Source organism: Cydia splendana, chromosome 22 (genome assembly GCF_910591565.1).
Source record: "Cydia splendana chromosome 22, ilCydSple1.2, whole genome shotgun sequence".
NCBI lineage: Eukaryota > Metazoa > Arthropoda > Insecta > Lepidoptera > Tortricidae > Cydia > Cydia splendana.
Window position 1 is genome coordinate 13664612 of NC_085981.1, and position 60948 is coordinate 13725559.

Sequence of the window (60948 nt, forward strand, 5' to 3'; positions counted from 1 at the left end):
AAACATACATACATTATTATCACTGTGACAAGCCTTGATCGTACATAAAAGACAGTTTTAACCTTTTGAACGCCACAGACGGCATTTGACGTCAACGCAAAATCGTGACAACGACGCCAAAGACGGCATTTGACGTCGATCGTTTTTTGATGAAAATGTACTGAAAAACACCCCACTTTTAGGTTGGCATATTTATTCACAAAACTAAATTTTATCCCCGTGGCGCCAGTGGCACGGCAAATGGATGCGCCGTGTGGCGTTCAAAAGAAGGTTAAACATGCACCCTTAACTAAAAGAACATGGCCTTCATAATCACCCCCACTGAATGCAACGACTATAAACCGAACCTCAGACAAACCGCATATCCCCATTCCCGAGGTTTTACTATCCATGAATATGTACGTCCGGGGCTATTCATTTGGCTCAGGTTTATGGGGTTCGGTTAGGAATTTGAAATTAGGTGGGATAGTTGCTCTGCCCCACCAACACCATACAGAGACGGACCAGGGTAACTGTGCATGCCATTCGCAATGACAATCATCTTTACTGTCAAACTTCTACGAAAATATGACGTTTAATAATAACACTTCATCATGACATATTATTGTTTATTATCTCTTTATTTATTTCCACTCTTAGGCTAGGTGATTTATAATATGAATATAAAAGTAAAATATAAAAACACTGACATAACAATAAAAAATACATAATATAAACACATTATAAAAACCTAACTTAGGGTGCCGCCAGCAGCGGGGCAAGGCCCAAGCCACCGGTGGTCAGGGCCGCAGAGAGAGGAATTTATTAATAAATAAACAACAAAATTAAATTTATTAATAAACAAACAAAAACCCTGCTAAACTGATATACCTAAATTTAATTTACCTAAGTAATATTTTATTGCATTTGGGAGTATCTTCATCTTCACATGATCTCCGCAAAAACACTACCTATTGAAAATAAACTTTACGTATAAAAGCGAACATTAATGACGCGACACAAAAATACAAATCCGCAAAAGTATACTAAGTAATCTACAAAATAACTTGTTATAAAAACTACGCAATGCCAAAATAAAATATACCTAGTTCCTATCGCAAACGAAAAACAATGTTGTATAAAAACGATTTCAACATTTCGTTTACTTAATTTCAGCAGCTGATTACTTCGTCCCGGATAACAGCCTCATTTGCTTTTGACTGAACAAAAACAGGCGTAATTACGAGAAAGACAATAAACAAGGATTTCCTCAACATATTCGTTTGGTACCACACATCGATCGATCGTTGTCGCGAAATTATCGAAATCTAACAAAAGCAAACGAAACTCGCAAGAAAACTAATAACCGGACTTACGCCCCGCACGCACACACACAACACACACACACAAGTGTAACCACGCACACACACGCGTCCACTCTAATTATATACGTCTACGGCCGAAAGAAAATAAAGATCGGGGAAAAATTTTACAAGAAACAAGTGGGGGGGGAGGGGAGGGGGCGCTGACCGCTCCGTCATTAGACCCCTCGGGGGGGCGCCACCCCTGGATGTTTAATAATATGAAGAATTGGAGATAATTTGCGAGAAACTAAATAAGAAACGTTGGCCGAAAACTAAAAGGTCGACGAGCGAGATAGCGGCGGTTGTCTCTGTCTAGGAAATGATATCCCCGGGGCCGGACACTTCAAAAGAAAGTAATAATGGTAACTAGATTACGAATACCTTGCAGTTTGAGATATTAATCATAGCGAGTTGGCATTGTTAATGGATCTTATAAGTTTTCTTATACTTAATGTTAGTTGTTAATATAATAATGAAATATACTTGTGTAGGTATCTTAATTATTATGGGTTTATACATTATATGTGCATGTTTTTATCGTTAGGTAGATTTTAGTTGTTATGTTATTAGTTTTGTATGTTTCTTGTATTTAGTCATATATCGTAATTAATTGAGCTCGATTTTAAAGCAGAATTAAATAGGGATGTTGTGATTCTCTCTATATCTTTAATTAATGTGTTAATTATACAGGATTTTGACTCTTGGAGACCCTATACATCTCTTAGGATAATTTGATAAACTATATAATCTTATATTTCTGTCACTTAGAGACATTTACACCTCCGAATATTATCGTTTTTTTGTGTTTTTGTATCTGTATTTTTTATATTATTCTGTATTTATTTTTATTCATAAGTTAGGTTCCTTATAACATGAATATAAAAGTAAAATACAAAAACACATAAAAAACAATAAAAAATACATATAAACACATTATAAAAAAAAAATATTATTATTATAGTTTTTTTTTTATGCAATTCGAAATTTAGAGACCATATATATCTCTAAGTAATTGTAATACGTTAGTTACGTTAGTTTGAATTGGTAGTTGCAGTTAGTTGTATTTTATAATTGTTGATGTATTATTATTATTTTTGCTTGTATCTTGTATATAAATTCAATGTTGACGTGTAAAAGTGCCCTTGTGGCCTATTTGCTGAATAAATGTCGAAGTTGAAGTTTAACATAAACGTAACAATAGGTAGATAACGCTAAAAGCATTAATATATGTAGTTTGGTAATTCTCTGAGAATATGTCTGCGATTCCGTATAATTGCCACGACTGTTTTGATACATTTGGTATGGGTCGTGAGGTCATGACTCGTGGCAATTAGACCACAGTAATATTTTTTGAGAATGACCGAGTTATGGATATTTTTTACAATGTGTAACGGAGTTCTCCCCACACATTACAGCCGTAGAGATCCAGAGAGGAAAATGGGGGCTACGTTTGTATTAATTGTTATACAAGTATCCATAGTGTAGGTATTTAAAAAGTACCTACAAGAAAATAGAGTCTGTGCGGAAAGAGAAGAGTCGTAGAATGTATTGGATCCCATACATTTCACGACTCTTCTCTTTCCGCACAGACTCTAACAAATGTGTTTAATCTTGGTGGTAACTCTACATTTATTTATTTTCATTTAATCGAGTTAACCCAAAAAAATAAAGAATTATTCGGTTAATTTTCACTCCATTCATTTCGTGAGCATCTGCGGCTTCACTTAAAAATACCTATCCGTCTCTTTCTACCATCAAGGGAGTGAGCAAGACGAATGGTCCGCCCTTTGGCTCTGTGACAAAGACATCCACTATCTTGTACTTTTTAGGAATAGTCCAGGAGCTAGTATCATGTTCAACGGCAAGCAAACAGGCAGCAGGCATCAGGCTAAAATACACCATTAATTAAGAATTTGTAAATTGCTTCTAAAAATGCATAATTTTTTTATCGGACATAATTACTTTTTTAATACTAACTAAAAATGACAATTCAAATGCAGTGATATCCACGATCCCGGGCACACACGGCCGTAGACGGCTCTCGCTCACGTGAGAGAAGAATCTGATCTCACGGCGCCTTAAAACAAATATAATCTCAAGCTCTTGGTAGTAATGTTAACAAGACTCGCTTGACCCTTCGACGAAGACTCGATATCCCTTTCGTTCAAACTTTAAACCAAACCCTCCCTTCCGTTCAAACTTCATTCATACCACCTTCCCCGGGCCCATTCATTACCTACCAAATACAATAACTACTATAGTGGCTAAAGTTTTATTTCCTAAAGACATTTGATTCTTACAAAACTTTTACGGCCTGATTCAAACTTTAAGAAAAGTCAATAATTTGCTAACCATACGACATAGATCGGATCGGATTCGAATCAAGCCGTATATATGTTTTTGGGTCGCGGCGCTCCTGTGTTTAAGGCTAGAAAAGAGACATAATTTTGATATTACCCTTTTATTTAATATCTTACACAAATAATAGGTTAAAACATAGTATAAAGTAGTTATTTGTAATAAAAAATGATAAGAACTTTGCTAAGACTTAGGTCTAAAACTATCACCTAGCTCTTGGTAGTAATGTTAATAAGACTCGGACCCTCCGTCCCTTGCGTTCAAACTTTATTGGTACCACTCCGCCCCGGGACCATACATTACCAAATACGATAACTATGTATAATTAGTTACTAATTTTGCTTCCTACAACTCTTCAATTAAAGGAAGATTAAAACTAAAAAAAAATAACAATATAGATTTCTGAACTAAACTTAAGTCTAAGAAAATTACCTGGCTCTTAGTAGTAGTCCGGACCATACATTATCTAATAACTACAATATCTGATGTCATATGTCTTATAATAATGGCATTACCAAATTCAATAACTATAGTAAATTAAATAGTATTACTTGAATTACTTCCTGTATCACTTTTGTCTTTAATGATTAGATTTTCTAAAGGAACGTAAAAAATCGGCCAAGTGCGAGTCGGACTCGCAAATGAAGGGTTCCGTACCATTATCTATAAAAACGGTCACCCATCCAAGTACTGACCCCGCCCGACGTTGCTTAACTTCGGTCAAAAATCACGTTTGTTGTATGGGAGCCCCACTTAAATCTTTATTTTATTCTGTTTTTAGTATTTGTTGTTATAGAGGCAACAGAAATACATCATCTGTGAAAATTTCAGCTGTCTAGCTATCACAGATCACGAGATACAGCCTGGTGACAGACGGACGGACGGACGGACGGACGGACAGCGGAGTCTTACTAATAGGGTCCCGTTTTTACCCTTTGGGTACGGAACCCTAAAAAAATATAGTTTTTTGGCTAAAACTTGAGTCTAAAATAAACCCTAGCTCTTCATCTTAATGTTAACAAGAATTGGACCCTCGGTCCCTTGCGCTCAAACTTTATTGATACCCCTCCGCCCCTCCCCCCGCGCCCCGGGACCATACATTACCAAATACGATAACTATAGTTTTACTAATTTTACTTCCTACATCACTTTAAAGGAAGATTAGAATATACAGTGTGACTGTAATGTAGTGGGTGCGCTACGCGTGCACTCACACTCCCTTAGTTTAGCCCAATTATAAGCTTTTACATTACGTTATTCAAGACATTATAGATCGATACTCCCAGCAACTTGTTTTATTCAACGTCCCACCTCACATGGCGACCCTGCCAGCACACTCACACTCCCACTACAGTAAATTCAATACGGGCAAACCGTTAAACGGTGGTTAGCATAGGACCTAAGAAGTACAGTCAGCAGCAGAAGTTACTAAGCGGGTCAGGTGTTCAAAATTATCTTGGCGGGACTTTATTATTGAGAGAATAACGGCGCGATTCGGGAAATGAATTAGAGATTCACTAGATATGAAATAGTAAAGATATGTGACGTTCTACGGCAAAAGGTACCTAATGGCGGCTGGCGCGTACGTCGCATAGCGCCGCAATAATATTATTGCGGCGCCATAGGTACCTTTTGCCGTGGAACGTCACATGTCTTTACTATTTCATATCTAGTGAATCTCTAATTCATTTCCCGAATCGCGCTGTAAGAGCGTGTCAAGGTAATTTTGTCAAAATGTCCTAGTTAAAAAAAAGTGTAGTGTACTTATTTAAATAAAATGACCCGCTTAGCTATACCTTCCATCCCTCCCCAAGACTCAGGCAAACATTAAAGTAATATAATATATTAACGTTCGCTATATCAACATATGAAGACGGAAATTTGGCCTAGATTATGGTTCGTATTATGTTTTGATATTTCTTAGAAACCTGGAGTATTCATATATTCAAATAAAATGACCCGCTTAGCTATACCTTTGGATATACATATAAACACTCCAGGCGGCGTAGCACGGTCGCGTTTTTATCCCTTGTCACCATGCCTGTCATGTTCTAACAAGTATATAAGTGCGAAAGGGACGCGCATAGTGATAGACGATAAAAATGGAACCGTGCTGCGCCCACAGGTTTCTAAGAAACATCAAAACATACGAACCATAATCTAGGCCAAATTTCCGTCTTCATATGTTGATATAGCGAACGCTAATATATTATATTACTTTAATGTTTGCCTGAGTCTTGGGGAGGGATGGAAATATCAATAAAAGTACTGATTCGATTTCGAGGGGCCCATATTTGTTGGTATCGATAGACATTATGTAGCTTGTAAATGGTATATAAAAAGGATTTTATCTACACCCATTTCATAAGCCTTCAAAAACACTCGTTCAAAAACCGCAAACGTTTGTCCTACCTTGTCAATACAGTGAGTGACCCGAATGTATACTGACAACTATATTGCGTGAGTGACTTAAATCATGACGATTCTTATAAGATGATGGAGTTCAGCCATCTTAGCCATTCATGCGATAAAATAGTAAATAAGTATTACAAGTTCATATCAAACAAACAAAATGTTTCTTTTAAATACTCGTAGGTTGCAGATAATCTGTGCGTATGTTACTAATATATTTTTTCTTTTTAATTTCTTAGGGCCACCTGCCCCATCCCACTAACCTGGAGTTAACCGGTTAAACCTGGAGATACCATGGTTACCAGTACAATTTGACACTGGGCTAACGGTTTAAACGGTTAACCCCGGGTTACTGAGATGGTGCAAGTGGCACTTATTAATTATACATGTAAAATATAAAAAATAATATTTACTTACTCACTCAGTAGGAAGTTAGTAAACATGTTTCCAAAATTTTATAATACGTTTCACGTAATAAAACTCTGTGATAAAACAACGCAACTTAATTGTGTTTGGGGTTTTTAGAATTGTCTCGATGAGTATTAATTAGCGGTGGAAAGAAAAGTACAACCAGCGATAAAACCTTGTACCAAAAATGAAATTTTTGCTAAAAACTTATTTATGAGATATATACCTTTCGACACCTTTTTCAGTCTAGTAATATAAACTGACAGGACTTATTCTAGTTTACTTCCCGTAGACTTGTTTTTCGCAAATAGTTGACTTTCGGCCTCGCCCGTCACTCATCCTTTGTACCACGACATTTACGGAGGTGCTGGTAGGAGTGGTAGGCGTCAGTTACCGTAGTAACCAGACGGATGATATCCGTTCAAATGTGTATAAGCACAGAGAAATAAGACAAGTAGCTATGCTTGCTCACATCGAACATAAGTTGTAAGCGGGCTTTGCGAAACTTATTTGTATAGTTCGTTTTTTTAGCATTAGAATAAAGGTAAACAATCTTGACGTGTCTTTTTATTGAAAAACACTTTTTAAAAATAAGTCCCGGCAAATATGTAACAATTATGAATCATATTCGATTATTTACATTTTTTTGCTTTCATAAGTAATAGTTACTGATTTTAAAAAAGCGTTTGAAACCTTCAATGAGGAGACCTCCAGGAACAATGATAATTAATACACTTGGGTTTTAAAATCACTTCTTTTTTTTATTCACTTCAATTCTCAATATTACACTTTTATAATTAAACCGAACGGGTCTAAGGTTAGACACGAAGTGTCCGTTCCGAGCTGGATAACGGCCTTTTATAACCTCTGGTAGCACCCCAACTGGTTCTATCCGAGTTGTATCTACCCTCAATATACCGACCGGTAGTGAACCAGTAATTGTATTGGAAAAAAAGGGTAGGCGGGTTGTTACAGTCGGTCATCCTGCTCGAAACGAGTCCCCTCGTTTTTTTAATTATTAATATACTTTTAAGTTCAATACAAGTAATACCTTATAGCGGATGTGCAACTGTTAATGCTAATTATTTCTGATAAGAACGGTTTGAAAGCAATCATTTTACATGATTCATTAATTCCATTCTGTGTGCAATAATAACTTAAACATCAGTGATATTAATAATAAACACACAACCCACAGTACATACGTGTACGGAACATTAACCTTCGTATGCTGACAACAATTGTTATTGAATACTTAAAATGAGCTACAGATTTAATTTTTTTAGTCCAACAATTGGGACGGGCATGAGGCAGGATATACGAATACGAAAGGCTAATGTACTGTTCGACCAATGGCACTGAAAAAACGTAATGACAAAATTATTCAATTAATCTTAGAAAATTAAATTAGGTAATTAACTATCAGTTATCATAATCACTTGATTTTTTTTCTAGGGTTCATCTCTAATGACCCTGATTTATGAATATCATCTCTAATGATATTTCGCTCTTTATCTCTATAGATATGATTAGGCATCAGCAACTTAACAATCAGAGTTATATTATTATGTAAGTATATGAAGATCGACCAGTGAATGCGAACGCCTGGACCAACTATTTATCAAAACATTCCTCGTCACTTTCACTACTTGAAGAATAATCAACACCGTAACTCAACCAGGGAAATATTTTGTCTATAGCTACTACTCCTTCATATCGTCTACTCTTTCTGGTAAGAGGCGTGTCTTCCACGATGAAACGATCGTGTGGTAATACCTTTTTAATCTTGTAGGGACCTTGACATTTAGGCTCTAACTTCTTGGACTGACCTGACCCGGATGGTATGGCCCTAATTACTCGTACAAGATCGCCTACTTTATAAGACCTAGCAGGCTTCCGAGAGTGATCATAACGTCTTTTGTTTATCTCCTGGTGTTTTTGTATAGCCTGACTAGCCTCATTCCTAGCATCGCTTAGTGAGCTATCAATTACTCCACTCCCTATTTCGTCTGAAATTTGGTTTAAGATTCCTTGGGATGGGCCTGACGTTTTTCGCCCAAAAAGTAGTTCAGTTGGGGTCATTTTAGTAACTTCGTGTACAGTTGTATTTATACCAAGCTGTATCTCTTGTACGTACTCGTCCCATGACTCAGGATTCTTGTCATGTGTCATGGCTCCAAGTGCGGACAAGATCGTTCTGTTATATCTTTCCACCTGACCATTTGCGCGAGGTGTGGAAACTGAATTTAGCACATGTTTTATTCCTTTAGATTTGACATATTTTTCAAACTTCTTGCTCGTAAAGCTTGTACCCCGATCGGTAATTAGCCGTGTTGGAACGCCAAATAAATTAAAAAATGCTTGAAACACCTTGATGCTGGCTTTCGTTTTGGTAGAACGTACTGGTGTCAAGTTCACATATTTCGTAAACGAGTCAATGATTACTAAAATATAAGAGTTTTTCCTTTTACTTCGCACAAATGGTCCGAGGTGGTCAGCGTGGATTGTGTGGAAGGGTATTTCTACCTTCGGAATTGGGTGCAATAGACCTTCTTTTGCTCCTGAAGGGAGTTTATGATGAGCACAGGCTAAGCATGAAGACACATATTTTTTTATAAACTTGCGCATTTTAGGAAACCAGTAAAACGAGCGAATTCTTTCGAGGGTTTTTTCAAACCCAAAGTGACCAACGTCATCGTGATTTGACTTGAGTAACTGCCAGCGAACCCCTCGTGGTACTACCCAGCGTTCGGTCTTGTCGTCTAGAATTCTAAATACTTTGCCATTTTTAACCCTGTATTCTTTATATATTGATGCAACCTTAGCTGTTTCCGGATCCTCGAGAATATCTTTAATTCGCTTAATTTCTGCGTCCCCTAGCTGAACTGTGGTGATCCAGTCTTCGGAATTGACAGGTAGAACGTCAAGAATATGAGATTCAGCGCTATGTTCTATGATTGGATTCCTACTTAGACAATCCACATGAGACATTTTTGCTCCCGCACGATATTCAATATTGCAGTCATATTCCAAAAACTGGATCCACCACCTAGATATGCGCGGCACCAGATCTCTTTTCGTGAAGGTGGAACGCAAGGCATGACAATCTGTTATTATGGTGAACTTTATACCCAAGAGATAATTTCTAAATTTGTTAAGGGAATTTATCACCGCCAGCGTCTCCAATTCAAAGGAGTGATATTTTTGCTCGTCAGCGGTGGTCTGACGACTGAAGTAAGCCACTGGTCTAAACGGCATTGAGCCCTTTCGTTGCAATAAAATTCCAGCAAGGCCAACCTTACTAGCGTCCGTATGAAGCTGCGTTTCTGCGGTGTGATCATACAACGCTAATACTGGCCGCTGAATCAGATTGCGCTTTAAGGTCTCGAATGCTTTTGCTTCGTCATCAGTCCACCTCCAAGAAGCTTGCTTCTTCAGAAGGCCCGTCAATGGCCTCGCTATAGTAGCGAAGTCCTTGACAAACCGTCTGAAGAAACTGGCAAGTCCAAGAAATCTTCTAACCTCATGTTGATTACTTGGGGCTTTAAAGCTAGCAACTGCTAGTGTTTTTTGCGATCCCGGTCTGATCTCGCCATTGCTTACTTCAAAGCCCAAAAAGTCTATAGTTCTTTTGAAGAAATGGCATTTTTCTAGTTTTAATGTGAGACCGCTTTGTCGTAACGCAACTAAAACCTCTTCCAAGCGACTCATACCTTCGGCAACAGTTGTAGACGGAATAAGTATATCATCCATGTATACGATGGAATGTCTAATCTGAGCGTTATTAAGAACCTTGTGTATGAGTCGTTGGAATACTGCAGGTGCATTCGCTAGCCCGAACGGCATACGGTTATACTCGTATTGCCCGTCCGGGGTAACGAATGCAGTCTTCTCCTTAGATTCCTCAGCTATCGGTATTTGATGGTACCCGGATGCCAAGTCAAGGGTTGTAAAAATAGCCTGCCCTGATAATTGATCGAGGAGATCGTCTATCCTTGGCAAGGGATAATGATCCCTTTTTGTTTTGTTATTAAGTGCTCGATAGTCGACGCACAACCGTTTGTCGCCCGATTTTTTTTGCACTAAAACGATGGGACTGGCGTATGGTGAACTTGATTCGCGAACTATATTGTTTTCTATCATTTCGCGCACCATTCCCCTAACTAATTCTCGCTCATGAAAAGATAGCCTATATGGCCTATACACAACTGGCTCGGAATCCTTTAACTGTATAACCATTTCAGTCTCCGTAGTATAACCCAAGTCGTGCATGCCCCAGGAGAAACAAGTCTTATATTTAACTAGTAAATCTTCTAAGCTCTTCTGGTCCTCTAAAGAAAGGTCCTTATCAGAATTTATAATAAATTTTGGGTTACACACATCTTCTGCTGCAAGATCAACTCTTACCTCTGACGCAAGATGTTTGGCCCGAGTTATTAGTGAACCTTTCTGTAGAGTCACAGGGTTTTCGCCTAATCCGTGTACTAGGACATGACATGTACCCTTAGTTAAATGATATTCCCCTGGCAGTAAGTAATACTCGGTAGTAGGGCCGCCTCGAACTGTACCAGGTATATAGATTGTGCCACTATATAGTCCCGGGGACTTTACACAAATCGATGTAAATGTACCTACTGGTATAATCGAATCACAAGAAGCAATTAGAGGAACCTTCATAACATCATCTTTCTCAACATTTTCAATTAAGACTTCGGTCGCAGTTTTTATAATACGCAAAGTAGGACGCTCGCTAAATGAATGCCCAACTAAAACTGGACTATTTATAAGGTGGTCATCTACTATGTAGAGCTCAACATTCGCCTCTACTACTTCTTGCACCCCCATTGTAACATACACGACACCTATTGGCAAATACGGCACGTTGCCTAACCCACGTAAGTATGGACTATTTACTGGAACCCATTTCAAGTTTAATTTCTCAGCATCGGATTTCCGAATTAATGTTGCCTCGCTCCCAAGATCTAGTTGCCCCAATATAAAATTATTATTTACTTTTATTGGCAACTTATACTTTTCACTCGTGTTAACAGTTTTACAAATATCACCGTAATCTTTATTAACACTTTCAGGTAACCCTAGCCCAAGATCAGGCTCAGAGTCCATCAAAACCTTCATGACAGCTTTTTCTTTTGTCTCCGAAGGTGGAGCCCTTTTCTTTTTACGACAATCTATTTCGGTATGTCCCATCAAGTTACAGTAAGTGCATTTTATCAACGGTTTAGGACATCTAAAGCTAGGATGTCCTTTTTGATTACAGTTAAAACAAGTTAGTTGGGATGAACTGTGAACAGGTTTTGATGAACTCGACTGATCATTAGTCTTTGTATTTGCTGACGTGTTTTGTGTTGAACTGCGTGTTTCCTTTCTATCATTGTTATAACGCAAAGTTTTGAAGAATTCTAAGACGTATTCGGGTTTTTCGAATTTCGCTGCTTGTGCACCTACCCTAACATTCCTGTCATCTACCCCGTGAACTATGCAGTCGACAGCGTTCTTTCCGAAAATTTTGCAGCGGTTTAGTAAATTTACTTTAGCATAATAATACATTTCTAACGACTCTCCGAAACGAGCCCGTTTCTTCAACATCTCATTTAAAAGCTCTGCATAATTTTCGTTTGACGGAAAGGATTCCTTCAACAGTACCTTCCATTCAACCCAGGTGCGTTTGAGAGACGGTAGACCCTGGTACCAAACCTTTGCCTGTCCTACTAATTTAGGTAACGCATAGTGTACTACCTGCCTATCGGTCCAACCATAGATCTCAGCGCATTCATCTACTTTGTCTAGCCATACACTAATTGTTTGTTCTTTAGATAAGGGATCAAATTCGGGAATAACGTTATTGATGGTAGCAAAGCTTTCACGTTCACTGGGCCTATTTTTCATCATTTTAACTAGCTCATCAAGAAAAGAAGATGCCGAATCATACCTTGATCGCTCTTGGGGTGGGTCAAGCCTTGTTGTTGGTGGTTCACGTCGCTCGCTCTCACGTCGCTCGCTCTCACGTCGCTCGCTGTCACGTCGCTCGCGGTCACGTCGCTCGCTGTCATGTCGTCGTCGTTTCGCGCTCTCGTTCTCAAGCTGGCTCAATAAGGCTGCAACTCTTCTTTTCTGTGACTCCAGCTCCTCTTCTTGTTCCCGTAATCTCCTTAGCGGGCTGCGACTACGAGTACGTGGACGTCTCTGATGATCACTGCGTACCTCCTGATCCAAACGGCTGGGCCTCACAGGATTTCGCTCTGGAGTTTTCAGGCGCCGTTGTCTATGAGGCCTCAAGATGATGCTTTTAGCACGGCTTCTACTCTGGCGCTCATGATTGGTTTCGTCATCGGACTCCATTGCTGAAACTCATACATTATGTGTTAAAGTTCTGTAAATATTATATATATATTTTTAGGGGACTAAGTAATTATTATTTAAAAAAAAACTAAGTAGCTTGTAATGCGATTATAAAAATCCCACATGTCCATCTCCAGGAAGTACCCTGGCAAGATAACCATATGTGATTAACTATATAAACCTCCGGATTGACTCCGTTACGGTAAATATAGTTTGTTAGAAAGAGCTTATGAGTAGAAACCTCAAGCATATTCAAATCCAGGGAGTACCCTGGCAAGATAAATATGCTTAATTAACCATATAAGCCTCCGGAATTGCTCCGTTACGGTAAATATAGTTTGTTAGAAAGTACTTATGAGTAGAAACCTCAAGCATATTCAAATCCAGGGAGTACCCTGGCAAGATAAATATGCTTAATTAACCATATAAACCTCCGGAATTGCTCCGTTACGGTAAATATGGGTTGTTTAATAATAATACTAGCAAAAACTTTTATCGATAATATTATAATCTATTTATTTTAACTGTCCTAATGTAACTCATTTAATGAAAAATAACTAAAAAATAGAAAAAAAAAATAATGTACCTTATTTGTGAGCGTAGCCTTCTCACTTCTGAAGATGAAACCTTCAATGAGGAGACCTCCAGGAACAATGATAATTAATACACTTGGGTTTTAAAATCACTTCTTTTTTTTATTCACTTCAATTCTCAATATTACACTTTTATAATTAAACCGAACGGGTCTAAGGTTAGACACGAAGTGTCCGTTCCGAGCTGGATAACGGCCTTTTATAACCTCTGGTAGCACCCCAACTGGTTCTATCCGAGTTGTATCTACCCTCAATATACCGACCGGTAGTGAACCAGTAATTGTATTGGAAAAAAAGGGTAGGCGGGTTGTTACACGTTTTTCAGTTAAAAGACGTGTCAAGATCGCGTAGTCTTTTTGTAATGCTAAAAAAAAACTGTAAGTATGCAGTGAGCCCTCTATTTGATATGCCATTCTTCAGTTTATTTATTTGGCTTTGTGTAAAGTGCGTCAGGAAACTAAGAAATAGCCGCGCGTATAATATAATGAAGTAGGTAGTGTAAACTTCAGTAGGCTAATTTTTACATATCAATAGACATTTATCAACTGCCAAATAGGCTCTGCCACTTCTTTCCGCCGCTCTACGCGACAACATTTCCATCTTCACAACTTAGATGTCTTAGGCCCATTTGCACCATCCCACCAACCCGGGGTTAACCGGTTAAACCGTTAACCCAGTGTCAAATTGTACTGATAACCATGGTAACTGCAGGTTTTTGCGGTTAACCCCGGGTTAGTGGGATGGTGCAAGTGGCCCGTAGATGGTTGGCAACTGTTGGCAGTCCTCAACTTTCAACAGGCGATTCGTCTGATCTTTTCCCGCCTATATCATAAAAAACAGGTCAAGTGCAAGTCAGACTCGCGTTCCAAGGGTTCCGTTCATTACCCAATTTTTAACAATGTATTTTTTTATGTGGAACGTGAATGAACTGTCTGTAAAAAACCCGTAGGGGTCGGAAGAAAAACTAAGTAATAAGTCCGACTCACGCTTGACTGCACATTTCTAATAGGTTTTCCTGTCATCTATAGGTAAAGAACTATTTTGGGTATTTCTTTTTTCAAAATTTTAGACGGAAATAAAGGGGGGAATGCGAATGGTCGGACAGACAGACGCACGAGAGACTTTTGAGGTACGGAACCTTAAACATGTATCCCATAACCATAGATGGGTGACTACCTATACTAAAGTGCACGACGCATATCATGTAGCCAAAACAATACTCTTCATGTCTATGTGTGTTTCTTTTTCAACTTCCTATAACCATACCGGGTGTGGCCTGTAACACGAGCAAACAATTAAAACATAGATTGTACTCCTCAAACGGTGACACTTGTGTTCAACAACTTTTAAAAATTATAAAGTACTTAGACTTTCTATTTTTCATACAAAATAAATATTATCTTCAACGGACGCCATCGCCACGCCTTATCATTGTGATTGACGTTGCTTGTCACGCCTTAAACATAACAAAATTCGCAATACATTGCGTCTTAGAATAAACTTTAAAGTGTATTAAAAATCAAACCACAAGTTATTTTTAAAAGTCGCTGAACAAATGTTGGTCAGTATGACGAGTACAGCCTACAGTTTAATTTTTTGCTCATATTACAGGCCACACCCGGTATATGATGCAGTGGCTAATGTTACGAGTTTCAAGGTCATTTATGACTATTAATGATGAACGAAAGTGCTCTAACCGAGTAGTGTTATTAAAGAGAATTAAGCTCATATTTGTACCTAATTGCGATTCATTAGCCTCTACTCATTATCTAAAACTATGACTCTCTTGAGTTATTTTAAACTTGTTAGGGCCACTTGCACCTTTCACTAACCCGGGGATAACCGGTTAAACCTGGAGTTACCATGGTTACCAGTACAATTTGACACTGGGTTAACGGTGTAACCGGTTAACCCCGGGTTAGTGGGATGGTGCAAGTGGCGCTTAGTGATTTAGGTCTTATTCCTTGTTTATTTACATGTAATCTACCTTAAAATGTGACTTTATACTTTGCTTCAAAATTTGCACCGAATCTCGATATATACTTTAAATTTTTAAATTATGATATTGTGGTGGTATCAATTGAAAGAAGCGCTGGTGGCCTAGCGGTAAGAGCATGCGACTTTCAATCCGGAGGTCGCGGGTTCAAAGTGTTCAAACCCCGCCTCGTACCAATGAGTTTTTCGGAATTTATGTACGAAATATCATTTGATATTTACCAGTCGCTTTTCGGTTAAGGAAAACATCGTAAGGAAACCGGACTAATCCCAATAAGGCCTAGTTTACCCTCTGGGTTGGAAGGTCAGATGGCAGTAGCTTTCGTAAAAAAATTGTGCCTACGCCAATTCTTGGGATTAGTTGCCAAGCGGACCCCAGGCTCCCATGAGCCGTGGCAAAATGCCGGAAAAACGCGAAGAAAATGATGAAGATGGTGATATTGTGGTCCGTAGCGATCGAAACGCAACTGTCACTGTCGCACTAATATGGAAGAGTGATAGAGAGACACAAAGCGTTTCGTCGTCGAAGCGATAGTGATTGTAGCCTTGGCTAGGCCGGCAGTACTACTATCATGTTGTAACACTTAAATGAGGTTGTGATATAGTTACATATATAAAAAATGTTGGAGCACAATTACCCAGTGGGGAGCAAAGTAGGCAAGGGACATACGATAATCATAACCTATTTTGAATTCCAGCGACAAGTCATTCAACTAATCAAAGATCAAATACTGTAACGAAAACTAATCAAGCTCACCACTATCCACAAAAGACCCAACGCGGCCCCAAACCGACGAAAAACTGAAAATAGTACGAAATAAAATAAAGTAAAATGAAATAAAAAGCCATGCGAGCAAAATACGTCCCGTCTACTCACACAGTCTCCCTCCAATTTATAATATTGTTTTTCCTTAGGATATATTTTTTCACTAGTGTGGGGTAGGGGGCGCCACCCCCCGGTTATTATTAAAGACGGAGAACTCACACATTCTTGCCGAAACCCGAGTGTGATTAGATTAATATAGCTCTGTTTGTACGTACGAGTAGTGATGGGACTGGGAATGTTCACGGGAACGTTCCGCTTTATCATTTTAAATATCTATAAACACGGGTCACTCACGTGAAGGAAAAGTAGGACGTGAGTGTCCCGTTCGATTAAATCCTTGTCTTACAGGATAACTATATTAGATTAACTATATTAATCTACTCACTATATTAGATTATCCAAACACTATACATATTTAAATACAAAGGCATTTTAGATGACACTTTCAATTTGAAGTAAAAAAAAATAGCATATTAGAATAGGTAGCGTTACACAAAGCGTGGCACAATGCCGGGACAACGTATTAAAACGGGTCACACGTATTTTAAGTCGAAAAACGCTCGTCATGTTTCACTCTATTTCGTACCGAGGAGTGTCATCAGGAGCTTGCGTTGGACGACCGGCGCAGACAATAATTACAGGTTGTCTATACTAAGTACTATACTACAAATACTGGGAAATCTAATTTCCGTAATAAAATCCGAGAAGGGAATATTTTCAGTAATGTCACATCACTAGTCACGACGTACAAATAAACATTTTTCAACTTTATCCGAACGCAATAAGACGCATTTTGTACATATTTGCGTGCGGTACTCGCGACACTCGCGTGCGCGGAGATCGTTGGAGATACGTTTTTCAAATCTTATTGTGTTTTATTTTCAAAAGATGGCGAAATATGAGTGACGCTATGCTTGATTGGTGATGATAATATCGATGGTTTTTGTCTGGTTTATAAAATCTAGTTTTTATTCGACTTGAAAAATTGGACATTTATTCATCGGCTTATATCACAAGCTTAACAGGTTCAGGCGGAGTATGTCACTTTCTTAGGACGTCACATTCTGAGGACGTCACATTCTGAGTTCGTCACTTTCTGAGTACGTCACTTTCTGAGAACGCCACTTTCTGAGTACGTCACTTTCTGAGGACGTCACTTTCTGAGAACGCCACTTTCTGAGGACGTCACTTTCTGAGTACGTCACTTTCTGAGAACGCCACTTTCTGAGTACGTCACTTTCTGAGGACGTCACTTTCTGAGAACGCCACTTTCTGAGTACGTCACTTTCTGAGGACGTCACTTTCTGAGAACGCCACTTTCTGAGGACGTCACTTTCTGAGTACGTCGCGTTTTTTAGCATAGGTACGATTTAACAGTATAATATACCTGCACGAAAAATGTATACTGCCAGCAACCAGATTAGCTGTTCGACATACGGTCGCTTTTATATCCTACATACCAATACCAATCTCTGTTTGCCTTACGCCTGACTGGTAGAGAATTCCATTTGGCAAAACGTCCTATGTTTCGTGCAATAAAGTGAAAAATAGAGAAATAAATAATAAAAAAACAATCTAATTATGTTTAAATCATTATTTAATTCAGAATACTTAGAAACTACAAGCACCAAAACATTTAGCCACAGATTGGAGTTAGGCCGGCAACAGCTTCGATTCAAATGTTTCGCACAGTAGGAACCATGATTTTATCATTCGCCGCTGTGATTAGCTGGTGAAGGTATCATGGCAAGCTCGCTGACACCAGTAGAAGGTCATTCCCACATATTTACATTTAAACGGACTGCCGCTCCTTTCGGGACAACATTTTCTTCAACATACCGCGTCTTCTGTCATGTCTCCATAAACTCACGTCTTTTTTTCTGATGATAGTGTAAATTTTGGATATCTGCGTATAAAAATCAGCTCTTGCAGTTTTGGTTCAGACAATATTTCTTCTCGTGTCACCTGTGGAGAATAGGCGTCAAAGGATTTTTTCTTTATATCGGCAACGGCATATTCAGAATCAGCCATCAATCACTTCTGCGTATGGAGTGATCCATACTCTCATAGTTCTCATGTTCTGCATATATTTAATGTAATTTATTTGTTTGTTTTCTTCCTATATAGGTTACACGATTAATTTTTAAATTAATATAACATTGTACTTTTAGCCTGACAATAAAAATCTATCATGTCGCCGATTTGACATCGCTGATTTATTTTCTATTTAAAATCCGAAACTACAAAAAGGTTATAAAGTTTGTCAAAGGACTGTCTCATTTCAAACATAGACAGAGATAAACATACTATCTTTGTCTTACACTAGTACTAGCACCCAAAAGAAAAGGATGAGTGTAGTTTTTATTGTTCTTATTTAATGACAAATTTGTTTGACCACTTACAGTCCGTTAACTCTCAGAATGAACTTCGTTTTTCGGGTAAAATCGGACGTATTCGCGTAATAGAAAATGACAGCGTCGTACTGATTTAGTTGCAACTTGCAATCCAACACTCAAAACTATACAGGGTGGTCTATACCACGACGTTTAAATTTTTTTTTAGATTCCTCAATTCAATTATAGAATATGTATGTTAGCCGGTTTTTCGTAGTTTTCGAGTTATGAATTTTTGAACTTTTAAATTTTGTTAAGAAATTCCGGGCCAAACCAATTAATTTATTTAAAAAAACTATTGAACTTTTTTGAATGTTTCTTTTTATAACATAATCCTTTACAAACGACGCAGTTGCTAAAAAAATCAGCATCCTCACTTGGCTGCGAGTTGGAAAAAAAGACAAAAGTCAAAGTTTTACGTTCAAGCAGGTCAAGTTTAGATTTTACCTAATTTAAAAAAAACATTCGAGTTCAACGACTTTTGGTTATTTTAGAAACTGCTTGTGCCTAAGTTTTTTTTTAAAGGTAAAAAAAAAGTGACAATAGTCATAATTTGACAGAGTCACCGGTCAAAGGAATCGAGGTGGAAAGTTCCCAAATTAGTAATCTGATAGCCCACGTAGTGAAGAATCTAAAAAAAAAACAACGGGTTGCACTCCGGGAGTGCCGGCAGAAGTGAAAACTCAATGACATTGTAACAGTTTTTCGATTAATTTATTTAAAAAAAACTATTGAACTTTTTTGAATGTTTCTTTTTATAACATAATCCTTTACAAACGACGCAGTTGCTAAAAAAATCAGCATCCTCACTTGGCTGCGAGTTGGAAAAAAAGACAAAAGTCAAAGTTTTACGTTCAAGCAGGTCAAGTTTAGATTTTACCTAATTTAAAAAAAACATTCGAGTTCAACGACTTTTGGTTATTTTAGAAACTGCTTGTGCCTAAGTTTTTTTTTAAAGGTAAAAAAAAAGTGACAATAGTCATAATTTGACAGAGTCACCGGTCAAAGGAATCGAGGTGGAAAGTTCCCAAATTAGTAATCTGATAGCCCACGTAGTGAAGAATCTAAAAAAAAAACAACGGGTTGCACTCCGGGAGTGCCGGCAGAAGTGAAAACTCAATGACATTGTAACAGTTTTTCGATCAGGTCACGTGTCCGTCTTACGTCTTACGAATCTTACGGTCACGTGACCTGTCGCGAGTTTAACATTTTTTCCCCATCACAAAAAATGCACAGCGCCGCTAAAGAAGTTTTCACTTAAAAATTTTGGACATCGAGGTTTGTACCACCCTGTATAGAGTAGTTAACACCACCATAACTAGTAGGTAAATATTTAGATTCATATTAAAATATGTGACTTTTAAGTACTGTATAATTATTTACAAATTAAATTTAAAATTTTTGTTTTAATTAATTTTTATATGTTAAAGTAAATTTTTATTAAAACTAGAGATTAAATAAAAAAAACGCAAACTATAAAAAATATACTTACCTACAAAAAAATATGCCTGTTATTATTACCACTCTGTATAATTTCAGCGAGAAGTAGTAAATGACGGTGTGACGTTCTGCTTTCAAATTCTGATTCTATTTTATTTAGATTATGACAAAAAGTCAAATAGCAATATAGTCATCAACCAAATATTAAGCATAACGTCATTAAATTAGGGCTTGTTTTACATTGAGACAATAGGTATCCCTAACTTCTTGCGAGTGAGTAAGAAAGCAGAATCACCTTCGCGTGGTACCGCCGATACCCGATGTGTCTTTCTAAAATCCGAAGGTCATTCTGAGAGTTAACGGACTGTAGATAATATGTTGCGCTAGCTTCGACCCGCGACTTAATCTGCTTGGAAATATGATGATGATGATGATATCGTACCTATGCTAAAAAACGTGACGTACTCAGAAAGTGACGTCCTCAGAAAGTGGCGCTCTCAGAAAGTGACGTCCTCAGAAAGTGACGTACTCAGAAAGTGGCGTTCTCAGAAAGTGACGTACTCAGAAAGTGACGAACTCAGAAAGTGACGTACTCAGAAAGTGACGAACTCAGAAAGTGACGTCCTCAGAAAGTGGCGTTCTCATAAAGTGACGTACTCAGAAAGTGACAAACTCAGAATGTGACGTCCTCAGAATGTGACGTCCTAAGAAAGTGACATACTCCGCCTGAACCGCTTAACATGTGTATCAGTGTACTGCCTATGGCATCCTCACTCCCACAACCATAAACCGATTACGAGTGCGATTTTTCTTATAAGATTTGTTATGGCTCATAGATAGGTTTGAACTCACTTGATAGCTGTCATAATTGTGTATAATTAACCTGAATTTGTAAAGATGAATACATATGTTTTTTATGTTTTATAATTTGTCGTATTTTATTTAAATTTTACCGAGCGGAGTCACTCACTACCTACCTCTATGTGATAGATGTCATATTCAATTTGCGCATATGCGCGTTAGGCTGCCCTTCCACTGAGGCGGAGATGAGAAGAGACGTGCGAGAATCAACCAATAACATTAGTTATTAGTTTAAAACTTAATTTTACGCGATTAAGTCCCGTCGTTGCGAATAATAAGGAATAACATTAGTTGTAATATAATCCAGCAAAGCAGAGAAGAGATGTGGATTACAACCACTGCTGTTGGTTGATTCCCACACGTCTCTCATCTCCGCCTCAGTGGAAAGACAGCCTTAAATGGTACGTCCCTACGTTATTTCGAAGTAGTGTTGCATTTCAGTTTCAGGTTATAAGTAAAAATAATGGCTATAGAAAAAGTAAAGAACAAAAGTACCATCCTCCTGACTGCTATCCGACAATTCGTAAACCTTAATGCAAATTAATAAGGTCCGCGGATGGTCATTTAAGAGTATTGCTGTTAGTATAAATATTATAGGACAATCTTACACAAATCGACTTAGCTCCACAGTAAGCTCAATAAAGCTTATGTTGGGGGTACTAGACGACGATACATATAATACAGATATAGATAAATACTTAAAACACATCCATAACTCAGGAACAAATCTGTGATGAACACACAAATAAATGCCCTTACCAGGATTCGAACCCGGGATCTCCTACTTCGAAGGCAGGGTCACTATCGACTAGGCTAGGAGGCCGTTACGAGTAAAGTATGTCAAGGGCACAATGGTAGATAGCCTGTCGGTCTGTCCATAATGAAATGAAAAGCGGAAAACTAGACCTTTTACAAATATCGCTGACATCACACGCTATCTATTAATTTTAATTTACGCTCAATTAACATACATATCGTCACAACTTTGAATAAAATCTCGTAGACATTTCGCTGCCCCAATATAACAGGGTTCTATGTTTCACTTTTATCGAATTGAAATTTGAACGTTGTCATAGTGACATTAAGTCGAATTTCAACTATCTTGAAAATGTAACATAGAACCCTGTAATATTGGGCCAGCGATTTGTCAACTGCCAAATAACTATCCCTCTGCCTCTTCTTTCCGCCATCGGTTTAAGCGACAACATTTCTGTCTTCACCACTTAGGGCCACTTGCACCGTTCACTAACCCGGGGTTAACCGGTTAAACCTGGAGTTACCATGGTTACCAGTACAATTTGACACTGGGTTAACGGTTTAACCGGTTAACCCCGGGTTAGTGGGATGGTGCAAGTGGCACTTAGATAGTTAGCAGTCCTCAGCTGTGCGTTTCTCCAGAAACTTCCTGCCTCGCACAGCCAAACTGTGGAATGAACTGTCGCCTGCGGTATTTCCGGACCGATACGACCTCCAAACCTTCAAGAAAAGAGCGTACTCCTATCTTAAATACCGGCAACGCACTTACTACCCCTCTGCTGTTGCGGGTGTCCATGGGCGACGGTAATCGCTTACCATCAGGCGATTCGTCTGTTCCTTCTCTCTCTCATTACTCGTTCTCTACCTAAAATTATTATAAAAACGCGATACTAATATTAAGCCCTACAACCAGGAAAACATAAGTAATAAAGATTACAGTTTTTCAGCTTACAGATCACACACACACAACATTACACACACATATATGTATAACATAACCGCCCGCCGCGTATTGATTTTGCGTCGAAACATTTTTCATTTTATCTGCGTCGCTTTAAAGATAATGTCGGAGCGATAAGCCAAATTAAAAAAATAGTTTCAATCGATTGTTGTTATCGAAACTTTACTATGCCTACGAAAACCACAACGATATGAGTTAGACTGGTAAGTTTCGTGTTTTTATGTAACCGTTACACTCAAGTATATATATATATAATATAATTTTAGTACAGTCACCATCAGACAAATCGGAGCGGCCAAGGTGCTCACAAATATCTGAACACGCCTTTGTTGTCAAGGCGCTAGAGTGCGTGTTCAGATATTTATGAACACCTCGCGCGGCCGCTCCGATAATTATATCTGGTGGTGACTGTACCTAGTAACATACAGCAAGTAAAGACTCTGTTTTATATACAAATCTTTAATTACACTCAAACATGTTATATATATATTAACACGGGTCACTCACGCATTTGAGTAATTTCAGACTCAACGTGAGTGACCCGATTTAATACGTTTAATAAAACCCAGCGAATGGTTAAAAAGTAGGTAAATACTATGTAACTTACAAGATGTTTTTTAACCCCCAGCCATCTGTAAGGGTTTCTAAGGGCCACTTGCACCATTCACTAACCCGGGGTTAACCGGTTAAACCTGGAGTTACCATGGTTACCAGTACAATTTGACACTGGGTTAACGGTTTAACCGCTTAACCCCGGATTAGTGGGATAGTGCAAGTGGCGCTAAGTCTTTTTTACACTTAGTTACAAATGTTAAATGGTTAATTCTATTCAATTTAAAAATGGATTTGAACTCAATTATTTCGTTGGTCAGTGTCAATACTGTCAATCATAAATTATAAAATGTAACGACACCTGGGCCCGGTGGTTCCAATACATTTGGTAAACACACAGGAACAGGGGAGGGGAGGAGTCGGGTTGCAAATAAATAAATATTATGGTACAATCTTAAACAAATCGACCTAGTCCCACAGTAAGCTCAATAAGGGTAATAAAATAAATTCGCGAAAGACCCGTCTATAAATGTGAGTTAATATAAGCTCAATAAGGCTTGTGTTGTGCAAATATAAATGCCCTTACCAGGATTTAAACCCGTAACCTCCTGCTTCGTAGGCAGGGTCACTGCCGACTAGGCTAGGAGGCCGTCGAAGGTTGTATTCAAAATGAAATCATTTAAGGACATTAAGACATACATTTTTAAATTTATTTTTTAGTTATTTTTAAAGTAGGTACCTACATCTGTTTATAGAGTCTGTTCGGAAAGAAAAGAGTCGTGGAATGTATTGGGCCCCATACATTCCACACCTCTTCTCTTTCCGCACAGACTCTATCATGTTTTTATTTATACTCAGATTCGCGAGCTATGCTCATCCTATGTAATTAGAAAATGCACTAAAATTTCCATAATTGTGTAACCCCACACCTTTGTCTACATTATTAGGTATACCTCTCGCGTCCAGTGATGGTCCGTATGACAATTAATTCCTTCAAGTTTCTATTACTCTTAAGGCTTAATTTAAAAAACCGGCCAAGTGCGAGTCGGACTCGCACACGAAGGGTTCCGTACCATTATCTATAAAAACAGTCACCCATCCAAGTACTGACCCCGCCCGACTTTGCTTAACTTCGGTCAAAAATCGCGTTTGTTTATGGGAGCCCCACTTAAATCTTTATTTTATTCTGTTTTTAGTATTTGTTGTTATAGCGGCAACAGAAATACATCATATGTGAAAATTTCAGCTGCCTAGCTATCACAGATCACGAGATACAGCCTGGTGACAGACGGACGGACGGACGGACGGAGAGCGGAGTCTTAGTAATAGGGTCCCGGTTTACCCTTTGGGTACGGAACCCTAAAAAGTAATTGAAGAAATATAGTAGTATACCCATAATTCAAACATAAGTAAACATAGTAAATTCAAACATAATCAGCTCTAGGACTCTTATTTATGATAAAAATATATCCAGTGTTTATAAACTACTTTTATATACTTATTTTAGAGGAATTGTGTTTTTTTGTCCCATTACTGGTTCCGTGTCCATTACCGGGGGCCCATTACTGGAGCTTTGGTGTCCATGACTGGAGAAAAAAAGCATAGTTTTAATTTGTTAATTATGTGGAAACTCATTGCAGTATCTTTGATACAACACGCCTAAAACATGAAAGGCGGATAGGACTTTCATCTTTTAACACGCTAAGCGGAAGACCATTTACATGTACAAGGGAAATATCATAAATACTCCAAATTTCCTCTTAAATGTCCCATGACTGGTGCTGTTACTATTATGTCATCACGGTATTTTCATTCCTTAAATTATCCATTTCTAAATAAATTAATGTGCTAAACTTCTAAAAAGTGTACAAAAGTTTTCGTGACCGCTACTCCATATAAAACCGGACAAGTGCGAGTCGGACTCGCCCACCGAGGGTTCCGTACTTTTCAGTATTTGTTGTTATAGCGGCAACAGAAATACACCATCTGTGAAAATTTCAACTGTCTAGCTATCACGGTTCGTGAGATACAGCCTGGTGACAGACGGACGGACGGACGGACGGACGGACGGACGGACGGACGGACGGACGGACAGCGGAGTCTTAGTAATAGGGTCCCGTTTTACCCTTTGGGTTCGGAACCCTAAAAATGAACTCTCATAAGGGACCAGCATTCGACGCGAGAGGTTATACATAATACGTTACATTCATACAACGTCTATAGGATAGGGACGGACACGATTTATTTTATATACATACCTTTATAGGTATTATTAATTTGTTTTTTTTTTCGCACAATAGGTACCTCCTATTTTATTTATAAATAGCATCTACCTCTTTGTAGAAAGTAGGTAATATTTTATGATATGAGTAACCAAACTTCTGTAACAACCGTAAATACTAATATAACTAATTTTCAGCTATAAATGCACTTTACTTTTCAATTTTTCAATTACTTCAAAAATGTTAGTTCTAACACAAAAAGTATTTAAATAAAAAAAATGCATATAGTTCTGTTTCGTCGTTATCGAATTACTAACATAACTTGAGCTCCAGAATAATAGCAACCACACGTAGACGTAGACACCCTTACACTGGTTGACACGCCTTTCCCACTTGAAAAGACACAACGTTGTTGTTTTTATTCAGGTTTCTTCATACACTCATGGACAAATTTAGAGGAACGAAAAAAAAATACTAATTAAACCTTTTTTTTTGCGTTCGTCTAAATTTGTCCATGAGTATATTTCATGCCAGCATAAATTTTTCAAAATCGTTTTGCGTCTTTTTCATTTATATGGCAAATGAAAGTGACGTAGCCAACTTGAGAGCAACCACGAAACAATTCTTGTTTACATAGACACATATTTTTATAGGTACACTCGATACGATAGGAAAGGATAGGTGCTTAGCCAACATGCCAATCGTTAACGCTCCATAGCGTAGCGTTGTCATTTCTCTCTATCGCTCTTCTATATTAGTGGGACAGTGACAGTTGCGTTTCGTACGCTACGGAGCGTAAAGTAAGCGATTGGCTAGTTGGTTTCGCACCCAGGAGGCCTAGAAAAGATGACAATCGTTAACGCCGATCGAAACTTGAATGGAAATAGTAGCCACGTGACTTTTCGCAGCATCTGTCATTCCGAGATATTTTTCTTTTCGTTTGGCGTTTCTCGATGTACGATTATCATCTTGGCTAGCTGGGGGCCTAGCCATGCAAATACAATACAATATTTTTATTTCAGAGTACCAGGACTCCATAGATAAAATAGACTAAGCACAAAATTGAGAGTTATATTATAAATCTTGTTTATGTAAACTTCGAGAAATGAAAAGCACACAACACATGTATGGATATTGAGTCAATCAAACAAAAATGGCCACTGTCAATGTTGTCAATTAAATATAAAGTCCACCTGGAGGGTGCGGTCGCTGCGATTGAAAATAAATAAACGGACAGGGGCGGGGCGGAGTCGTATTGATGGTGCAAATATTTGGGTGAGCTATTTGTTTTTAGCAAATGTTATTCTCGTCACGCGGGACGTCTGCTTTATTTATTTTTTAAAGTTAATTGCACAGAAGTATTTATTTTTATGCAAGTTTATTACTTTATTGCATAAAAATAAGTACTTACCTACAAGTGACAGCATAGTTAGACATTAATTTATTTTATAGACCTTAAAGAATGCATAATTGAACAAAATTAAGATGTTTATTACGTTTTGCCACTAAATGGCGTTGGTACTTATATCCTTGAAACAACCAGTTTTCGTATTCAATAAAAATAAATAATAACTTTAAAATCTTGGTAATTTATTGATTTTTAACATATTCTGTCTACTAAATCCCCCTCTTGCAGGACTGTATTCTACATTTGTATATTCAAATTTAATGAAATCGTTTGAGCTAATAGCTACTGCGATTTAATTTACAGAGCTTGAAACGAGTTCAGTCACGGCAAAGGTGGAGTCGACATTACTGTATAATAAATGTCCAGCATTTCAAAACGGCCGAAGCTAGGCTAATTTAGAGCTATTAAGTGGGTCTTTTTTATATCTTTCAGAATTAGAGCTTCAAATATGTCATATTTCGTCTTTATTTTCTGATCATATTGAAAAACAAAAAGTTAGGTTCATTGACAATTTTTAAAAATAAAATTTGATTTTAATTAACTATGTAGTTATATAAAATATCTAAAATGAGACTCGTTATTTATTAAGTAGTTACATTGATAATAAGTAAGGTTCCCACTGAAAACCACCGCCACGGATTGCCGCGATAAGTATTATGCTGAGTGGGTGGGTATCCTATTTTAGGGATCAATGTTTGCATGACTTCTTTTTCTTCACGTACTATGTTGTAACATGTGTCTTTCTTTCTAATTAATTGTATATGTAAATCAATTTTTACGCATATTTGATAACAGAGTAAAAATAGGTGATAGTCATCTTTTAAAATATTGTCGCAAAAAAAATTATTTAAAAATATAACACACAATATTACATATTTCAAATTGTTTGCCTACACATAACTTATTAAAATACCTTGTCAATCATCGTAATCATAATTTCCGTTCACAAATCTTTAACCCAATTTCAAAAATAAAAGCCGAGCTGACATTTCGGCTCCACGCCTCCCCTGCGCGCCGCGGCGGCGCCCGCATGTCATTTCGGCGTCCATTATAAAATGTCGGCTGTAATCGCCCTTTATTTTTATTTTATTTGCCGACACCCCCCACCCCACGGGCGGGGGTGGGGGGTCGATATTTCAAAGTTAACGACTACCATAAAAACAGGGCTCTTGAAAACTGAATGAGGATGGAGTGGGCGCGTCTAGGTTTTGGATAAATATTTGGATTGTTTGTTGTTTTTTAATATTTAGGTCAGGATTGAACTATTAATTAGGTAAAGATTTTTTATACATGGTGTATTTCTGACTCTTACGGCTCTAAGCGCCACTTGCACCATTCATCTGACCCGGTGTTAACCGGCTAAACCTGGAGTTACCATGGTTACCACTTCAATTTGGCACTGGGTTTTTAACAGTTTAACCGCTTTACCCCGAGTTAGTGGGATAGTGCAAGTGGCCCTAAGGAGTTAATTATTTAGGTCCTGTCATACTAAACAACGTCTACTGATGACCCAAAAAAGTAAAGTCTGTTTCATACATTTCGGATGTCGAATATTTTTGTTGATTGGTGATCGGCATCGGTAGTAAAAGTTGTTACGGTATGACCTACATATTCTCGCAGAATCGCGGAAAAAGCTTATACGTTTTTTTAGGTTAAGTCATTTTAATGTTTAATATAGGTTTTAAAGTACCTAATTATTGGCAGATTGGTTACTTAACGAAATTTAGAGAAACGCAAAAAAAAAGTTTAATTAGATACTCAATTTGAAATTACTTTAGGCGCTGTTAATCCAGAACCTAATTAAACCCTTTTTTTGCGTTTCTCTAAATTTGTCCATGAGTATATTTAAGTACTTATCTAAGTAAGTAAGTAAGTAAACACTTTATTGACCTACGAAAAGATAGGAAAATTGGTTACATCAGATAAAACATAAATGTGTAGTACAATGGCGAACTTGTAAAGTACTCAGTTGTGTTCAGATCATTTTAAACACCCCGTGCGCTTAGCTTCTAAGTTGTACACCTGTTTATGTTGTATACAGGGTAACCTCAGGTTCAGGGTCGCAAAGGTCCAAGATCAACCTTTACGCGGTCGACTACTCGAAAAAAAAATACGTTAGGGGTCACGAAATAAAGAATTGAGACGAAATATTGTCCTTACAATCGTTACAATAAAAAAATACTAAGGCACTTTAAGAGGGATTGCGGAATAGTCTTTTGTCAAAAAAGAAAACATTTCGAGCCCTTTTAACGCCACCTGTACTTTTCGTTCATAAATAGAAAATACCAATCGAAACTTAAGAGCCCATCAACGTGCACACTAGCGCCACTGCTAAATAATCGTGATTATTTACATTTAACGAAATATAATTAAAAGAGAGGGCCGCTACGTACTGTATTTTGTATTTAAAAAGTACCTTTTGAATACATCAAACTAGTTTTTATGTTGCTGGATTCGTCAATCTATACGTCCAAAGTTAAAACGGCCGTTTTTGTTTTGAGTTCATAGATCGACGAATCCAGCATCATAAAAACTAGTCTGATGTATTCAAAAGGTAGGTACTTAAATACAAAATTAAGTACGTAGCGGCCTCCTTTTTAAAATATTTCTCGTTAAATTTAAATAATCACGATTATGTAGCAGTGGCGCTAGTGTGCACGTTGATGGGCTCTTAAAGGATGTATGGAAATTGTCCCGTGACTTTTCGTAGCATCTGTCATACCGATACATATTTTCTTTTCGTTAGGCGTTTGTCCAAATACGATTGTCGTTTTAGCTAGGCCTCACAAGGAGTTGATATTTAAGCTGTTAACACACATGCATTATCCGTATGTTGCGCCTGTGTGATAACCGCCTTATACAGTCGATTTTCCAAAGATAAGATAAAGATAAAAAATAGTTTATTCAAGTAGGCATATTACAATGCGCTTATGAACGTCAAATAAAGCTATACCGGCTCCAACCCTACACCTCTGCCTCGGGAAGATTTAAATCCCCCCTCAGTTGGAAATTTCTCTACGTTATTATATTTACCATTTCATTTTTGTATTTAAACATTATTGCACAATACCTGAAAGTACAAATGACGGACTTAATGCCAGAAGGCATTCTCTACCAGTCAACTACGGGCTAAAGCTAAAATTTAAACAGAAGGCCGTTTTCCTCGTTTTAAGACTGTTTAATTTCTTAGGAACTGAAACCTTGACATAAAATGACAGTGTACTTAATTAATTTGTAAAGCAATGATTTTTTTTTAATTAATTCTTGAAATGGTACCAAGTGATTCATTAAGGCTCATAAGTCATTAGTAAATGACGAAGACATCTGTATTATATGCAAAATGTACATATTTTAAGTTTTAAAGATACCATCACGGGTTCGACTCTCAGACCTCTCAGTAAGCATTTATTTGTGTGATGAGCACGGATATTTATTCCCCAGTCATGGGTATTTTCTATGTAAGTATTTAAGTATTTGTATGACCAATTTTATTTATTATGAGTGACCATTATTCAACGCGAGAGATAGGTAAGTACATATAGAAAGCATATTTATATTTGATCGGCCGAAATGTACTATTGAAATTTTTTGGCGATTTCGAATTTGTGCCATATATAGTAATAGTTGTACGGTTTGACCTACCTAATCACTTCGTGATATTGCTGAGGGTTGAAAAATCACCCTGTATATTGCCCTGTAAAATGCAGCTACATCAGAAAAGCAAATATAAACCGACAAGATCTTTCTCTCAAAGAACAAGATAAACTTTTATATGTATGTATATTGTATAGGTATGTTAAAATTAAGTATACTTTCAAAGCAGGTAAGTCGTAACCAACCTCAATTTAATTAAACTGTATTTTAATATAAAACTTTTAAAGAACTTCGCCTCATAAACATAAAAAATAAAAACCTAAGTTTTTGCAAAGCGAAGTTCTTCAAAACAAAATTTATGGATTATGACGTCATAGTGGTGAAATATCGCAGTACGATTAATCTTGATGATTAGGGTGTGAGAGAGAGCGTGTATTGTGCGAGGGGGATGGACATACGATATCGCCCTTTTGATAGTGTTTCCAAAAATTCGGAAAGCACCGCTTGTTTGAGTTAGAGTAGGTTTACATGATGCTGCGATTGCTGAATAAATTGAATTATTATATTTTGCTGTTTTATATTTTATAAGGTCACTGTGGGCAAGTCCGTCTACAAGGCAAGTCCGTCAACACGTTATAACTTTTGAATTTGAAGGCGTATGCGACTTTGGAGTCCAGTCGATTAACCAGTTTTTCGCGCTAGTTCCGTCACTGTAAAACAGATGGCGCTGTGACAACCAACTTCAGAGCAATCCGCCTCAACAAGTCATTTCGTGTTTTGAACTCGAAGTCATAGTGCGACAACCGTTCGAAAAAAATTAAAAAAAAATAGTTTTTGAAAAGATTGTGCATCAGAAAGTAACTACGTAGGTAGCATAAGAACCAATTGTCCTTATTCTATTTTTAAAATATCAGAAATTAGCTTAGTTTTGTAATTATACGTTCCACAATTTATCATATTAAAATTTGACTGAGTTGGAAAGTCCGTCTATTATGTTCAAGGCAAGTCCGTCATATGCCGGACTTTCGTTAAATCAGAGATTACCAACTGTTTTTGCGACTTTAATATTATAACCATTTGATAAGGTATCAAAAAATCCTCCTGACTTTGTGCATGATGTTACTTTATTAAATTTTGATCTCAGTAAATTAAAAGAAACGATTAAAATTCATTTTAAAATTACTATTGATCTTTTATTTCGGAATACAAAAAAATAATTATGTTTAAATATTTGCCAAAAAAGGTTTACCACCCCATCTTGGTAGTATATGCCGGATTTGCCTTTGTTTTAGAAAAATGGTGTTTATTTCGAATCTGAACCGTATATTGACAAGTTTAAAATACACTTTTCATTGCCTCGATCCGTTCTTTTTAGGAATTTGACTACGAACATATACACACCCATAGATTGGCTGATATCATAACTAGACGGACTTCCCTTAAACTGCACGGGAAGTCCGTCTACTCGCCGAATTTTAAAAAATGTCATTGTTTTTGCTTAATTTATGCTTGAAATGATCTGTCACTAAGGCTAAACTATTAATTATTAAATTCTTCATCGTATGCGATTACAAGTAGTAACATAGGTGAATAATTAACGGAACTAGATCACTCCAAAGTCAAAAAAAAATAAAGTATGCCGGACTTCGCCACAGTGACTAGTACTTGTTTAATTGAAGATAGTTGGAAATATAAAAAATAAGAATTTAGTAGGTAAACAGTTTTGTTAAATTTAATAAACACTTCACGTCACTTTTTTTTTAAAGAGACAACATTTATCAGCACGTGATCTGTAAGAGGTTGCTAAGTTTTGTGAATAATGGAGTTAGTTCTGACTTTTTTTTATTTAGTTAATGTATATTTATATATGTATTGACACTTTGACAAATTAATAAATAAAATAAAATAAAATAAAAAGCCTTCTTATTCCTTAAACACTTATACAAACTATTTCTAAACTAAATACTATTTTATGATAAACTAGTAGTGTTAGGACCCCTTCCGGGTATAGGCCTCCTCTAACCTCTTCCACCGTTCTCGGTCTTGTGCCTCTGTGAGCCAGTTGCTCGACACTCTCTCTATGTCGTCTGCCCAGCGAGCACGGGGACGCCCAGATCCTCGTTTCCTACATGGTCCCTTCCAGGTAGTTAAACGCTTTGACAAATTACTTCCTTTAACTATCAGAATTGTACGATATCAAAATATTCTTCAAACATTAACATCTAGCTTGTTTAGTATGTTAACATAAATCTTTCCAAAGTAGGTAAGTTTGGTTTTGTTAGGAATATAATCGTTACAGACGTCATTAGCAAGCCATACAAATAGCCAATCAAGGTTGATTCGTAAGCTAAGTGCGAGACTCGGTGGAACTCCAATTAAAATTATTTACTTATAAGTAATTATTCTTAATTATATAAATAAGAAAAAGCACTGAAATTACTAAATAATATTAATTGTTACGAAGAAAGAGTAAATTAAGTACCTACATTAAATATTAATTGACTTATTATTGGACATACTTTTAAACATAAATTAGAACTATTTATGATATATACCTACTCATTCCAGAATAGCTGCATTTTTCAATATCTGTAGCTACTAAATGGGAGCTATCTATTTGCAATCTAGTGCCCGCGAACATTTTCAACACATATAAAATCAAAAAAAATTCATGACGAGAAAAAAAATATGTTCTACTTAAAGATAAATTAATATTTTAGGGTTTTAATCTTATATCTTGTCTCCATGTAAACCCCTCGCTTCCATAATGCACCGGCCCCTTTACTAGGGGTGCAACTCGGGTGGGGTACAATTTTTGCCATTTTCTACAAAAAAAATCACTCCGCACGCGTTTTTACTTAAAACACCAAAATTCAGTCGTGCGCGCACAACGGCACGCGCCGTTCCGTTTTCAAAATTGTCAACGATTTAGTTCGAATGTCAATTGTTTTTTTAGTTCGATTGTTTAAAATTCGAATTAGTTAACGGTTTATTGGAATAACGGTTTTAACGTTAAATGACGTGTTAGTGTACCTAGTATAGTGTTGTGGTTATGATTATTAGAACTATAGTGACAGATGAAGGAAGAAATTGAGTTTAGGAACGAAAGGTGAGTTTCTTATTGGAATCAGGTTAGATATTGGGATCTATACTTTGTGTTGGTAGTAGTGGAGGTCCTAAACAGTGTTTTGTTAGGATTATTAACAGTAGGTAATATTCATAATAAGAACGAGTAAACTGATTGCAGTTTGAGAAAATATTTTGCTATTAAGGCTTTTTTCTTGAAACAGAATTATGAAAATAAAAGTATCTACATTAATATTGTACTAAGATATTCATTTGTGACCTTTATAACAAAATGACAGTTAAAAAAACAATAATACGTTCAAGTGCAATTACTCCTAAATACTACAACAAGGTAATCCTATTTATATTGCTCCTTCGAACAATAATAATTAAAATTATTATTTTTTCTGCTTCATATCGATTATTTTATGTAAACATTCGTTTTATAAGATTAGATTAGAGTAGTTTTATTTTTAATGCCCTCAAAAAAAATCTGGTATGAAACAACATTGAAATGGAACCGTGGATACAAAATGAGAACCACAGGCCATTTTAGGGTCATTCTTAAAAAATATGTCTGTTGTCTAATTGCCGCGACCCATACAAAATGTATGAAAAGAGTCGTGGCAAACCGCAGACATATTCTAAGAGAATGACCCATTAAATAGTTTAAATGATGATCTATTATGGTCGTTCAGACCATTGCTATCACCTGTCTCTTTTCAACAACTGTGTAGGTGTAGGTTAACTAAAAGAAGACATAAGTATATAGTTCGTTTTTTTTAGCATTAGAAATACTTAAGGTAAACAATCTTGATATGTCTTTTAATTGAAAAACACATTTTAAAAATAAGTTACGGTAAATATGTAACAATTATGAATCTAATACGATCATTTATATTCTTCTGCTTTCATAAGTAATAGTTATTGATTTTTAAAAAGCATTTTTCAATTAAAAGACATATCAAGATCGCTTACCTTCTTTCAAGTTCTTTCTAATGCTAAAAAAACGAACTATAGAAGCATGGTATAATAATATACTCCGCCTGGTACTCCATTCCCGTCTTTTCTAGGTCACCTAACTGACACGGGACTACGTCATCATGCGACAGCGCTATATATAGCGGCCATGTTGTTGTGACGTAGGCCCGTGTCACTCTGGGAATGGAAGACCATGTTTTATTAGACTATGTATAGAAGGTTAGCTAAATACCAGAAGTTTAAGTTTTGTTTTCGAATTTTAAATCTTCCCTTTTTAACCCTTAAATGCATGATTTTTAAAATAAATTAATTAAAATAAAATAAAGGAAATTATAATTATCATGCATTATTATTATTTTTCATTATTAAAATATACGACGTAGATCTACATCATAATGCATTTAATGGTTAATAAAAGTAAAAAATAAATGCTGGAATTTGTCCTTTATTCAATTCAATTCAATACATCTTTATTACAGATAACAAATGATCCATATTACATTAAAATCACGAACACAGTTAAGATAATAATAAATAAAGGCTTCTGGGATATAGCGGATACAAAAGTTAAGAATAATGAAAACGGGTCACTTTTTTAGGTATAAGTAAGTATCTATTTTCCCCGATTGAGTGTGATCCAATGTGATCTCAATAAGCCCTACATCGATGAAGCTACATATACCTACATGATGATGAACTTCAGAGATGTGACTTATTTGAAATACTTGTATTTAAAATGCAAAATACCTATTTTGTATTTTGTATTTAAATACCTTTTGAAAAAAACTATTTTGTATTTTATTTGAAATAGTTTTAGGGACCTATTTTCTATTTTCAAAATACAAAATACTTTAGAGTAATGTAAGTAGGAGTTACATTTCTTCTGATGTTACAATCCTGGCAACTCTCTCATTCTTTTAACATGGAACTGTTGAATCTGTTTAGTAACGTCGCACATGACCACAAGCGTAGCGAGTGGTTAAAAAAGTGGAAAGTTGCGAGGCGAGGGTTTCAAGGTACGAGAGGAGAACAAACTTTTCTGCCCTGGTGAAACACAAACGAGACGTTTTCGTCACACCAACGAGAGGCATTATACTAGCTGCAAAATATTACAAATCTAGATGAATGCTTTTAAAAATTGCCCGTTAAAAACCATCATCCATCCATCCTACCAGTTAATATGAGCAAACAATTAGAAATTTGCACTTTAGATAGAAGACTGATTGACACACTGTTTTCAAAGAATAAAGAGAGTCTTTTCAACTCGGAAATTCCGAGTAAACTTTTTAATTCAGACTAGGTATTCACTGTTCAGAGTACCTTTTATCGCAAAGTATTTGCATTTTAAAAAAGTATTTTGAAAATACCTATTTTGTATTTTGTATTTGAAATAAAAATTCAAAAACTATTTTGTATTTTGCATTTGAAATAGTATATTAAGGAAGTATTTGTATTTTGTATTTAAATACTTTTTATAAAGTATTTTTCACATCTCTGATGAACTTATATATTTGTAACCTTTCTTAACGCAAATAAACGATTTAATTCATGACTTATAATTTATAGAATATTAAAAATATATTTATTACGGCCAAGAATAAGACCATTTTCTTTTTTAATTTTCTTTAAATAACTCATGTCGAATAATATTTTTTTCGATATCGTGTACGTTTTTTTATTGAATTGAATTGAATAAGTACTACTAAATAGTCTTTTTTTGTCAGTTATGTGATATTTTTCATACGGTGACGTAAACTGAATTTTCAATTTGCTGAACAACGCAAGAGCACTATATTAATGAAAAATTAAAATATTGTTTTCCTTAATCGGTAATAGCGATTTATGCGATGGATTTGGGAAAGACATTATTCACATTATAAATTATCCGGTGTACAAAAAATTGGCTATTCACACGATTCATCAGATAATAATGTCTAATTTGTGTTTGTTGATAACCAGCCACATTTTCGATACTATACTAGGTACTAGGTACGATATGTTGTTTGTGGTACCTTTTGTGTAAGAAAAAAAGATTTTTTAGTAATCAATTTCTGTATGCTCATGCAATGCCCGGTGGGGAATTCCAAAGTATGACCTTTTTGCGTAATTCCCCCCGAACTTTAATAAACTGTTTTACCATTGTATGTATTAACTATTGAATTGTGCATTTTCCAGATGCGGCGGTGACGCGATGTCGGTCGCGCCGGCGGTCAAGCGCGAGCTGGACCTGGAGAGCGGCAGCACCAGCCCCGGCCGCAAGCGGCGCAAGCAGGTCTGTCTCACTCTGACCAAACTAACTGTACAGAACCTTATGTCGGTCGCGCCGGCGGTCAAGCGCGAGCTGGACCTGGAGAGCGGCAACACCAGCCCCGGCCGCAAGCGGCGCAAGCAGGTCTGTCTCACTCTGACCACACTAACTGTACAGAACCTTATGTCCGTCGCGCCGGCGGTCAAGCGCGAGCTGGACCTGGAGAGCGGCAGCACCAGCCCCGGCCGCAAGCGGCGCAAGCAGGTCTGTCTCACTCTGACCACACTAACTGTACAGAACCTTATGTCGGTCGCGCCGGCGGTCAAGCGCGAGCTGGACCTGGAGAGCGGCAGCACCAGCCCCGGCCGCAAGCGGCGCAAGCAGGTCTGTCTCACTCTGACCACACTAACTGTACAGAACCTTATGTCGGTCGCGCCGGCGGTCAAGCGCGAGCTGGACCTGGAGAGCGGCAGCACCAGCCCCGGCCGCAAGCGGCGCAAGCAGGTCTGTCTCACTCTGACCACACTAACTGTACAGAACCTTATGTCGGTCGCGCCGGCGGTCAAGCGCGACCTGGACCTGGAGAGCGGCAACACCAGCCCCGGCCGCAAGCGGCGCAAGCAGGTCTGTCTCACTCTGACCACACTAACTGTACAGAACCTTATGTCGGTCGCGCCGGCGGTCAAGCGCGAGCTGGACCTGGAGAGCGGCAACACCAGCCCCGGCCGCAAGCGGCGCAAGCAGGTCTGTCTCACTCTGACCACACTAACTGTACAGAACCTTACGTCGGTCGCGCCGGCGGTCAAGCGCGAGCTGGACCTGGAGAGCGGCAACACCAGCCCCGGCCGCAAGCGACGCAAGCAGGTCTGTCTCACTCTGACCACACTAACTTTGCACAAATATTTGGCAGATGCATACATTGTCATATTCCTGTAAGCTTCATACTTGACGTACCTACTACGTAAGTACGTAACGTACACTAGGTATGAAAACTTTGCGTCCTCTGAAACTCTTTCTCTCTCTGGACTCTTGAATCTCGGGACTCTGAATTAGTTAGAAAAAAATAACTGTGTAAATATATACTGTTTTAATAGTTTAATTAGGTACATACCGTACATAGTTGTATTGTACCGTAAATAGGTAGTACTTATATGTATTTTTAAATTGTAGTGTAATTAAGAAATGACATGGCTTTGTGTGTCCATACTGTTTATTAGCTAGTGTAAAACTAATTTAAATTCTCATATGTAACAATTTCCTTGGCTAAATAAATAATTTCAATTTTAATTGCAGGCCGCGCCGACCCGCGCGCCGCAGCTGCCGCCGCCGCTCGACCTGCACGCCAAGATGCAGGACATCTACAAGTCCGCCCTCGCCTTCGGGGAGCTCACCCTCCCCGCCTTCGACCCTCTGGCCGCCTTCCGACTGCTACCCAGGCACGATCCACCGCGCATCTTCAACCCTGAAGCCTATTGTGACCTGTGCTGCAAGGAGTTCTGCAACAAATACTTCCTCAAAACACATAGGGCGAACAAACATGGGATTTATGATGGAGGAGAACCGCAACCGCAACCACTGCCGCAGCCGTCCCCGCCGCGACGGGCGTCCGACGAAGAATCCAACGGCACGCCGAGAAGATTGTCCCCAGATTCGGCGAGACGAGCGCGAGACGCCGGCTTCCAACCTGATGCGCTCCGGCGTTTAGGTGTCGTCAATCCTGAAGCGTTCTGCGAGATTTGCTGCAAGGAGTATTGTAACAAGTATTTCTTACGGACGCATCGCGAGCGGCGACACGGCGTGCCGGCGCATCGGTCGCCCGGAGCAGAGCGGTCCCCGCAATCGATGACGCCGCCTATGATTAATTTTAGCACGCCGGTCAGCACGCCGCTCGCGACCCCTCTAACCACCTCACCGGCACCTCTAGCCCCACCGCCGAACACCCCCCCGCGTTCACACTCGCTTCCACCACCACTAGATCCGGAAGAAATGGTTGAAGTCAAGCGTGAGTGCGAGGAAGAGCTGGAAGCGGCCCTGCGTGACGGGCAGACGAGTCCGCTGAATTTAATCGTTGAAGAACGCGGGGCCGCCTCACCTGGGTCCGCTAGTGAGGAGCTCCGGAAGCTGCAGACGATGATATCGCAGCTGAACGAGCTAGCGGCGGAGCGATTAGCGGAGGAACCTTCTTCACCTGCACCACGTGCGCCATCTTCGTCACCCCCCGCCCAGGACGAGCGTCGAGCTTCATCATCCGGATCGAGCTTTTGTGAGATCTGCAACAAGGAGTTGTGCAACAAATATTTCATGCGAACACACATGCAGAGGATGCACGGGATTTCCCTAGAGAGCGGCACGCAGTTAGGAGGAGTGACTTGCGATATTTGCCACAAGGAGTTGTGCAGCAAGTACTTCTTGCGCGTGCATAAGCATAACACGCACGGGATCCCGGCGCCGCCCGCGCCGGCTAACACCGCGCCTGCAGAGCCTTGTCCGCTTTGCGCACGACGATTCCGAGGACCTAGAGCTCTACGCGCGCATTTACTGGCCGAGCACGCTCCGCCAGCGCGTCCGCCGCCACCTCCACCGAGACCTTTAGATCTACTGGCGCGAGACAAGCCTTACGCATGCTCCTACTGTCCCTTCACGACGGACGTGCTAGCGTTTCTATTCGCGCACGAGCGCGCGCATGTACAACAGCAGAGCGAGCCTCAGGAAAACGCGAACGATATAAATGCGTCAGGGCCGACGACGGACGGCGAGAGCGAGGGAGTGGAGGGCGACGAGGCAGACGAGGGCGTGTACTCTTGCTCGCGCTGCGAGTTCCGCGCGGAGGGCTTCGCGGCGCTGGAGGCGCACCTGCGGGCGGCGCACTCGGGCGCCGGCGCGCTGCTGGCGGTCCCCCGGGCGCCCCAGGCGCCGCTCACCATGCAGCCCTTCGTGGTGGAGGAGGCGGGCGGCGCGCTGAGCCTGGTGCCGGCGCTGGTGTTCCTGCCCGTGCGGCGCCGCGCCACGCGCCGCGCCACCGTCACGCTCACGCTCACGCCGGCCTAGCCGCCCCCGCCGCCGCCCGTCGCCCGCGCGACCGCAGCTGCGACTCCACCGCCGCGGTCGCGCGCTTCGATCGCTGAACTGTACTAACTACATTTAACGCTGTGTGCCTTCAAGCGATTGCTAAAAAATATTATGAGACGTAATTATAAATGGGAGAAGCTGCCCCCGGGCTCCGGCTTATGTTGAAAGTCTAACTTCATATATTGAGAATTATATAACGGGTGATATATGAAACGTTGCTTATATTTAATTATTTATTATCTCCTCGATGTTCCTTTGGCCGAGACGAGTTTTTGAAACGTTCATTTCGATCGGGAGAAGAAATACAACCTAGGCGTAATTATTATTTAAATGTATTTATCGGTGAGTGTCGCTCACGATAGTGTCGTAGTACTGAGTGTGATGTTGATCACTGTTGGCGCGAGCGCGGTCGCGGGGGGGGTGCGGGGAGACAGGTGGGGGGGCGGTCGCGGTCGCCCGCTCCCACGGTACCGCTGTCAGCGTACTACGACGCGGGCCGCGCTGGTGCGGGGGTGCGGGGGTGACTTGCGGGGGCGGGAGGGAGGAAATTAAGACGCTGCGTTACCAGATACATAACTTCACTTACGTTTGACTAGTATGCCACATTGGATGCATTATAGAAAAATTCACAAGGCATACCTAGAGCACTCACTCCGCTGCGCCCGCTCGTCTAGTTATTAATTATTCCCGGCCGCACCACCGCGGCACCGCTAACCGCTCTACCTCACTAGTTATATTAGCGTTGTTGTAAAAATATATTTTGGAGTTACAGTACAAATAGTTATACACGGACGGAAGCCGGCATGTTAGCTTAACTTTATTGTTGTCTAAGGTGACTAAAAGCACAAAGATACGTACTATGGGCAGTGATCAACATTAACGTAATTTTAGTATTAATGTGTGGCCGGGGCCGTTTTTGGGCCGAAAGGCATACGGGTAGCTTGTTACACGGGGCTCAGCCCCTCGGCCCCGGTCCGTATTTACTTATTTCTATTGTAATCGATAACATAATATGTTACTGCAGTTTCAGGTCTTGCGCAACCCTGACGTGCTAGTCTAGAACTAGATCATCTTACATCGGACGTTTTAAAACTAATCCCACAAAATAAGCAAAAACAGTCACAAGTCAAAGGTATGACAATCAATACCCGTAAAACGACCGTATCAAAATATTCAAAATCAAAGATATTTGCCTATTTTAATAAGAGACCGTAACTATAGCCTCCTGAAACCCGATGTCCTTTTAAAAGGACTAATTCAAATTGAATCTTAAACTAGGTAGAATTAATAATAAAAGAAGTTCCAAATTCAAATACGTAAAAATGCCTTTGGGACTTAGGGGCAAAATGTGTAAAACATCTATGAACGTAACCCTTTCACTGCGGATGCCTTTTTCAATTCATTGTAACCGCTGTGTTGTGTTGTGCCGTGTACCTCAAGAGGCACAATCCATCGTGTACTACACATTGATACACAAAAATGCAAGGTGATTGTAACCGGGATTAACTATTCTAAACCGGTTAACCTAAAAAACCTTATACAAAACTCTTCCAACAATCGATTTAAAAACGACCATTGAAACGAAACCCAAATGAAAACATTTTATAACGTGAAATTCAAGATAAAAAATTGATAACTTGACTAATAAATAACTTGACTGAAATCCTATAGCAGATTTAAAAACAAACGACAATAAAACGCAAGCACTCCAGGGCTGCGCAAGAGTCATCAGTGTTACCTCGAAAGACTTATTTGACGGTAACAGATTCGTCGGTAGATCAGTGTGAAGGTTAGCTTGTACAAAACATGCAGCTTCTAAACAAAGTTCCTATGTATCTACGTAAGTTGTAATTATAGTGAAACTAGAGGCGACGGCGGGACGGCTCCGCGAGGGCGCGAGCTGCCGCACTACACGCTACGCGGGGCACTTGCACACACCTTATATGCATTCCTATTTAAACTAGTAATGCTTGAGTCATTTTATAGCAAATCTTTGTCATTTTATAGCAAATGTAAATCAGGGTAAAACTTGTGGAACTTTATTTCACGTTTTGTAGCAAAACTATGATAAATGTTGGTGCAAAACGTATTAAATTATAAAAGTTATAAGCAAAATTCGTTCCTATAAATATTTTAAAGGTGTACGTTATTTTGTACTAAAAAACCTATATGTCAGGGTAAATAACGTAAAACTTTTCGTGTTATAAATGTGTTTCCTGTGAATATACCCTCTTTGTTTGCAGTTTGATAAAATAATTTAAAATTCTAAACTTCCGTTAATTACTAATAGTAAAACATGCTAGTTTTATTAATAGCAAAATGGTACTAAATTCACTTGAATAATCAGAGATTAAATAAATTGTTTTCTGAAGTCATGAAGATTAACCAAAAAAAGGGTAAAAGCTATTAATAAACGTAAAAAATCAGGGTAAGGCAAACTAAAACTGACCTAATACTAACACAGCCTCTTTTCTATACCTACCTCATTATATTGCTCTAAAGAATTTTTTTTACAATATTGTCGACAAGGTACAAAATAAGTACAAAGTTTAAACCTAGGATAGAATGTTATTTTGAAGAATCTTAAAAAAACATTTTGTGTATTTTGTAACGGCAAAATATGCCTACATACTTGGAGTCTGATAATAACAATAACATGATTAAAAAATATAATCGTGCTTATTTATTTTTAAAGACAGAATAGTACTGAGGCAAGATTTCTTCGAGTAGATCTGCTTTCTTTTCTTCATTTAAAATTAACGTTTTATTTGCCAATGTGTAATGTGTACCAGGGCTACCTCCGTTTTTTCCAAATAAAACATAGTTCCTCATATTAAATAGATGCTAACTTCACGTCAAATAGTTCCTTTTATAAACAGAAGCTAACTTCCGACCAGTCTTCCTCGAAGCCAAACACCCCGAGCGGAGCCGAAACGTCGCCGCGCGTTACAACAAATTATATTATTAATAAAGTTTTAAATAATAACAAATTAATAAAAAATGTACGCGTGTCGCCGACTTTACAATGTTCGTCTATATTCCTGGGTCTCAAGTTATATGAATTGGCAACGTAGATTTATTTCTTATGTCCGTTTGTGCTTGTTAACGGTACATGGGATAAATCGGCGCAAGTTCGGCCGAGTGAGGGAAAAAGGAGTAAATTAATATAAATGTTCTGAGAAATCACCTCACTAAATCCTATTGGCCTTACTTAAGTTGTTACAACCAGAGCACTACTGCCTGTTTGTTTTTTTCTCAGATATTCATCTCTTTTTAGATTAAGTACAATACGCGAAAAAGATGAATTGCGCGACAAAATTAGCAGACGGTAACCCACAATTTTGAAAATATTTTTACCTCCTAAGGCCCATCATATGAAAAACTTTGGCAGTTGAATTCGAATAAAACAAATTGAAATTGGTTTAAATTACATTAAAGTAATTAGTACTATAAGTAGGACCATGGGCTTTACGAGCAAAACAGATCGAGAGCTTTTAGAGGGAAGTATTGATAAATATATTAAACCTTTTCAATGGTTATGTGCCTCAGAAATCACATATAAATATGTAATATTTGCCGCCAGTTTATATAACTTTGCCAAACGCTGGATTTTTACTACAAACGGAATGTAGGCGTTCATTACAAGTCGGTGCCATTGGATGTAGTGAAATGTATTGAATTGTGTTCAGAATGATTTTCGAGCGCGTTGTACCTCAGTGGAAACTGACCAAATCTAAACAAATAGTACAAAATATACCACGTAATGTATCGGTGTTTTGGTAAATAAAGGCAGTACAAATTAATGTTAAGCGTAGATGGAGTTTACACATATAGAAATAGAAAGTACACTCGGGTACAATGCTTATAAACAGGTAAGTACAGTCGCACGCTAGTCGTTGTTGTGATATGTTTTAATCTGTTTAGAGTCGCTTCCAAAAACGTTTTGTAAAATTTTACCATTTTAGGTACCTGTTCAATTGCAACTATCGTTCAGTTTTATGTAAAAATAAATGGAATAATATGTTACTTATACGCTATATCTATTATAACATTTTTGAATGATGCAATGAAGTAAACAAAAATGTATTACATTTCGCTCTCTTTCTATAGGTGTGAAAGAGGCGAAAATCGAGGCGTCATATTTCATTGTACGTTTTTATAAGAAAAACTCACACTACTATCTACCTCATAAGAAGGGTATTTTTTATAAATAAAATGGAAGGACTCTAATAAATTGTACTAAGATAATTTATATGTATGAAATTGTTTATAAAATGGTTTATGTTTAGATTTCTTATTGTACATTTATATATGAAAAGTATTAGTACCGTTATTCAGTTTAGTATTATTCTTTTGTGAAAACTCAATGAGGGTACGAATACTTTTATAACTATTTTGTATGATAGTTAAGCAAATAGTAGATAAGAAAACAAAAGTTCCTTTAAGTCATTCCAAGAAATTCCAAATATTAGAATTAATTTTATTTCTAGTCATTTTAGACTAAGTCGGTTTATTTTCAGTGCGACTGTACCAAATAATACAGGGCTATAATCACGAAAATCGAAGTTCGTAAATTTCAAGCAACTATCACTGTCACTCAAATTACGCCTTAATTGGAGTAAAAGAGAAAGATGCCCGAAATTTGCGAACTTCGGTGTTCGCGGTAGACCCTCTGGCTATGATTTGTCATGTTATAATGTTATTTCTAGTCAAATTATTTTATGTATTTACCAATGAGGTGGCAGACTGTCATTGTTTACTATAAAATTATCTAGATAAGTACATCACTTCTTTTTGCAAACTGAAAAAATACGGAAGATACATTTTCAAAGTCCGTACCAAGCTAATGTTTGTATTTATACAATTTTATTATATAGAGTTAGCTCGATCTTAATTCTTACACTAAATGAAAAATATAAACATGTAATTGTTAATTATATATTTTTTTAGTCAAGCAAGTATAAATATTTTTTTTCAGAGATGGCGTCTGTTCCTCATTGGTATAAATGTATCTATTTTAAGTATAAAAGAGAATTATATTCTGGCTTAAGGAGAAGCCAAATCTTTTGCCGTGGACAATGGGTAGCACTTTCAATATTTATAAACTATAATTTTAAAAATCACTTTGGCATTTTTAATTATAACCGGTATTGTAAGGGTTGAACGCGAGATAACGAGTCTAAGATGAGACATCGATGGTTAACATGTACAATTACAATTTAAGTAATTTAACCCTGACAAAATGGGAGATATTTCGTTCATGCAATGAAATCGAGTTAATACCTTTAATACATATTTTTTTTATAATAAACTTGTTGTTGCAGTACAAACGTAAGTTTCTTAGGGAGTTAAAAATATACAAGCTTGTTTGTTAGTTTGTGTTTTTTTAATGAAAGAGGATAAAATCTAGAAAGGTGTTATGCATGAGCGATTCAAGAAAATCTGTTCAGCCATACAGTCGGGTCACGCTAAGTTTTCATGCCAAATGCTACGTGGAGTATGGAGGTTATAGGGATATGTAGGCATTCTTACAGCCAAGTTTGTACAAAGTTAGCATGGTCAGATATTAACAATTTTCGTTGTAAGGTTTCAAAAAATGTAATATAATGTAAGTTGAATTAAAAGTGCTACCCGCAGTCCCGGTAGGTATATGTTCCTAGATCCGTCGGTTTGTTATTTGTTTTCCATTAATACGAGCATTTCTACCGTAATCAATAAATTAAATATACAAGTAATCGTGTTTCACTCCACTCTTACCTCTACCTGTCGCTTAGTCTAATCCTGCCCGATGTCCTTTAGGAAGGACAAAAATGTTAAAGTCCAAGTTTAGAGTATCTATTAAAAATTAACTTGGTAAGTTTATCAAAGTTATTGCTCAATTAGGGTAATTGCGTCAGTTTGCCGTCCGGTGTCAGTTTCCGTCCACTTGACGGATTAACAAATAATACATTTCATTTATAATTTGCTACTTGCGAAATATGATTTTTATGTAGATAGATAAATTGTTTAGATATTAAAGATTGCAATAAGTCCAAATTTGTGCAGCAATGAAGGTATACAGGGTGTCCCTAGCCATTGGACAAAGCCGAAATGTACATATGCATTAGGGTATTTAGAACAATTATACAAAGTATCATAACAATCGGTGTAGCGGTTATGAAGAAATTAACAAATTACGATTTTTTTGCTTTGGAGCAACCTGTATGTGTTAGTAGCTCCTGAGGTAATAAATAGGTAGTATGAAACCTTCTTCGACCGTTTTGATTATCTTTTTTATTTATGACATTAATAAGATTCTGACTTTTGACAAATGTCATCATTGCCGCACATTTTCAAACAAATTGTAAAAAGCACTGCCAATGATTAATACAGTATATTTCTTTTTGTTGTCGATTATTGGAAATAACTTTTGTTTGATAATTATTTTTTTTATCTTTTGTTCTAAATAAAAAAATATTACCGTTAAAGCATTTTTGAGAAGTAACCCTACGTGGGATTTCAGGGTTTGTCCAAATGGCTAAGGTCACCCTGTATATTCAAATTTCGTCAAGTGGACGAAAACTAGAGCCGGACAAAAACTAGCGCAATGACTCTATTATGTCAGATACTTGTTTTTTTCAAAATATACCCAAATAGTACTCCTTCATGTACTCAAACGGTAGACGTACCTACTAGGCAGATAAATTATACATTTCTCCACACTACGATACGATACTATGGCATTAAATTTGTCAATAAATAATTGTACCTTAAGAAAAAATACTAATTGGTTCAGAAATAATGATATCGTAGCTAAGCAAAAAAAAATCGGCCGATTGAGAACCTCCTTTCTGTTCAGAAGTCGGTTAATCACACAGATTAGAAAATTGAACCGAAACTAGTATTTTCTAACGCGTGGCGATCCCGGGTTAAGCTCGGTTAACACTGTGACGTTATTGACAAAAAACATCTTAAGAACGAGCAATAATAGACCTTACGATGTTATGCGTAAAGTTGTTAGTAACGGCAAAGTTTACATGGTTTCTCCCGTGTCTATTTCAATGTTTTGCCATTATTTTTTAACATTTAACCCATTTTTCAACAATTTCCCTTCCCCTAGCGCGTTTGACAACAATACAACCCTCCCGATTTTAATGGATGTCGCTTTTCATCAAAAAAGCGTTTTTTTTAAGTTTTTTTTCTTTTTAATCCAAATCCGACAGTTGACGCGGACGTAATCTTTTAAAGAGTAGTTTTTGGGAGTTTTTGTGTAATTTATTTATTGATAATTTTACGGATTGGCAGGGTAGGGTGCTTGCTGCGTGTTGTGTACATTTAATTAAGTTTTATTTGTGATATTTTCGGTTCGTTAAGGTTCAATCTGTAATGCGTACATGTCAAATGATTTTAACGAATAGGTTTTAAAAAATATTATCCTGGTTATCGCTGAATCTGAGTTTTGTTTTGTACGCTATGTGCGTGTAGTAGGTATAGGTACTCGACTTCGTCTCGGTTTGTAACTTCGGCCCTTGAGTTTTAAGGACCCTTATTGTTGCACAAAATACTATTATTCATACCTAAAGCTAAGTTTTTTACCTACTTTCATTGCCAATTCAGACTAATTGAATAGAATGGTGCGTCTCGGCATTGACGTCAAGCTCCACGTATTTGGATATCAAAACCGCACTTCCAATACTTGATCGTATCAGAGTCTAATAAATAAAGAAGACGGACAGCCCCAATACAACGTCACGAGAATCGTCAATGTAGATGACATTAAATATTAGGTAATTTAGGTATTTCTACATTTTAATTATTTGCGTATGAAAACTGCCACGCAACGGCTATTTATAATTTCAGAACGTAAAATTGTACTTGACTGGCCACAGTTATAGTCACAAAAGTAGATTTATGTAAATCATTTTTAACCCGTAGAAAAGGTTTAGAAATCTTAAAACTAGATGGTGCTATTAAATAAGAATATGGCTAAAATGCTTTAATTTTACTTTTGTACATACCTAGTTACCTAATATGACATCAGCCAGAAAAATCTGATTTTACGTTTAGAAGGCATAAAAGCAGTGACAGATTTTAGACGTATAAAGTGGAAAAATTGGAAAAAGGTGCGCGAGAACGCGGTGTTGTATGGAGGTTGCTCGTCTTGAATATTTACTAGTCTCTCTGGTATACTTTTCTTGACTTGATGTAGTGAGGCAGAGCGTGATCAGAACTGGACTTTATTAACAAAGCTATAAGGCTTAATTAAAAAGTAAAAACAAACCAATTGTTTGTGGTCACTTGACAATAGCTTATTCAATTAAATAAATAAATACACATTACTTACATTTTAAAACCAAAGCGACCACTTAACCACGATCCATTAACAAAGGCTATTTAGTTTTTCCTGCTTTGGTTTCTATTTTTGTCTAAAGTATTTATTCAGAAAATCTGAAGAGATAGTTTTGAGCTATGGGGACCAATATCTCATTTATTCAGACGATGTTTTAGAATAGGTAAGGTAGTAGGTATTTCATGGAGTTCAGTAATTTATTAGAGTAACCTCGTGAACATTACTTTAAACCTTTTAAGCAATAGTTAAATAATAATTCCTAGATTATATAAAAAAATACACAATACGCGATCAATCATTTTATAATTTCGCGCTCTTGACACCTACCCTTCGATCTTATTCAACTAAAAAAAGGAATTCCTTTAAAAATGTTATTTTCCCCAAAAAAGCAAATCCGTTATGCTATTAAAAAAACTCTAAATCATTTCCTAAAAAGCTATTGTTGTTTTTAAACCCTTGCTTTTCTAAACACGTGACATACGCGCGCCGACATTTAATAAAAAAGAATAAAAAGAAAAAAACTTTTAATTCGGCTGCACCCACTGACCTACATGCTCCTAAGCCCCTGTATTTCCAAAAATCTGGAAAAAAACACCCCTTTATTAGATTTTTTCGTCGCAAATCGCGTAATTGAATTCAATCCTTTAGAAAAGGGTTCAATAAAGTACCTAATATAACTTTTTTTTGCGCGCGTTCTCCGGCACAAGTCATTTGATTGTTGCGACAAAAATTACACGTTCTGTCAAAATTTCGCGCCATTTACCACGACCATCTGCCGGGCAAGAAAAAAGTTTAAACACAATGCAAATAGGGGTGGAACGGGACATAAATTTTTAGGGAGAAATCGACATTTTTGGGTGTAAAAAAGAATGCATTTAAAGTATAACGAACGATCATGTCCCCTCATTTCAATATTAATGTCCGAGACATTGTATTTTAATCTAATATAGTCCATATTTTGAGGGATTTAGATGCAAAATGGCGTAATGGGAAAAGTAATTGTTTTGCATTTTATCGGCGACTTTGAGTTTTATTATTTCTCGTCATTTGAGGCCATTATTCAAAAGTATTGTTACATTTTATGTCCGTTCATTATCGACATGCATTTCATATTCATAAAAATAATAATCCCGGATGCAGATTGTTATTTATAAAGTTTGCGCTTTATTTTTATTGGGTAACTAATATTTAACGGCAAAATTCATATCATTATTTTTGTACATATTTAATTACACAAACGGGTCTAAATAATAAAATATGTGTACAAAACGCGAGAGTTTAAAGTGTTACATTATTTTTGTAATTCTAAAAAAAACTAGAAAACAAGTTTTTTTCGTATTCTAAGGTTTACACATGTCGCAGTTAGATGAACTTTTTAAAGATTTAGGTTTTCTTTTCTTACACTGAGCGTCATATAATAGAACCCAGAGAATTGTTAGTGGTCTTAGATAGATTAACCTGACTACGGCAAAGCCAAAAAAGAGAAAATATCCCCATCGATCTCCTCAACGACCCATCGGCCATCGTTCGGTGCCCTCATCCAATGATCCTGCGAGATCTGAGTCTAGACCAGTGTAAAGCAGCAGCCTTCCTTTAGCAGCTTTTCTCTTGCAGCCCAGAGGCCTATAAATAGGTATACCGTGCCATTCTAATTAATTAATTTCGTTATGTTAATTATAATGTATTTAATATTTTTTTATTGTGTACAACAAAGAATATTACTACTACTAATTTAAATACACAAATCAAAAATACATTTTGTCTTGGCGAGTTTTGATGTCTGCGCGGTTATATTAATTAAGTATGTGAAATGAAATATGAAATGAAATGAAATATATTTATTTGCCATTAAATGTGGTATACAATGGTGTTACATTATTATTTATAGAGCCGTACACATTTAGGCTTTAAAAAGCCATGCAAATTAAAATTATACTAAATTTAAGTTTAATTGATATTATTATTTAAAACAAAAATATGTAACAGACTGCCTGACGAGCTTAAACAGCTACCACTTAATAAATTTAAAAACAAACTGTACTCTTTCCTTGTTGACAAGTGTTACTACAGACTGAATGAATTTATAGATAAAACTGTCACTTCATAATCTTTTGTAACAGTCCACGTTAATGACTTAACTAGTTTAATAATGCATGTTTAACGCACATTGCATAGCAGCTTTTATTTTTCATAACTGTATGCATATTAGGGAGTACTAGCCTGTCAGGATATCTAGTGTTAAAATGTGTTATATCTCTTTTCATGACGAACATATCGGGATGCAATTTAACAAATACACAAACTTCGTATATGTCGGACCCTGACACCCTGGCTCCAATTTCACCACGGTGACAGGTGCGACAATTGTAAAACATCACTGTTGCTGACGTCACACGCATCCATGGGCTACGGTTACCGCTTACCATCGGGCGGGCCGTATTCCTGTTTGCCACCATCATTGTTTTATTAAAAAAAACTTTATTATATCGGAAAAAAACAGATATTTCTCTGGCTAAGTTTATGACAATTGTCACAAAAACACTACAATTGTCACGAAATTCCGACATATAACTCATTACCTGTCAAGAATTACCTACAATTCTTCTAAATATTGACAATTGTCAGAAACTTCGCAAAAGAAATATCTGTTTTTTTCCGATATAATAAAGTTTTTTTTAATAAAACAATGATGGTGGCAAACAGGAATACGGCCCGCCCGATGGTAAGTAGTAACCGTAGCCCATGGATGCCTGTGACGCCAGCAACAGTGATTTTACAATTGTCGCACCTGTCACCGTGGTGAAATTGGGGCCAGGAAAGACGTATTGCAGCGTTATAGTTCATTATTTTAGAAGCCTGTATAAAATCGATTAGCAATGTTGAGCTACGTATTATTTGGTTGTAACAAAATAAATAAAGTTGTGTAGTAACTCCGTCTATTGGCGCATTGTTGAAATAAAGTTGCGTAGAGAGTAACGCCATCTATTGGCGTGTTGTTGAACTGAGATGACAGGTAGAAGGCTTTGGAACGTCGAGAGGTTTCTCTCGAGTGAGCGTAGGCACGAGTTGGCATTTTTGTCGGTATGTTGGTAGACTGGTCGAGCAGGTTTGCCAACTTGACTTTGAGGCGGGAGCAGAGAGGCTCCGCCGCTGGTAGTTCTTCTTGATCGGGCCGCGCTAGAGATCGGACGTAGTCGTTAGCCAACCTCGTGCCTAACTCGCTACGTTCCTGAAGGTTTATACCTGAAGGATTATTCTGATAGCTTATAGAATCCCGCGTTCTTTAACCATTTAGCTAAGTGTTTTATTTCAAGTGTTATTTTGATTTCTTATGTTTCATTAGAAGCTTACTTTTGTGAAATAAAGAAATGATGTGTTATGTGTTGTTTTAACTTGTTTTGAAAAGATTTGTCCCTCTGAGTTTGTTGCCGGTCCCATATAGGGCTAAATCTTCTCAGGTCAGATATGTAGGGTTGAAGCCGGCCTAGTTTGACTTGAATAAAGATTTAAACGGTTTCTTTTTACTTTCATATCGCTCCCTTGAGTTAAAAATAGCAATTAGTTCTTTTAAACATTTAGTACTGAAGTATAGTAGGCACTAGTATGGTTAACGAGTCCTAATGTTTATTTCATGCACTGGTAGCAATGGTAGCATACTGGTTTAGCTGTGAAGTAATACATTATCGTACTACCCCCACGCGCCCACCGCCTTTGAGACCATCGGTATTCGACATATATATAAATCGAGTGCACCGTTAACAATTTCAATTTAATAAAAGAACTTACACAGGATGTTCTTTGAGGCCAGTTTTGAGGGATGTTGCATATTGCTCTAATGCATTGCTTTTGTGCTATAAAGGCATGATTTACATATGATGAATTGCCCCAAATCAATATACCGTACCTTAAATTGGATACAACATAAGCATGATATGCCATTATAGCAGTTTTCATATCAGTTATGCGTGTCAAACGCCATAAAACATATACAAAAACTATTAATTTTTGAGCATACCTTATCCACATGCGTTTTCCACGTACATCGATCATCTAGGGCAAATCCTAAAAACGTAGTGGTACCTATCACATTCTACGAGAGTGTGTCCATTATAGGCTATATGCAGTTTCTCCTTCTTTCCTCTTTTATTAATAAATTGGATGTACTTTGTTTTATCAATATTAACTTGTAAATTATTATCATTTAACCATTTAATTATGTCAGCAATAGCATTATTAATAATATTCTCATAATTTTCATTATCCCTATCGCAAATAACAATTGAGATATTTGCGATAGGGACAATGAATTATATATGTAATTATAGAAAATAATATTCAAAGGGCTTTACCGCGAAAAATAAAAATAGAAATTTCATTCTTTGCCCTGTTTTATTAATTAAATAGAAAATTTTACATTTTGACGATGTTTGCTGTATGTGTATAACAGCGGAGAGAAAACCAATATAGCAACACGCAGGAGTTCATTTTCATGTGTTTCACACAACCAGATTAAAGGTTCACCCTGTTAGAGACCTTCTACATCCTCCGGCTCCCAGCCAGTCAAGAACCATTCTGCCACAGCGGTTTTTGGATCCACGAAATGATATTAATAAAAGCAGAAGTAAGATACCTACAATGGAATTTTTTTTGACCTAATTAGACATGCCGACTGCAAAAAAAACTATCGTGCGACTGACCGCCCCTAACGTTCCTAGTCGTTCTGTATGCACATGCACATGCACATGCATTTCCCCCGGCGACTGAAAAACTGTCCTTTGTTCCAGTGCAACAATGGCCGTTTCAAATTTCTACCAAATTTGCGTTTTTGCATAAAACGACGCGTGCGCGCATTAAAAAGATACGGTGACCACGGCGGGGTGCGGCGCGGGACAGTCTCGAAAAGTGTACGGCTTCGATTTAGTCTGTTATCCAAAATATTTGTACAGTTTGCATCAAATTAGATACTTAGTCACGGCCTAAGTGGCCAATAAAATCGTAACACACTTTTTTTTACTATCGAATTAAGAATGTGTACCGATATATTTGGACACTTTTAAATACGATGCGTTTGAAACGTCGAAGATAATTCCATTTATATGTTAAGTGATTAATTCCCGGTATAGTTACCAACGTGACCGACGCGACGTCACTGGTTTTATACTCTTTTGTCATTATAAGTCCCGTTTTATAACATGATCTGATAATGAATACTTACTTATCCCCATACAGTAATAAGGCGGACTTATTACTGTATAATAACCTAAACTCGTCTAAAACTTTCCATGTCCATAACTTGACGCAGATACAGGACTGAGACCAGTGCCGTCTTAAACTATGCTGGGGCCCTTGGGCACATAAGAATTTTGGGCCATTTGGGATGTAAAGAAAGCGAATTAAACTAACATTTTTCTACTATGATCTTCTATTTATTGTGGGTATATAATCAAATATACTTTTACTGACTATCCTACGGGGCCCACTGAGGATGGGGGCCCTGGGTACGGGCCCCGTGTGCCGTTATGGTAAAGACGGTACTGACTGAGACGTGTGTAGTTGTGTACCTACTAGTAATCCTCAAAAGAGAGATCACCTCATGGTCACCCCACCTCAATTGTATTTGGGTCGCATTGTATCAGAGATTAATAAAAGCGATACAGTTTCTTTCCACAAATTTAAATGACCCCCCTGGTAGGAATAATGTATTTGCATGAACATTGATTATCGATTATTTTAGTGTTGGGGACTCGGACTTGGCAAAAAAACGGTCAAGAGTGAGTCATGACATTGTCAATGGCTTTTTTGAACCAATTTACATAACATTTTTTTTTAATAGGAAAATGTTTGGTAAGTACCTATGTGCAGGATTGTCTCCAAAATAATGTATATTAATTATTAACCTGTTTCAACCTAACTTCGGATTACCACGAGGTCTTTCGATCCTGGTAAAAAAAGTTTATGATATATAATATGATATTTGGGTCAAAAACTTTTTCTCTATTATAGGTAGTTTTACTGTATCCTATTTTACTCACCGGTGGGTAACTATCAAGTAACTATGCTTCAATAAAAAAAAAACTCAGGACCTTCTACTCTTTTAAAGTTGCAGGTTGTCTAATAAAAAATAAAAGTTTAGAAAAATTTACTAATCTAAATCTTAACTTTTGTCATGTCCACAGAAAAGACAACGTCTTTTCCGAACGTTTTTGACCCATTGGAAAAAAGTACATTTTTCAGACATACATAAGTATACTCATCATATCATAAACTTGCGTGATACGGGATGTTTTGTGACGGTGATACAGAACCCTAATAATTTGACTACCGATTAGTGCCACTTACGCACGTGTCAGATAATGTTCAGACCCTTGGGAATGGACCTTATCACTCGCTGTCACTTACTGTACAAATGTCCACGTCGCTCACCAGAATTAGATATCTACATATATGTAGATATATGCCATATATGTACATATATGTAGATATCTAATTGAAACTTAACACAACCTCTATATATAGAGGTTGTGTTAAGTTTCAACTGGAAGAAACGATGGAGGGTCGAAAGATTTGCTATAATACCTGGTTTGCCACACTCCCTGAAATTAAAAAAAAAATAAAAGTTCTCTACGCTATATATCAACAAAATCCATTTTATGCCAAAAATGCCTTACAACATTTAGGAAAAGATCAAATTCTCTACAAACTGCTAAATCAAATTCTATGAAACCACCGCATGAAAACTCGCGTTCACGTAAAAAAAACCGCATCGACATCGATTTATCTGGTGGGTAGCTATGGTACCACGGAGTCCACGGACAGACAGACAGATAGATTTTTAAGTTTTTATTAGACTAGGGGGCTAACGTGAAAAAAATTAAAATGGTCTATTATAAATTATAAAACAAATAAATGAACAGATTTCGCGGCAACAATGCAATTTTGTAATAATATACGAATGTACCTATAACTATTATTGTGTAACATAAAATAAACTCTAGGTCATGTAAAACTGCATTACTAGCGAAAAGCTTTTTTGGAATGGCACCACAATTTATAACAAACTACCAATAGAGATTTTAAAAATGAATGACTTAAAGGAATTAAAAAAAATGCTGTATGATTTCCTAATAACTAAGGCATTAATTTCGTTTAGTAGTACCACTGTATATATATTGTATGTAAATAAATGTTTTTTGAAGGCATACTACTCAATCCAAGTTTTTTGGTCAGACTCTGGAAATTTTGTAACCTATAAATTTAACGTGTCTTATTTAATTACTTATTAAGTTTTAGTTTAAAATGTGCGATACATGTCTTCTGTATTTGTATGCCATATGGCGAAGCATAGTGATACTTTATTATACATTTAAGACCTACTGTTGTACCTATGTTTAACAAATAAATAATTTGGAATTTGGAATTTCTTTTGGCTAGTACTAGTATAAGACAAAGATAGTATGATTCTCTCTGTCTATGATTGAAATGAGACAGTCCTTTGACAAACTATATATTCTTGGTAAGAGGATAGAGTCCTCGGTGTCATCCCAACCTCCTTACATTCTCTATCGTTCTCTATTAAACATATTTCATCCACCGATGACAAACGTCAACATTGTCAACCATTTTGGAGAACCGTTTATCAAATTCCAAAGAAAGTTATCGTAATGTTGGTGGCACCAGCACCGCCTCCCGAAACGAGAGAACCTGAGATACAACATGAAGACCTGGAACCTATACAGACGTTGCAACCTGTACCGACCTTACAACCTTTACGGACCTTGGAACCTGTACAGACGTTGCAACCTTTAAAGACCTTGGAGCCTGTACAAACCTTGCAACCTTTACAGACCTTGGAGCCTTTACAGACCTTGGAGCCTTTACAGACCTTGGAGCCTTTACAGACCTTGGATCCTTTACAGCTGTTGCAGCCTTTGGAAGATCAGACAGTGTGTATTAAAATTATCGTCAAACTCCGTTATCAAAGTCGCAGTTGATTGTAAATACCTAAGGGTTGGCAAAAATAACCCAAACGTACTCTAAATCCATTTAGTGCATAAGTTCGCCCTAACTATCATTCATCATAACTTCACTATATAAGTGTAACATGCACGCCGCACGCCCCGCCCCGCTGCACGCTCAACTCGAGCGTCCACTCAGGCCTTACGGCTCGGCCACGACATCGAGCTACTTGCGACGGCGGGAGCGATAACCATAGGTTGGAGCGTGACACAGCGATCGGACCTTTCGCTCCAACCTATGGTTAGCGCTCCCGCCGTCGCAAGTCGCTCGTTGTCGTGGCCGAGCCGTACGTTTGCATGTTAAACAAATGCAAACGTAAAGGAGCGGCCTTAGTGCACGCTGCTCAAATCACTTGTGAGCCCGACGTCACGCTGCACGCCCCGCCGAACGCTCCGCTTCGAGCGTCCACTCAGGCCTTATCTGTTGTATCGTTACATTGTATCGTGACTGTTTAGTAATGAAATATATGTAGTAATTTGACCACATTGCCACATTTATAGCAATAAGGAATAACTGACCAGGTGACAGAAAAACACGAGGAAGTATAAATCATACTTTTCATCTTCTTTTATCCATCTTTGGTCTTTGGGAATTATGTCCATCTGTTAGACCAAGTATCGAAGACTAGATAAAATATCGGTATAATTGGTTGGAACAAAAATCGTAAAAACAACTTTTTACTCCAGATGTCAACAGAAGCCATGGAGCTAACCGAAGCAGCGTCCGACTCCGGTCTCCAAGACCTGGCTTCTGTCGAGAGGCTGATGATCACCAAGAAGGTGGCCATGAAACAGCTCCTGTCGCTGCAGAGTCAGCGGAGCCGGTACATCATCAGGGCGGCTGACAACGCGCTCGCCTACTCCGTTCTGGAGGAAAACACGTCAGTACTTCTTTCTTTCCACATAGGTTTTCGTACATTGACCCGCCTATTGCTATCTCTATTGCACGCGCATAATTATATATTGCTGTCCTGCCCATGATGCCGGTTATCAATGTCATGTGCGAGCTTGACAGCAGCAATATAATTATGCGCGTGCAAAAGAGATAGCATCAGGCAGGTCACGGTACGAAAATCTAGCCCCTATCTTCTTTACCTTCTCATAATCCTCCTCTGATGATGACTAGGAGGTGGCATGAGGCAGCCTGACGCTGGACATGGTACATACATCATCATGAACATAGTTGTTCGTTGTCTACTACTACTTCTAAAATTGTTGTTTTTGCCTTTAGCCAAGAGTCAGCAAACCGGCGCTTCAAGCTAAGCCGCTAAGCGGCTAATTGGTGGCCGTATAAACCTATAAGCGCCTTAAGGCCTATAAACGCCTGCAACTCCAGGGGTGTTACATGCGCCCTTTAAAAACCTGTACACTCCTTTTTAAGAACCCTAGGTATACTGATGTAGTCCCTCGAGGAAACCTTGGCAGGAAGCTGATTCCAGCCGGAGCGTCTGCCGGTGGAAATTCGTTTTAAACCGTACAGTGCGCGACCGTTTAGCACTTATTTTTTGTAACTCATTATCTTCCTCGCGTTATCCCGGCTTTTTGCTACGGCTAATGGAAAAGCGACTGGTATATATCAAATGATATTTCGTACATTAGTTCCGAAAAACTCATTGGAGCCGGGGTTTGAACCCGCGCCCTCCGGATTGAAAGTCGCACTCTCTTACCGCTAGGCCACGAGCGCTTCTTAACTTTTTTTTTGTAACTCTTAAAAGTATATTTGTTGTCCAGCTGGTGGCTGGGCTTCCTCTGCTACGGCCTGCGGCCCTGCCAACTCAAGATCTTCAACAAGGTCGGAGACGAGATCATCAGGATCCTGCGGCCCTTCGCCTTCACCACGAGGGTCACCCCGTGCCAGCTGCAACGGATGGAGGTATCATCTTGATGTTTGCCAGTTGGTGGCTGTTCCTCACGGCCTGGCCTGCCAGCTCAAGATGAACAAGGCTGGAGACGAGATCATCAGGATCCTGCGGCCCTTCGCCTTCACCGCGAGGGTCACACCGTGCCAGCTGCAGCGGATGGAGGTATCATTATGATGTTTGCCAGTTGGAGGCTGTTCCTTACGGCCTGGCCTGCCAGCTCAAGATCTTCAACAAGGTCGGAGACGAGATCATCAGGATCCTGCGGCCCTTCGCCTTCACCACGAGGGTCACCCTGTGCCAGCTGCAACGGATGGAGGTATCATTATGATGTTTGCCAGTTGGTGGCTGTTCCTCACGGCCTGGCCTGCCAGCTCAAGATGAACAAGGCTGGAGACGAGATCATCAGGATCCTGCGGCCCTTCGCCTTCACCACGAGGGTCACCCCGTGCCAGCTGCAACGAATGGAGGTATCATTATGATGTTTGCCAGTTGGTGGCTGTTCCTCACGGCCTATCCTGCCAGCTCAAGATTAACAAGGTCGGAGACGAGATCATCAGGATCCTGCGGTCCTTCGTCTTCACGAGGATCACCCCGTGTCAGCTGCAGCGGATGGAGGTGACCAGCATTTTCGAAAAGTCCCGGCGTGAACAGCGGGGTTATAATAAATCTGAAGGAATTTCCGGTCATTGTGTATGATTTCTAATCCGATGGTTTGTGCTGCTGCGTTGCAAGCACATAGTTAGAGTAGTAGAGAGGTCTAGAAGCAGCCCCATCCGGGCATGTTCTGTTTACAACGGCCAACCTGACCAACCTGAGGCCTGTTCAGCGCCTTCTAGGTGGGCCATGGTTCTTTGTGGCCGGGTGGTAATTGTTCCGACACTGGTAAATATGTATCTGGCGGTTATAGTTACACTTAAATTGATTCTCAAAGAGAGTCTATAAGGGAGAAGTGGAAGTGGTAGTTGGAAGGGGTAGACCTCGGCGGACTTTCTCTGATCAGATTGGGGAAATCCTGGAGAAAGGCCAGGTCAAGAGCACCCTAAACCGGCGAGCGTGTATAAGGAATGTTATGAAAGTGAAGGAAGCGAAAGAGGTATGTCAGGATCGTAGCAAGTGGAAATCCGTGGTCTCTGCCTACCCCCCGGGAAATAGGCGTGATTATACACCGTGTTTTTATTGAATTCCGTTAACTTCGGGGTATGGTTAAGTACGTTTAAGAAAACTAAATGGCATAGTAAATTTTGAAAAAAAAAAATTTTTTTTGCTTTTTTTTTTTCAGAAAAATTTATATTAAAAAGTAATTAAATGTAGCATATAGCGTTGTTGTAACACGGGCATTACATTTAACTAAACCAAACAATTGAAATCTGTGACATATCAATGTCAATTCGAACATCGATCGACCGAGATTTTACTTAAGTTTAGTAGCAAATGTATGAACTCATTCTAAACACTAATCAATATGTAAACCGGCCTTAAGGCAAGTGTACAAGCTTGTAGAGGCCTTATAGGAAAAAAATAAAATATTGATTATCTTCGAAATGGAGTTAATTAGAATATCGTTGTCTTTGGGAAAGTTACTTGATTTAAGCTCAGGTATGCACCCTTGAAATTAACGGAAATCAAAAAAAACACGGTGTATGTATGTATGTTAAATTGACTCTATAAATAAATGTGTTTCGTCGGCAGGTGTACTCTCCTCCAGACACGTTGATCGGTACCGTCGAGCAAATTTGGACCCCCATGAAGCCGTGCTACTCCATCAAGGGTCCCGATGGAGAGGATCTCTTCTCCGTGCAAGGTATGTACCGAGTCGTAGGTACCTTGTTAAGGCCAAGGAATTTAATTTCAGTACCATAATATTTCGTACCTTGCCACAGTGACAATAGGTATAATGTACCTAGCGACTTTGATATTGATTGTCACTGTTTAAAGGTACTAAATTGTACTGAAATTAAATTGCTTGACCTCAACCTGATCATCATACGTTTTTGTTCAGGACCAGCAAACACGCTTGGCATCTACCGCGATCTGCACTTCGAGATCGTGCGGCCCGCTGGCGACCGCGTTGGTAGCACCTGGAAACGCTGGAGGGGGCTAGCACATGCGCTGTTCCGCTCCCCCACGCTGGACAAGTACGTATTAGAGCAGAATAGCGTAGTTGAGGTAGTTCTTCTGTTTGGCTGTGTTGGATTTAGGGGTAAAGACGGTGCCTAATCTAATGCGGGCAGATACTACTTAAGTGGCTCATTGACGTATATCTCAGGACTGGCCTTACGGAACATAAGAATGGGGCATAAATGAGGCCAGTACAGCGGTGTGACACCGCTACAACGCGATTGGTTGATGAGTTCGCAATGTTCGCATCACGCGCGCGATTGGTCGCAACTAGTTGCGTTAGACTGCACAATTCAAAATCGCAGCCAACTTAGCTCGCTCTGACTCTAAGCAGCGATCTCTTCCCGACAACCACGTCATTTCCGTCCAGATAGCACTGGCACCACGGAAAATCAATAAAACAGCGTTTAAAAGATATGAATATGTTATTTTGTCATCAGGTTTGGGCTGGCGTTCCAGAGAGACCTCTCAGTGGAAGAGAAAGCGCTGCTCCTGGCCAGCTCCCTGCTCATCGACTACATGTACTTCGACACATAAACACAAACACACACACTGTTAACATACCATTTGCAACCCTATTACAAAGATGTAAGGTCCACCCGCTCCTACACAATCGAAGTGGTGCATTTATAAGTAATATAAATATATGTGTGCTTGACAGTTTTGTCCTGTATCGTTCTATCATTGACGTATAAATCTATGGACTGGACTTACGGGCACTAAAAATGGTACTAGTTCAGCGGTGTTACTCACAAATTCCAGCCAATCGTGCAGTCTT

The 60948-nt window shown here is 38.2% G+C and overlaps 2 protein-coding genes across 2 annotated transcripts; both read left to right on the forward strand.

Annotated features, from left to right (window-relative positions):
- Positions 1–36699: 36699 nt before the first annotated feature.
- Positions 36700–40242, forward strand: LOC134801646 (zinc finger protein 219-like; the record flags this gene model as incomplete). Its single annotated transcript, XM_063774265.1, has 2 exons — positions 36700–36801; positions 38071–40242. Coding segments are annotated over 2 exons (1857 nt in total), but the record flags the coding sequence as incomplete, so codon positions are not given.
- Positions 40243–56864: 16622 nt separating this feature from the next.
- On the forward strand, positions 56865–60707 carry LOC134801612 (phospholipid scramblase 3-like). Its single transcript, XM_063774227.1, has 5 exons — positions 56865–57071; positions 57922–58063; positions 59742–59853; positions 60052–60187; positions 60611–60707. Exons 1-5 carry the CDS (start codon positions 56878–56880, stop codon positions 60705–60707), a joined length of 681 nt encoding a protein of 226 aa, XP_063630297.1. The 5' UTR covers positions 56865–56877.
- Positions 60708–60948: the final 241 nt, after the last annotated feature.

What these genes read in the sequence shown, in the direction of transcription:
- LOC134801612 (XM_063774227.1), top strand. Translation starts at nt 56,878, where the DNA reads ATGTCAACAGAAGCCATGGAGCTAACCGAAGCAGCGTCCGACTCCGGT. An exon ending in GCCAGCTGCAACGGATGGAG is followed by an intron (nt 58,064 to 59,741) that starts GTATCATCTTGA and finishes TTTCGTCGGCAG; the next exon opens with GTGTACTCTCCTCCAGACAC. An exon ending in CGCTCCCCCACGCTGGACAA is followed by an intron (nt 60,188 to 60,610) that starts GTACGTATTAGA and finishes TTTTGTCATCAG; the next exon opens with GTTTGGGCTGGCGTTCCAGA.